Raw genomic sequence first — 63,395 nt, forward strand, 5'->3', positions numbered from 1 at the left:
CTACTGGACTCTAACTTTGTTCTATTGCTTCACCCACCTGGATCTATAAGCAACCCCTGTTGTTGTATTGTTTTGGCAGCTGCAGCAGCAATGGGGAAACTACGCATGACTATCCATGCCTGGAAAACTTTGCTGTTTCAAACTGTTCCCTGTTGTATGCACTGGCAATTTTCTGCCACAAGAAGGCCATATCCAGTCTGCTGATTTCCCTCTCCCATTAGAGACACACATATTGTGCTCAGTTTCTCTGAATCTCAAGGTAGCATTTCCTAGGGATGCAAGGATATGAGGAAGTGGTAAAGTCCCACCCCACATATTCCACTGGCAGGTCTTGCCATGGTAGGGAAATTATTACATCTTGTATGTGGAACTGCCTTTCCTGGAATGTAATTCTGAAATGAGCCCACACAACAGACATCATCCTAGAATAGGTGTGGCCTCCACCCTTTCTTCTTTTCTTTGTATACCATGAGGCCTATGCAGAGGTAAAACCACTGGTGTAATTCTATCCTGACTGTCACAAAGTCAGGGAAGATAATTTTTGGCATCTTGGGGCAGAACTAGATGATGTAGAAGTACAGGTGGGAGCATTGGCAGGAATAATTGGCAAATGGGAGGGTGGGTGTGTTTCCCAGCCCAATTTTCCCCCTTCAGTAACTTTTGAAATGTTTCCTCCCTCATTGGAGTTTTCAGAATGCAGGGTTTTCAAAACTTAGCCTAACAGGGAGAGAACAAACAGGGGAGTGCATTAGCAATAGGGTTGCCAAGTCCAATTCAAGAAATATCTGGGGACTTTGGGGGTAAAGCCAGGAGACTTTGGGGGTGGAACCAAGAACAAGGTTGTGACAAGCATAATTTAACTCTAAAGGGAGTTCTGGCCATCACATTTAAAGGGAATGCACACCAAATGCCTTCCCTCCATTGGAAATAATGGGGCTCATAGAATTGGACCCCCTAGTCCAATCTTTTTGAAACTTGGGAGGGGGGGTGTTTTGAGGAGAGTCACTGGATGCCATGCTGAAAATTTGGTGCCTCTAACTCAAAAACAACCCCCCCCCCAGAGCCCAGATACCCGCAGATCAATTCTCCATTATACTCTATGGGAATCGACCTCCATAGGGAATAATGGCGTGCCCAGCAGACATCCCCCCCCCATTTTCTGATGACTCTGAAGTGGGGGGAGGGCCTCCAAACCGGGGGATCCCCTGCCCCCACCTGGGGATTGGCAATCTGAATTAGCAAACAGAGTTTATGGACATTTTCCCTTAGCTACAGATATATGTGATGTCTGAATGCACTGAGAGAAATCAGCAACTGCTGGGGTTGTCATATCTGGAGAATTCCTGAAGGTTCGGGAGGTGGAGCATGGGGAGAGGAGAGACTTCAGTGGGGTCTAACGCTATAGGCAACCTTCCAAAGTGGCTATTTCCCTCCATTACCAGTTGCCCCTTTCCCAGCAGCGTCTCTCTCCCTCCAGCAAACTTCTGAACATGTTTGCAAGAATACAGATCTTATTCTGATTTCATCTACTCTGGCAGCAAACACTGGTGTGGGAAGCTAAGGTCACCCTGTGGTTTGTCAAACAAGTTACTGCTTGTTAAAACATTATTTTATTCAATGGCACTGGTAATGTGGGATGGCATGTGGGAATCATACCATCATAGTCTCAGTTACTGAATGGAATTCTTCAGATATTCTGAAGTCCTATTTTTTAAAATAAACACGCACACACACCCCTCACTTCCCACAGCTCAACATTCAAATCATAAATACAACTGATTTCCCATGAACTGCATGGAGGAAATTTCTTTCTTTCTCTCTTTCTCTCCTCATAATATTTGAACTCTATGGAGGGGACTTCTCAGCACTATGAGACTGGTTCCTCTCAGCTCACCCCTAATTAAAACTCATATGACTGGTCAATTAAGGTTAATCAACAATGCAATCCTAAATAAAGTTACATTCTTCTAAAGCCACTGAAGTCAATAGACTTATACAGGTTCAATTTGTTTAGGACTGCATTGTTAATCTACCAAAATTCAAAGTCACCAATTACAATTCTAAATTTAGTTTCTTGTCAATGTTATTATTCAAAGAGAACCTGGAGTTGAAATGTATACCATCTGACATCCCTTGGCTCAGCCCACAGCCTTGTGTGAGCCAGCACAGATCCAAAACCAGACCACAATGTGATTCAGCTTTCCCCCCCCCCTTTTATTTAAAATGATTACTTAGATTGTATTCTGGTATTTTTAAAGCTTTGTGTCCCCCTTAGAGAAAAGCAAAGCAAAAATACCTAAATAAATTTTACTGCTTTTGCTATCTTTGAATATCAATGTTGACTTTATTTGGTATATACCCTAAATATTATATAAATTATTCAAAATAAAATCCTTGACAAACAAAAACAATCAAGTCTATATTATTTGTATAATTTCATAGTTCACATTTATTGTTAATGTAAAACACTGACAAAACATATCACATTTTGCTCTTATTTTATATTAACCTTCTGTATACTCAGGACACAAAGTTCCAGAATAGCTGCACTGGATACAATTATAGTATTTCCATCATGAAAACACAAAGGTGCAAATATCAAAAGACAAATTAAACAAGTGCAAATGAATGAAAGTGCAAAAAAGCTTCAATTTCATGAAAATGCATCCTCTGAAAACACTTGTCTTTGCCTTCTGCAAACATTGCTCCCTAAAATAAAGGGCTTTTTGGCAGGGCCTGTCACAGGTGGACAGACTTTTCCCTGTCCTTCACATTTTAAATGACTCAGAGGAGCCTTGGAAAGGGGAAGAGGAAAAGATGAAGAACGACTAAGGGTTTTAAAAGACTTTCCCATCTTCCACTGCACTGAAGCCCCAAATAAGCCCTAAACAGTCAACCTGTTTTAAAATTTGGATTTCTTTTGCATTTTAAAAGTGCTTGAAATTGGATCTTGGGGTGGATGTACTAAGTGTGTGCACAGACCAACAGCATGTGCACATCTGCTATCCTGATCCAGCAGCTGCAACTGAGCATGGCCCGTCAAGAGTGCCAAACAGCAAAACTTTCTGCATGTGCATATGGCTGGATTAGGACAATTGTGTCACACATGAAACTGCCTGACACTGCACCAGACCCTTGGTCCATCAAGGTGAGTACTGTCTGCTCTGACTGCCAGTGGCTCTTCAAGGTCTTAGGCAGAGAGGTCTTTCATATCACCGACTGTCATATCCTTGTAACAGGAGATGTTGGGGACCGGACAAGGGACCTTCTGCATGCCAAGCAGAGGTTCTTCCATTGAGCCACAGCCCCAACATGATATATGGTTTCCAGGATCACCTCCAGGGAGTTTTTGACAGTTGGAGAAGAGTGACAATTTGTCCCTCATCTAAACCACTTTGCGGACTCAGAGAGAGGTTTGACAGAAGTTAATTATAGCATGCTGTGAATCTTTTATTCAATTTAAAATAATTTAATTTTAATGAGCTAACTCTGTGGTCCTTCTAGGAAAGACCACATGTTAAAAAACAGGCTGTATTCTACTCCACCTATTGATGGGGGTCACTGAAAGTAACTTATGGCTGGAACAAGTATGTGACACACTTGATGTTGTCATACTGAAAGATTCAACGTTCTGGCCAATTATTACATTGCCGCTCTGGAATCTGTGATCTCTGGAAAGCTGTCAAACCTCAAGCCTACATGACTTTCAAAAGATGGATTTATCTTCAAAATATCTAACTTTTGGTGGCCAGGGATAGGAAGGCATAGGAAAGAATATTGTTGCTCATGCCCCCAAATTCTTAGATTGGGAGAGTTAAAAGTCTAACAAATGAATCTGGTCAAACTGCTAGAGGATTTCTGGAGTCTTCTTCCTTTGAGGTTTGGAAGAAGCTTGACCACAATCTATTTGGGGATGTTTCAGGGAAAGATATTCTGTTTCAACTAAAGAAGTTGGGTCATGTGATCTGCTAAATTCCTTCTAATTCTTATGGTGCAATCCTAAATGGAGTTAAATTTTTCTAATCCCATTGAAGTCAATTAATCTAAGATTCTGTAATGACCTGTTATACTGCTAGTTGATCAATTCAAACACCAAATGGGAGATTCAACACAAGCTGAAGATTATGGAATACCTTCTCTTGTTTCCTAGAAGCACATCAGGCCTTATCTGGGCAAATCATTCCACAACTAAAATGATGCTAATTCTCATCCATTCCTTGCAGAACCAGGAACAAGAGAATAAAGTCCATTTACTAACGCTTGCTGGGATAAATCATAAATGCCACAGCAGTGTGGAGAATAACCAGAAGAGGCCTCTATCAAGCAACCACAAGTTATCATTCTCTCATTTACTCGGAACTATTATTCAGAACAATACCATGAGCAAAAGTGGGGAGGCGTTCCAACCCATCTGCATTGGCTGATTGTCTTGCTGAGTCTTGGAAAAGGTTCCTATGATCTCAAGTGCTAAGAACTAGAAACGACTGCCTACTGTGCAGGGATCTATGAGGAGGCAAGTAGAGACCACATCTCCTATGAGTATTTGCTCAGGAGATGTTTTAGCTGCCACTGACTCCCAAAAAGGAGCATGTTAAAGATTCTCGAGATAAAATAACTCCTCAAATGCATCAGCTGATTCCCTATTCTACTGACTTTAGTCATGCCAGGATGATAAACATAGGAAGCTGCCTTACACTGAATCAGACCATCAGTCCACCTAGCTTAGTGCTGTTCCACCCAACGAGCAGTGGCTCTCCAAGGTGTTAGACCCAGAAAGGTGCCAATCGCCAAGGTCCTTTAACTGGAGTGGCTAGGGATCCATCTAGGAATCCTTTCTAAGAAAGGCTCTATCCAAATATTGGAGTGATGTTCTGAGAATCAATATGGCACTTGGGTGGCTCTTAGGTATTCTACTCACGCTTCAGAAGCACTGTAACATGCCAAGTTATTATACAATGAAAGAATGTACAAGTAGCTGCCTATACAGAACTAGCAGATCAATCTAAACCAGGACATTGGCTCTGATTGGCAGTATTCCCCCTCCTAGGTTCTCTGACATTCAGATGCTGGGCCACCTGGAAATACTATAAGCTTCAAGAGAATACCTGAGGAGGTCATGGCTACCTTCTTTCTCTCCCTCCCTCATTCACTGCCTTTCAGAGCTGATGTCTCTGACACAACCATTCCAGATAGTGTTGAGCAAACACAGGAAAAGGTCAGTTCCCTTTGATTCTGTCTGTCTCTCTTGCACGCACACACACACAAGCTATGACTTTGATTTGGTTTTCTTTACATGAAATGATAGGGTTGCAGCAGTAAGTAGCCCTTCATCATTCTTGTCAATTACATCTGCAATTGCCTTCAATCTGGATTAATTCAGAAGCTTCACACCTCAAAGGATAAGAAGTATGACATTAGATATCTATGACAGAAGATAAACAGGATGGAATGCTTAAGCTCCTTGTTATTTGAAAGACTGCACACTGCCATCAGCTAGTTATTTTTTTTGTTTCTCATATACACACACAATGTTAGTGACTTTCACTTTTTACACTTAATTCCAGTAAGGATCATTTCCTTTTGGAAGAACTCAGGGCTGTTGGGTGCAATGCCTCCATTCCTGGTGCAAATCCACTTCAGCTTTCTCACTAGGTGGCATAAGAGAGTGGAAAAGGAGTTGGGCAGGTAAAGCTTCTAAGTCCAAAGGCTACAGGAGTAACATTTGGCACTGAGGGTTTCAAGCGGCCACCTGCTGCAGCTCCAATTACAAGATCATCAGAAAGTTAACTTCACCTGAGCCAAACAATAGAGTCAAAACCTACAGAGTCAGAGAAGCAGGACTGTCTCAATCAGAGTCTAGCAAAGGTGCAAGAGATGCCCTGCTGTCAATTACTAAGTGGAACAGTACTAGACCTGGCCTCTATTCTATTATACACATCCTGTTCCTATTGAAGTGGGACTTAGAAGCAGCCAGGTGTTGCTGCATTTTGGGGTATTTTTGGAACTAGCCGTCCAGTTTTACATTTGCAGCCAATGTCATTCCTGTCCTTGGAACCAATAATCCATTGTCATTCCCATCCATGGAGCAGATGGAGTTGAAGTCTGGCTTTCTTTCTAGTGCAAGAGGCATGTATTCATTCTTGGAAACTTATGAATGATGAAAGAACAAAAGGGTATTTCTTTCCTTCATTGCGTGGTTTGATTCTTGCAGATATGCTGACTGTGACTGTGTAAACTGGACTTCTGTGAGAACTGAGTCTGAAAACAAAAGTCTTGTGGGTAAAGCCCATTGAAGACCATCATCTGGGTAATCTTCGGTGCTCCTCTTCATCATCTTTCAAGGTTGGTTAAAAAGAACACCTCTTTGGATAAAGGGGGATATTTTGGCACCATATACTCAGCAACCAGCTGTATCTGTTGGCAGGATTTGATCCAGAAGTGCAAATATTCCTTCTCCCCAGTATTATTCCTTCCAACAAAGTAAACATCTACTGATGTTCAAAGGGAGGAGAAAGTTCTGAAAACTGACTGAAAAGTTTACCACGACAGAAGGAGCGAAACTGGGACCTGCATTTCTCTTAAACGGCAAATGGCCAACCATTTCGAGGGACAGCCACATGAACAAGCATTTCACAGATATCTGAGTCAAAATGCTGCATTTCCATGGGAAGCTTTGCATGAATTTGACCCAACCATAAAAAGTGGACTTCACAGACCACAATACTATGAAAAACATTGCTGGTGTATGAATGGTAAAGAACATTTATCCCATCTTTACAGTTTGAGGAGAAACAGCAACAACAAAAATCTTCATGACCTTTAGAAGCTCCATACACCAGGAACTCTATGCAGTGCAGTGGTTAGAGGGTTAAATCTGAAAAACTCGAATCCAAACACCAGCCTGGCTGGATTTTAACCTAAATTGCTGGATTTTAACCTAAATTGTCACACAGGTGATTGTAAAATGAGATAAAGATCCATAAGGGCTGAACTTCTAGGACAAGGTGAGAAACTAATTGTAGAATGACTGAAGTTAGAAAATGTTGTCCTAGAAGTCCCATCCCAAGACAACCCCCACTGTTAATAACAATATTATTAACTGTAATAATGCAACAGGAGACTTGTAGCTTGTTTGTAGCACCCAAACTATGCTACCTGAGGTCACTTTTTTTTACTTTGCCTAATACCAGAATTGGCTTCACAACTCAAGTCTCTTCAGATAAATCTACATGGCTAAAGTTGTTCCTCAGAACATCTCTATCTGTCCATCATCAGCAAATATCAAGAGGGGCTCAGAAATAACAGCACATGACATTTTCCTCAGTGTGTAAAGTATTCACACAGAAACAGTGTTTTAAAATGTCTCAGTGCAGCCCTATGCAGAATGACTCCAGTTTAAGACAACTAATTTCAGTTGGCTTGAACATATGAAGCTGCCTTATACTGAATCAGACCCTTGGTCCATCAAAGTCAGTATTGTCTTCTCAGACTGGCAGCAACTCTCCAGGGTCTCAAGCTGAGGTTTTTCACACCATTTTGCCTGGACCCTTTTTTGGAGATGCCGGGGATTGAACCTGGGACCTTCTGCTTACCAAGCAGATGCTCTACCACTGAGCCACCGTTCCTCCCCTTAGGCTTAGACTGGGGTCACTCTGCATAAGGCTGCACTGTAATTCTTGGAACCTTGTCAACCAGTTGAATGTAAACATTTGGCACATATTGAATTCAGTTGAGTTTGGTAGGGAAGAACTGATGAAATCAAAATAAAGAATCTGAAAAACTGCTGCTTTGTACAGGATTTTCCTCTTACACCATTCAGCAGCTGCCCAGCTAGTGGTGAGGGGTTTAAGTTAGCTGCCATTCTCTGCCCTGTTCTCCGTTAATGGTGCTATTTGTTTTTACTTAGGTCTAAGGCTGTTAGATTGCCTAGTTCGTTTTGTTCAGATGCCATAGATGATCTTCTTTTTTTGCTTCATGCAGACCCCAAGGACTGAACTAGCCAAAATTAAGTAAAGGAACCCTATTTAGTTCCTCTCATTCTCCAAGATTAACACAGCAATTTTACAAGTATTTAAATTGTGAGCACCAAAATATCCTTTTTTCCCCCAGTAGCAGCAATGAATCCATAATTTCTCAGGTTATGTCTATGGTGTATTTAGTCCAATAGTCTGACCTAGAAGGACTAGCACCCAGTTCTTCAGCAAGTCCTTTGATATAGCTTCATCTGCCCTCCAGAGAAGTTCTTGGTCAAAACCCTGATCATTAGGGATTGACTTTTGCCCAGAAGTATCAGATGCTAGAGCACTTCCAAGAATTTGATGTCATTTGAAATTGAGTAACTGGCTGTAATGGTTACCCATAAGTAGATATCTTCCTCCTCATCTAAACCCACTTTGTGGGCAGTCAAGAGTTAAAGGGTTAAATCCAAGGTAGGCTAAATCCAGTAGAAGGTATAATCTCAATCCCCTGTTGTGTGCTTTTAAATCATCAGGAGAAGAACTCAGCTGGATCTGTGGCTTTAGGAAAGACACTGCTAGAGCTCCGCTGCTAGGCATGGGAGGGCAGTATTCAGAAAGACCAACTGGGAAAAGAGAGAGAAGGGGAAACAGACAGGGGATGGATTTGGCATGTAAACAAAGATGGACTCAAAGAGAGCAAGTTGGCAGGATTTTACAGCTGCAGCAAGTCAGGAAGGTCTCCACTCTGTTGAAACAGACAGATGAGAGTTTTGGCAGCTCCTGTAGAAGGAAGTCAAATGCTGCTCATGGTGGATCACTTTAAGGTGTCATCAGCATTTTTGAACATGAGGATGGCATTGTAGATTTTCAGTGCTGGACCAAGCTTGACACTCATGATCTTCACAATATCAGCCTGAGTCAGCAAAAGAAACGCCTCTCCGTCGATCATCTATGGGAAATAGAGAGATGCTCAAGATGTCTGTCTCTCTCATACATATGTATACATCCTCATAAAAAGCTGTCTTACCTTCACCCAATGCTTATTTCACAATCAAATATAGTGTTTCATTAAGTGTTATCACATCCCAGCATCTGCCTGCACCACAAAGTTTTATTTCATTCTGGGGCATCCATACAAGGTAATGGCAAGTACAGGCAGAGCACTACATAATGGTGACAGGAACACTGACCATGCTGTTAGCTGAAGCTGGCACTTCCCAGATCAGGAGAAGTTGCCCCCTAAAGTCAGTAAGGAGTATCCAGGCTGAGTGAAAGACTGTGGATGCCCTTTGAAAACATCAAGGATAAGCAGTAACATATTCAACATTAGAAAATACATCCAGGTAGGCAGGCGTGTTGGTCTGAAGCAGTAGAACAAAGTTTGAATTCAGTGGCACCTTTAAGACAACATTCAAGGTGTAAGTTTTTGTGTGCAAGAAGGGAACCTATGAAGATTAGTGTGTGTGTGTGGGGGGAATCATCTCCTTCTCCAGCTAGTTCTCCTTCTTGTGCTGTCTTCTTTCCCCCTTGCAGTTTTCACAGCTTCTCCCCTTTACCTGATTCCTTCCTTCTGTCCAGCCCCCTTCTCCTCCACCTGATATTCAGCTTTCCTCTCTCTACCTCCATCTACTCTAGCTTCACCCCTCTGCCTGTCCATCCTTCTTATTTCTATAAATCACATCAGTTCTCAAAATGAAATGCTGTAGTTATGTAGATTACATAGGGAACTGCAGACTGGATTATGGCTGCTGAAATTTTGTGAGGGAATTTTATGGCATCTTGACATTTTAAAACGATTTCTTTTATGCCCTTTTTAAAAAGATTCTTCTACAAACCTGGAGTTTCCCCCCATTTTTTTAAACATTTTTTCTGTACTTGACCCCATTGTGGAGAGTTTTTGATTCACACTCGGGGGCCAGGTCCAGAATTAAATATCTAGATGGCCATGTAGATGACATAGGCTACAAGTTACATCTTTCCATTGTGCAGATACAAGGGGAAAGGCATATGTCTTCAACCAAGGGGACTTGAGACTTGTCAGTGAAGAAGTCCCAGTGGCTCAGGGTGGAGGAGATGGTTGTTGCTGAGGCCAGGGACACTTCAGGGAAATCTGCCAGGTGGAAGAGCTGTACTGCCAGCTTCACTAGCAATGGGGGAAACATACACAACAACCTGTTCCCACCCCCTTGGAAATCACTAATGCCTCTGTTCTTAAAAGTAATTCCCTTGCCATTCAACTTCTTTTCTCCACTTAGCTAAATATACAAACCTTTAAAAATGTAACATGAACTGTTGCCCCTCGGCCTTCATAGACTGTTCTGCCCCTGGCAGTCAAATTCAGTGAGCCACACCTCCTTACAAAGTGCTTCTTTTGCCTTTCAGCTCTGTGGGACTAACTGCACCATCAGCAATTTCTGTGTGGTTAGATGTTAATTGAGATCAATAAAAAAAATAAAGCTCATGAGCAAGTTAATAACCACTAAACCACCTCTTGCTGCTCATCCAAAACTTTCAACTACTTTCCTCTCCTGCCTTCTGCAAAGCTACAGCTTATTCTAGACAGGCAGAGACGTGGTAGAATGCAGAAGTGATATAATGAACTGTGCCACTTCAGACTGCAGGTAAGGAACTATATATTTCAAAATTCCCCTATATTAATAATTCCTTCGGAGTGGAAAACTAGCAAAACATGAAAGATTTTCCTCTCAATATGCTATTTATTTTTATTTATGTAGGAAGTTTTTACATGGGGAAGGATGAAAATCCTGCAGTCTACAGTGGAGCAGCACATTTTGCCACCTCATACCTCTACCACCTTCTTCTGTTGTACCTATAGATTAGCCTTAGTTTCTTATTGGTACAGAAAGTGGAGGAGTTTCCTGGTTGTAACAGGAAAAAAAATAGTTGCTATATAACCATTAGTTAGGCCAACAAATTGCCTGGACAATTTCATAGTTGGTCCTCATGACATTACCTTATACTCGAAAATGAAATTTTTGTGGGTATTGATCTCCCCTCCCCCCCTAAACAGGATTCAAAGTAGGTTATCATATCATTCTCCTCTACTCCATCCCATCCACCAATAACAACTTTGTAACATAGATTAGGCTGAGAGATGGGCCCAAGTTCACCCAGCAAGATCCCCATGGCAGAGGGGGTGGGGATTCAAATCTATTCAAGAAAAGGACTGAAGAGAAATAAGAATTGTTTAGTGCTATTTGTAAAAGACAAATATGGTGGCCTTATGAGTAGAGGGAATTCTATATGTGGGATGCAACAACTGAAAAGGCTATGTCTCCTTTTACTTTTCAAATTCTGATAAGTTGAGCTGGGCTTCAGAATAAGAACTAACCAAAAAGCAGATTCTTATGAAAGAAGATGAAAGCTCAAATTACAAGAGAGCCAGTTTGGTGTAGTGGTTAAGTGTGTGGACTCTTATCTGGGAGAACCGGGTTTGATTCCCCACTCCTCCACTTGCACCTGCTAGCATGGCCTTGGGTCAGCTATAGCTCTGGTAGAGATTGTTCTTGAAAGGACAGCAGCTGTGAGAGCCCTCTCCAGCCCCACCCACCTCACAGGGTGTCTGTTGTGGGGGAAGAAGGTAAAGGAGATTGTGAGCCGCTCTGAGACTCTTCAGAGTGGAGGGCGGGATATAAATCCGATATCTTCTTCTTCTTCTATCTTCGAAGAGGCTTGGGGGAGGGGGAGTTCCCTTACCTTAACTGAGAGCTCTCCCAGCTACCTTTTCTAAAAACCTATTGGAAGAAATTGGGGGTTGGGGGTTGGCAGGAATACCCTTGGAAGCAAACTTATGCTTTTACCAATCAATCCCCCTTTCAATCATTTTTACCTCATCAATGATCCAGTTGTTTCAGATTCCAGCCCACTATGCCATGGTGGCTCTCATACAGAATTCAGTTCATATTTTAGAAGTATGTCAGCCACCTCCTCACATTAATCCCTATCGCTTCTTGTTTGGAGCTTTGGCAGGGGGCATTTTATATCACCAGAAACCCAGGCAAATAATGTTCGAAGAGGGTAATGTGTTAGCTAATTAGGGTTGGAGAATCAACTATCCCCATTAATACATAATCCTTTACAATGCTGTCATCCCACTCCAAAAACCAATGGCAGTTCTACCTCATAAGACTGAGGACCATTTCCTTTACCTCATCCTTGAAGAGTTTTGCTTGGTCCTCACAACCTGTCAACGTCTGTACAAAGCTAAAGACCTTGAAGAAAAGACAGACAAGGAATTAAACACACACTCAGAGAAAATCATCCCTTCTCCTCCTGCAGGCATTACCTCAGCAGATGCAGATTCCCAACTTTCACTTGCCAAATTAGCATAAATAGATCTTCTCCTATTCATAGGTACTTAATAATAAGGCAAGAGGAAGGGATACGTAACCCCTTTCACAATTGCTGATTTTCCCTTGCAAATTTCCCACTGTACCCAAGCCTTTATTTTAAACCAGTCTAACTACTGGTTTCAGAGACTTAATTGGAAAAAAAAATTAAAATGGCACATGGGGTGCCTCTTACAAGGAAGAATCAGTGGGTGAGATGAGGATTAAATAATAAATTTATTGTGTTTTCCCCTGCAACATGTAGTTCTGCTCCTCATGGAACATATTTAAAGGTGCCAGTAAGGCATTCCGTACTCCTTGTTATTGTGCACAAAGCTTCATCAAGTCACAGCTGACTTATGGCAACCCTGTAGGATTTTCAAGGAAAGAGACTAACAGAAGTGATTTGTCATTGCCTGCCTCTGACTGACCCAGGACTTCCTTGGTGGTCTCCCATCCAGATATTTACCAGGACCAATCCTTCTTAACATCCAAGATCAGACAAGATTGGGCTGGCCTGGCCATCCAGATCAGCCTCAGTACCCCTTAGGGTAGCATAGATATTTATACCACAGAAATACCTAAGGCAGCTTATGAAAATTTTGGAGCACTAGAACAGCCATTTCCAACCAGCAAAACATACTAAAATCCATAGTACTGGTACAACTAAAAAGAACCAACCAACTCAAGAAAAGGACTAAAGAGGAATAAGAATTGTTTTGTGCTGTTTGTAAAAGACAAACGTGGTGGCATTATTAGAGGAAATTCTGTGTGGCGTGCAACAACTGAAAAGGCCATGTCTTCTTCTACTTTCCTAAATTCTGACAGGTTGAGCTGGGCTTCAGAATAAAAGCTAGCCAAAAAGCAGATTATTATGAAAGAAGATGAAAGCTCAGATTACAGGGAGCTTGAAGGGTGGCGGGGACAGCTCCCCTACCTTCTATGAGAGCTCTCCCAGCTACCTTTTTCTAAAAACCTAATGGAAGAAATTGGGAGGGATGTGTGGCAGGAATACCCTCGGAATCAAGCTTATGCTTTTACCAATCCATCTTTCCTTTTGCATGTTCTTACCTCATCTATGGTCCATTTGGCCACCGTAGATGCTGTGATCCCAGCAACTCCTGGCAGGAGCTTACAGTGCTGCTCCCAGCAGAGAGACAGGGAACGGTCTGGGTGCGCTGATAAGGCTGACATGAAAAGAGATTGGTGCATATTGTCTGAAGAAATGGCTGGTGATGACATTGAGAAGATTATAAAATGGATTAAAGTACAGAATGGTGACAGAACTACTGTATACACTCTTGTGTGCCCTAAAACTGGTTTGTCCAATCTCCCCCTTCCTGAAAGACATGATTGCCACAGGGACTGAATAGGGCTAAATTAGATGTAATGGTTTACTCCAGAACATTGAGATAAGCCTGACACCAAATCCATACGAAACAGAGTGTGGGGAACAACTGAAAGTACTGCATGGATGGACAGGAGGATAAAGCTAAACCCTAACTCTACCTGATAAAGACTAGGCCTCAACTCTTTCTTTTGCATTCAGGCTCAAAAAACAGAAGTAAATACCACCAGCCGGGGTGCAGCTGTTTTGGTGGGAAAAGGGGAGGTGGAGGGCTAGAGTTCAGCTCCATTCTCCTGCCAAAGGTGAAGCCATTATGTAGAGATCCATCATAATATATGGTTTGACCCTCAGATGTGAAATGGTAAAGACCATGCTTACAGGAAGAAGGCTCATTTATGCAGGCTTCAGATATGTAACTGTTTAGACAGAACAGTTCTTATCCAGCAATAAACCATTTATGTCAGTGTGGAGCTTTCCACACAGTTGAGGACAGAAGATGGTGACAATATGTCAAAAAGCTATCTGAAAGAGCTGAAAGGGTGGTCATGTAAATGTGGAGCAGCATTTTCACAGAGGTCACCATCAGCTGGTAGTTGGATAAAGCCTTCTTGGGGGTTTATCAGGCTGTCAGCAGTTCGCACTGGGAGGAAGCAGCCAAAGGACTGAGGGAGAGATGCGTTTGTAGCCATCTTTTCACAGGGTTTTGACTGAACAAGGTTTGAGAAGCAGCTCAGCAGCATCCATGCTTTCCTTGGAAACAACATCTTAATCCTTCTCACATTACATTTTAAGAAGGTTTTAGTCACTATGGTGATACAGAGGATTACTCCCATTTCAAATAAAGCGGAAACAGCCTGACCATATTACAACAAAGATACTGCTCAAAATGAAAATCACATTTGTCTTGTATGCATTATCTGTAATTTTACACAGCAACTTTTATTCTTGAAGTGTCCTCTTAATGGCTTGTTCATCTGCATTGTAGCACATTTCTTGTAGAAGAAGCCCTCTCGTTGCTTACAAGAAAAACAGAGACAAAGAAAACAGGTGCTTACTTTGAAAGTCTTCCTGCTGGATTTTCCGGTATTTGGGTGGTCGCCCTCTAGAGAAACAAGAAAAGCTTTATTTCCAAATTACCAAGGGCACGATTGGAAGGTGAGAAGCTATAGTAGACCACATTAGCTGATCCTCACTTCACATGTTTGGATTCTTCCCCTCTTAATTTTCCAAGGGGGCAAAAATCATGTGAACTGGGGGCCAGGTCCACAATCAAACATTTGCATAGGGTACCTAGGTCACATGAAACATTTGTGGCTTGTATCCAGCCATGCAATTCTTAAGACTTAAGAGCACTTCTATATTGGGATTGTGATTTCTACTGATTACCCTGCTGACCCCCAAGAAAGAAAATTTCATGGGATTCAGAGGAATGCATCAGGAGAAGGAAGCAGGAAACTCTTGCTCTGTGAGGCCCATTCCACATGCAGATCTCATCAGATACAAGTCATTGTTACAAGGAAATCAAGTGAATTCACAACTCTATCACATGCAACTGGTGTAGTTCCCTCTAAACATGTGAACTGGAAAAGGATTTTCCAACAAGATAAAGATGGTAGTTACAGACAGATACAATAGGAAATACCAACTGTTTTTTGCACTGGTTCTCAAACTATGAGACATTTGCTTTTTTAGGAGGAGAATGGAACAACTGAAAGGGGATGCAATTGTCCATAGAGGGGTGGGGTTCTAAGACCTTAAGAAACTTCTCCATTCCTCAGGAATGGTAGAGATTCCTCTTTCCATACATTTCTTCTAGCAGAGGATCCTTACATGGGTATTATGTCTAATCCCCTGAGACCAAGCATCCCTTCTACAAGAAAGGGATGATGATACTTTGTTCTACTAGTGTATCCCTGTGAGTAGTTTTAGAAGGAGAAATGTCTTGTCCCGCTCCTTTTTATAAAGCCAGAACCATAACATAGCCTGGAGCTCCAGATCCCAGAGACAGACTGCATGCTTATGCAAGGTTCTCTGCATGCTTTGCTGTGTAATAATGGGGTGAGAAGAAGGTAGACTCAGTTTGGAAGGGAAGACCAAATTCAGAAGCTTTGAGAAACAGTGCTATAGGGAAGGGGCAGATGTCTCCTTACAAGGTAGTAGCAGTTGACAGAGCTCTCTGAAGTGACTCCCAACCAAGGAAGTGAAAATGTTTGACTTGTATTTTTCAATGGTGTTCGTCAATCAAGGTGCACCAGCAGCTTACCTTCCATGGTGTCGAGATTTCTTCCTCTGAGAGAAGCCAATCAGGTTCCTCTTTCTAACTGAATTCTCAGTATCCGAGAGATCAATCTTCACTCTTCCCTGGTTCTTCTCGGCTAGGGGGCACCCTGAGATGCAGTAGTGAGCTGTGAACCTGCCTGTCACATGACCTGAGCCATCACAACCAGGTGTTGGGCACTTCCTGCAGGACAGAGGAGGGCATCAGAGAAGATACAAGGTTCTGTGTATGGCTGGTAAATTGTCCAGAGGACAATTCAGTTTAAAGGCATACTCCTCTTCTGACCTATTAGGCAGTCAGCAAAAGGAGGAAGTTTATACATGGCTGGTGGGTCATATATTACATATAGCAGATTAAACTGACAACACTTAAGGCAACTACACCACATGGACACCACTGTATCAGATTCAGCCACAGCTCAAGGCAACCTAGATTGATGCAAGCTACTACAATAGAATCTACAAGGCATTCCCTTTGAGTCTTGTGGGGAAAGCTTACCTGTGAAAGCTGTATTTGGAACCCTTGGTGCTGGGGAGGGTCTTACAGGCCAAGGTTGGGCAGCTCCCATTGGCAGAAGATGCGGGTTCCTTTGGCCCTGCACAAGAGGGAAGACAAAAGTCTGGATAAGGATTTCTTACTGGTTGCTATAATTCTTTTTTCAAGCAGGTCTTCTACATGAGCATTCTGTGACTGTACAAACTAAATGCTTACATCCAGTCTTATTTCCAAACTATTAAAATCTGTGTAAAGTGGTTTTTCCTTCCTTCCCCAATCCATCACATGAGCATGCAATTTCCTGTCCATGACAGTGAACTGAGGAGCATATAAATAACTGCTAAGTGGAAAATCTTGGCTTTCTATTTTTTAAAGATTAGTTTGGAGTTTTGAATGCAGGTTTGTCACAAGTAATATTAAAACAAAGTTATACTGAACAAGCAGAGGGCCAGTCAGCATCACACAAAATCTGCAGACTGCAGGGAGAAGCAAAACGAACTATTGCACCAATTATTGCTGTATAAAACAATTATTGCACCATAAATTATTAATTCTACTGAAAAACTCCCTAATTGTTATTAAGAATATACACCTGGAGCTAAATTTATTATTTTGGTTTTAAGTCGCATCTCTAGGTTTACCCCAGTTGATGTTCTAAGAAAGCATTCCACAAAAGACTTTGGGTACAATACAGAATTACAGAACTGAATGTTATTGTTAGCAGACATATAGCCCAGTGGGGAACTAGGGCAACTTACAAAAATATAATTTAAGTAAACAAATGGGGAACAGGTTCTCATCTCAGGCTGAAGGCAGAAGGCACATGGGGACAGGGCAGCAATAGGAGACCTGGATAGGGCTGCCAATCCCCAGTTGGGCACACTGGAACTATACTATCATAACCCCAGATAACAAATACAATAATACAAACATTTACAAAAAATATTGTTTATAATCTCAGTCCATTCACTATGAAAATACTTGCAATGCATATACATTATATAGAATATACCACAGTCCTATATATTTTTATATTCCAAAAAATGAGAACTACAAAAGTCCTTTTCAGGTTTTACCGTGAACACCATCCAAAGAGGAAAAAACCTTACAGTTCAATTAGGAATATTAAAGATTTTCTTCTCTTATAGGGTATCAAAATCTCCTCTGAAGACTGCACAAATAAGGTCCCAAGGGTATTGAACAAGGAAAATGTAAGGTCCCCTGTGCAAGCACCTGTCATTTCCAACTCTGGGGTGAAGTTGCTTTCACGTTTTCACGGCAGACTTTTAACAGGGTGGTTTGCCATTGTCTTCCCCAGTCATCTACACTTCCCCTCCAGCAAGCTAGGTACTCATTTTACCGACCTCGGAAGGATGGAAGGCTGAGTCAACCTCGAGCCGGCTACCTGAAAACCCAGCTTCCACCAGGGATCGAACTCAGATTGTGAGAAGAGCTTAAGACTGCAGTACTGCAGTTTTAACACTCTGCGCCACAGGGCTCTTTTATTGAACAAGGAGTTGACTAAAAAGAAAAAAACCACACACACAAGGAGTTGACTAAGAGCTTGTTTCATGCACACTTCTTCCAAGTAGGACCTCAGCAAACATCTGTGTAACAGTCTACACTTAAAATTCATACATAAGTATTACATTCATTCTGCAAAAATCTATATCTCAGTCTCCCATCTATATTCATGTTTCTAATGTTCCATTCACTAACCAGTTGGGGGCAGAGGATCTGCCAGTTTGGAGGCCCTTAGCAGAAAAGGGGGGGTGGGTTTGAATGTCCTCTGGGCACTCTGGTATAATGGAGATTCAATCCATGGGTATTTTGGGCTTCAGGGGGGCTGGGGTTTTTTAGGTGGAGGCACCCAGTTTTCAGCATTGCATCTGGTGCCTCTCCTCCACCCTAGTTTCAAAAAGATTGAACCAGGGAGTCCAATTCTATAAGCCTCAAAAGAAGGTACCCCCATCCTCCATTATTTCCATGAAGGGAAAGCATTAAAGGGAGCACAGTGATGGCCAGAACTCCCTTTGGAGTTCAACCATGCTTGTCACAACCTTGCTCCTGCCTCCAGCCCCAAAGTCTCCTGCCACCACCCCTAAGTCTCCAGATATTTCCTTAGATGGACCTGACAACCCTAAGCCCCACTCCCAAAATCTCCAGGTAACCCTAGACCTAGAGGGCAACCTGACAAGGATTTGCTTTAAATTTGTGGCCCAAAAACAATCTATTGATTTTCCCAGTAGTATTATCATTGCTGATGAGTGGTCAATTATCCAAAGCATATTCATATATCCATTAACTATATTGTTTTATGTATTCATATATGCATTTATATCTATGTATTCATGTCAGGAGCCCTGTGGTGCAGAGCAGTAAAGCTACAGTACTGCAGTCCCAGCTCTGCTCACAACCTGAGTTCGATCCCTGCAGAAGCTGGGTTCAGGTAGCCGGCTCATGGTTGACTCAGCCTTCCATCCTTCTGAGGTTGGTAAAATGAGTACCCAGCTTGCTGGGGGTAAAATGTAAATGACTGGGGAAGGCAATGGCAAACCACCACAAAAAAAAGTCTGCCATTAAAATGTTGTGAAAGCAATGTCACCCCAGAGTCGGAAATGACTGATGCTTGCACAGGGGATTACCTTTGCCTTTTTATTCATGTCTAGATTAATCTATGTATTATAATATGAATATTTACTAACCTTCATATATATTAATTATATTCTTTTATGGATTTATGTAGATTAGTGTTGTTAACAAATGAGGCCACAATAGAGGATAGATCACTTGGGAGGCCAAGGCCTAATCTTGTCTCCAGGGTAACAGAAAATAGGTACCAATGAAAGATGTCTACAAAGCTGGAATGTGACCTTGGAGCAAAGCAACACTGGGGTCTGGGAACTAATTCAAAGACTTTGCATATATATGCTACAAGTGTTTGCTATCTGATTCTTCATTAAAAGCATCTTCTGCATTTACTCAAGAAGTCTTGTGACAGATTCTGAGCAAAACCTCATACCCAACATCTGCACGGAGTGAGGAAGCTACAATGAATAGCCTCAGATTCCCAGAAAGGAGGAGAACAAAAAGGGCATACACTGCTGGTGGCAAGAGAAGCACATGTTCTGGATGTTATTTATTTTTTTTTGTACCCTGCCTTTTTTCCCAGAGGGACCCAAAGCAGCTTGACATCGTTCTCCTCCCCTCCATGTTATCTGTAAAACGACCTTGTGAGGTAGGTTAGGCTGACAGTGGCCCAAGATCACCCAGCAAACTTCCATGATATGCAGGGGGATGGGGTTGAAGGCAGGTTTTGGATATTTGCAGGTAAGCTTAGAACCAAGGCAGCCTGTTCCAGTTCATTGTGAATGAGTTTACTGTTGTTAATCTTATTTCACAGGTGGCAGCAACAGCCCTTGTGTCTTGCTCAGTGTTTGTACTTACTGAGAGGAGGCTGCAACGGATGTCCAGTTTTGGAGCACCATCCCACAGGATGAATGTCTGGGTGATCAGAATCAATCCAGAAATCATAGATATGGCTCCAACCATCAAAATGGATCTGTAGGAAAAAATCAAATAAGTTGCTGTTAGATTTCAGGATCCTTCCCCTGCACATCAAAAAAGCACGGAAGGTGGTAAGAACCAAGTTGTGGGGCAGCTGGGGGGTGGGCAGCAGGGGTCCCCTGCCTCCACTTATTTCCTCCAGATGCTTTTATTTTCTCTGTGCACCATCACAAAACAAGAAAGCAGAGACAGAAAGAGAGACTGCACGATCATGCATGACAACAGAGCCAGAAGAGAGCTCCACCTTTATCCTGTAGTCTTCGACATCTTCAACACTGGCCACTCGAATCAAGGAGGGAGTCCTACGGTCCACTGCCTCCAATTTCATGTTGATGAGGAAGCCATGGGGTTGCCTCTGGAGAGGGAAAGAATGAGGAGAGGACTGAAGGCCAAGTGGACAAGAAATATCTTCTCCCAGATTAACTGTATCCAAATGAGGGGGTTTCAGCACGAATCCATACTTTGCTCTGTATTTGGGAATGGTGCCCAAAATGCCCTCCATTGGTGGGTTGCTTGGTGAGGGCTGGAGTTCTCCTAGGATTACAACTGATCTCCAAACTACATAAATCACTTGCTTATTTAAAACATGTGTTCCATTTCTCCTGGAGAAAATGGCTAGTTTGGAAGGTCGACTGCATGGCATTATACCCTACTGAGGCCCCCACCCTCCCTAAATCCCACTCTCCCAGGAGTCACCCTCAAATCTCCAGGTAAATCTCTAAGTAGTTGGCAACCCTAATTGGTAAGTGATCTCAGCATGGCTGTAAACCCCTGGGAGCTTGCAGTTGCCACTCATCTTGGTGCAAAAGAGTGATTCCCAGGCTCCAACATTCTAGGCTCCAAACTTGCTAGAAATCCTACTCCCTCACCCCCAACAAAAATATTTGCACATGCATGGTAGAGGATGGAAGAAAGAACAGACTGCTTACCACCTTAAAGGCCCAAGCTGGCACTGCAGAAGCACCTGTTTCTGCTAAGTATTTTTCCCAGCTGAAGTTCTCAGGGTCAGGGTAGTCTGGAAATGAAAGAGTCTGCCAAGTGACAAGCTTTTGCTAGAGATGCTTAGAATCCTTCTCTAGTTGGAACAAGCTCTACACTGACTTGCAGCCAAATGCAGCTCTCTGGTCTGATCAAAATTGATTCTGTCTCTTTCCTTCCTCATGCTAAAGAATATTTGAACACCCAAATGTGCTACAAGTTTCATAACTGATATATAGACATTCTTTGATTCCTAAAGTAAGTTGAAAACTGAACAATAAAGTACAGGGCATACTGAAACCAGTCCTTTCATCTCCCAGAAGTCAAAAGATCCACAGTATCCCAAGCTGTTATTCTATCTTTATTCCAACAAATTCTGCACTGATGTATTTTTCAGCAAAGGCTCCTGACCACTTCACATGTTAACTTTATTTGGGTCCAAAAAAAGGTGTGCATTTTGTAATATACGAACAACACAATGAGTTTTTAGTTAGGCATGTCTATGCAGATTGGGAATAAACCTCCAGGATGGAAAAAAGGACTAAGAAATGCAGTTCAACAGGTAGCTCTTGTGCCTGGAAACACCTGTAACAATGGATGGAACAGGCAAGGATTGCATATTCACCTTGAGGAGGTGTGAGGGGTTTCCCATGCTCCTGACACCAACCAACTGGGTGGATATAGGGACTGCTGGGGTCACACCTGCAGGGCAAATAAATTGGTTAGATAGCTAAAATCATTAGGAACTCCAAGAGAGTCTGTAATTGAGGTACAAGAGGGTCTGTGATTGAATTAACAAGAAGAGAGAAGTAATCCAAAACACTGACAGAAGGAGAACTGAAAATCTTTAATAGCTTCCCTTTCTCTGATTCTTGGAACAAAACCAGTTAAAAAACCTCTTTTCTCCTGAGTAAATTTGTTGTTTCGAGTAGCATTTCTTATGTTGTATCCCAGTTCCTGGCTCTTTGTATAAGGCTTGGGACATGCTTGGTCTCTTTCTATGGTTTATGCAGCTCAAAATATCACTTTCTTGTCCTATGATGACAAAAATAGTAATGCTGAAGTCTTGGCAAATGTCATTCCATGTCCTGAATTTTGCCTTATGATGGTCTGGGGTAGGCTCAAATGATACCATATACTTCTGCAATGCAGCTTGCTTAATTTGAATCAAAGTTGACACCTGCCCATGCAACAATTCGAGATAAATAATTTGGCATTATCATAGAAGGAATTAAAAGTGGATAGGACCAAGAGAGCTGCAACAGCTCCAGATCAGAGAAAAGGAGGCCAATAAGGTACCCAGGTTGTTTTCCACATGTTATGAAGGCTTGCCATGTGCATATCTCCATCCATTGGGATTCCTGCTGGCTCTGAGTCAACCTCAAGTATTCCCAGAGAAAGGAGGCTCAGATCTGTTTCTTTGGGAACTGCACCACATCAGGCTTCAGAAGACACTCTACCCTTTTGGTGGTCTGGTACTCTGCTTCCTATATCCCAGCTGTGTTGCTGCCTCCTGTATTTGCATACTTTTATGTCCTAGGTCAGGTAACAATAGAAAAGACCTCCTACACATTTCCATGGCCTTTCCCCCTCACACTGCCATGGCACAGACACAAAAATTTCCAAACATCCCAGCCATTTTATACTGGAACCCTAAAGAAGAGATACAGCAGTTGAAGGCCTATTAAACCAACAATTTTTAGTTATATGGTTCCCATTTCAATTGCACATTTGAAAAATCATTGCTATTAAAACAGCAATAAAAGCCAACATTGCTTTTATTTTATTTATTTATTACTAGATTGAGCAGGGATTATGACTCAGTTGGAGATGTGCAATACCTCTCAGAGATATGCAATAAGTGTCACTAATGCTATTACTATAACACATGAAGCTGCTCTTACACTGAATCAGACCATTGGTCCATCAAGGTCATTATTGTCTACTCAGACTGGCAGCAGCTCTCCAGGGTCTCAGGCAGAAGTCTTTCCTGTCATCTACTGCCCGGTCCTTCTAATTGGAGATGCTGGGGATTGAACCTGGGATCTTCTGCATGCAAAGCAGAGACTCTTCGCCTGGGTCACAGCCCTTTCCACATCATATAATTTCAAATTCCCTCAAAATTCCTAGAAGAACTTCAAATGTGCAGCAGCCACTTTATATATCCTCAGGGGTCATTAGCTGTGAAGCGTAGAGGCAATGTTTGGCCCAACAAAATAGTTCTTCTGTGCTCATCTCTTGCCTACCAGTAGTCATACGTGTCATCCCAGTTGTCAAAGTGCACCAAAAAGCGATTGTCCACCACATCTGTCACCGTGGCAACGCATATCAAAGAAGGGTTCATACGATCCACTGCTTCAAGTTTCATGCCCACTTGGAATCCCGTTGGGACAGCATTCTGAAGAAAGAGAAGACAGAAATAGTCCTCTTTCCATGTGTATCTAGGAAAGACTTCCATACAGTGCAATCCTATGATGTAAGGCAGGGGTGGCCAACGGTAGCTCTCCAGATGTTTTTGCCTACAACTCCCATCAGCCCCAGCCAGCATGGTCAATGCCTGGGGCTGATGGGAGTTGCAGGTAAAAACATCTGGAGAGCTACTGTTGGCCACTCCGATGTAAGGGTTAACTGTAAACTGTGTGAAGATGTGGGCAAGACTGATCTCTCCCATACCATCTGCCACCTGCAAGGAGGAAGGTTCCAATGGGAAAGATCCAAAGGATCAGCACCCCCCCCCCTCCCCAAACTAAGGAAACACGTGTTTTGCCTCCAAACTGGGACTTTTTTTCAGAGCATCCACATAATATTGTCCCCTAATATCCACTTTTCAGGCACACTGTTTCTCACACTTGGTTTACTACGACAGCTTCTGAGAGAGCACAGTCCATGCACATTAGAGTGCCATCCGAATGGGAAGTAGCTCATTTTCAAAGATCCCATCTACACCAGTGCTATTTTCTCCCTGTCATCCCCTTGTGCTTGCCATTTTCCCTGCTGGGCCACAGACAAAGTAACTGCTACAGTATTGTAGTTGTAGCAATTGCAGTGTTTTTTTCAAAATCCCTCAAAATCCTTCTGCTGGAACAATGAGAGGGGGCATGAATGACTGATGGAGAAAACTGAACAGAAAAATCTCAGGGGAATGCTCTGTGTCCAAAGCAAATGCCTCTGCTTTTGCAGCAGCAATTGATGCAGAATAGAGGAAACTCCTTGTGTGGATGCAGAACTGCTTGCTGTCATGGGACTAAACAAGAATGGTTAAGGCTAGCTCAAACTAGCTCAGTCAGTAGATTAATAAACTGAAGCTTTGATTGATTAGCAAGCTGAGGACCCTTCTAATCAGCAAGGCTGTGAGTTATTGGCAACTTCATTTATTGACTGACAGCCTTAATTTTTAGTGTATCCAGACTAGCACTGTTTCTCTAGCCTTGATTTTACACTTAAGGATGCTGTTTGTTGCACAAAAGTCACCATCTCTTTTGTGGCTGTTTCAAAAGCACATTCATTATCATGCCCAGTAAAGGAGTTAGTTTGCAGGAGCAAAAGACACTCACACTGTCTGGGGTCACAAAGAGGTGCTTGGGAGCTGCCTGAGCTTTGGTTATCCTCAGATAGTTGGCCCAGTTGAATTCTTCTTCCTTATAACCTAAACATCCTCACATAAAGGATAGGAAAGAGGAGACATATTAGTGAGGTCAAACTCATTGACCTAAAGAAACCATGGTGATTGGAGATGATGTTTCTTAGGTGACTTGCAAATACCAGCTTCCCCTGCAAGGATGCCAGCCTTCCGGTGGGGTCTGCAGATGTGTCAGAATTAAAGTTCATCCTCAGACTACAGTGATCAGTCCCTATAGAAAAAATGGATGCTGTGGGGGGTGAACTCTATGGCATTGTACTCTGCTGGGGTCCCTGTCTTCCCCAGGCTCCATTCTCCAGGAGTTTTCCAACCTGGATCTAGCAACCTTACTACCAGTAGCCAGGGGGGACCTATTCCTCTGCGATGGCAGCAGCAAACTTGAAAAGAAGACCTTGCACTACATTGAGGTTCTCTCTCTGGCCTCTTGATCACATAGGTACATTTATTTATTTAGTTCCATTTATATCCCGCCCTTCCCACTGAAGCGATCTCAGGGCGACTTACATGCTCATGCGTATGCATGGGTATAAACATATAATAGGACATAAAAACCATAAAACAATTTAAAAACATAGAAAATTAACATTTCAATGCTATGATCTTACATTCAGATTTATGTTCTCTATAGGCGAGTCTTAGATGGTCCTTTCTGCTGCTGCTATAGAGCAGCTTGCAAGAGGTGATCTAGATGTTTCCTGAGAACTGTGGTGGCCAGCAGTCAAGTTGCAGATGCCTGGTGGAAGACTGCCATCTTACAGGCCCTGTATGAGCTCTTGCAGGGCCCTAACTTATTCCGGCAACTCATTCCACCAGCATGGGGTCACTACAGAGAAGGCACTGGCTCTAGTTGTCATGAGCCTGGCCTCTTTAGGGCTGGGGATTGAGAGGAGATTTTGTGACCCAGACTGAAGTTGAAGCATATTAAACTGACACTGCTTATAACACTAACAGTGCAATCTTCAGTAGAGTACAGAATTGCACTATGGATTACTTAAACTTGGGATATAATCCAGGTGTCTACATGCCAGCAGCCTCTATATAGTCTTGCTCTACCACCTTCATCCCTTACCAGGAGTGTTAGTTTACTCTTGGCACCAAACAGAACCTGCTCCTTGAGCTCTGCTATAATAAACATGGTGCCAATCTACTTACCTTTTGGTGGCTGGAGTTTGTGCCCTGTTTTCTCAAACCAGCCAGCAGGATGAATGTTAGGAGAGTTGGCATTCAGCCAGAAATCATGACATTCAGAATAGCCATCAAAATGAAGGCGCATCCGGTAACCACATACCTGCAAGCCAGAAAAGCAAGAGACGTGTGAATTTCCCTTCTACTAGCCTACTAGGATAACAAAGCAAGAGTCAAGTGCACCTTTAAGACCAGCAAAGTTTTATTCAGAATGTAAGCTTTCGTGTGATCTAAGCACACTTCATCAGACAACAGTACGGAATGGCATGCAGCCCTAAATATCTTTGGAAGGTTGATGATGTTCCATCCTAACCTACTGGATATTTCTCTCTCTGACCAGTAGGCGGCAGATTTGTCAAAACTCTGAGGGGCTCTCAAGACCAGTTATTCTGTAATTGCCAACGACATTATTTTAGGCCACATATGCTTAAATCTGAAGGTACAGCTAACAACAGCAAGAATGTACATTTGATATAAAAATGAGTCCCTTGTGTTATGTAGTCTACATAAACATTCCACGAGGGTTGTTTTCCAGACTAAAAAGCACTCTGTGGAAAACCCTTTGAGTCCTCCAAATCGAATGAGGACCCTTTGAGTCCTCCAAATCGAATGAGGAAAATTATCATCAGGTGCCATACCCTCAGGTCCCACAGTGGGGGTCATTTCTTTAACCCAATCAAACCATAACAGAGCCTGAGGAAGGCACAAAGCCAGTAAACAGAAAAGGAGTTTCAGTATTCAGCAGCTGATATTCAGCAGAATGCCAAAGTGGAAAGCCATCTCACCTCAGCCACAGTGAGAATGAAGTACATAGAAGGGTGCTGGGGGTCAATCCCCTCAAGCTTCATCCCCACCTGGAAACTGTTCGTGTGCTGGCTGACCAACTGATGCTGAAAGGAAAGAACAAATCAGATGAACATATATATTGAACATATGAAGCTGCCTTCTACTGAATCAGACCCTCAGTCCATCAAAGTCAGTATGTCTACTCAGACTGGCAGCAGCTCTCTAGGGTCTCAAGCTGAGGTTTTTCACGCCTACTTGCCTGGACCCTTTTTTAGTTGGAGATGCCAGGGAATGAACCTGGGACCTTCTGCTTACCAAGCAGATGCTCTACCACTAAGTCACCGTCCCTCCCTAAGACACAGAAGTAGCCACCATCAAAAGAGGGCATCTTTCCCCCTCTATCATTTAATGTCATCCCTCACAACACCAAAATAAATTGTGCCTGTTATGTGCTATAAAGTCACTTCTGACATATGGCTACCTTATGAAGTAATGATCACCAAAACCTCTAACAGTCTTGTTCAGGTCTTGCAAGCTCTGTGTGTGTGTGTGTTTTAAAGTAAACCTCTTCCCTTGCCCTATCCATTGCTGTTGGGGGTAGACAAAACGACTCTTTTTCACCAGCATAAAGTCTCATTAGACCCAACCCCATGATTAAATAGCTCAAACAGCAACAGTGCAATGTGGATGGAAGGCAGGAGCAAAAATAAAGTCAAAGGAAAATGAGCCTTCCCATGCTCAAAGCGTTCTTAGAGCAAATAGTTTAAAAGAAGCAAATTCACCGATGATCCAAAAAGCATGGGCATCATAAAGGGAGCCCCAACTTATGTACCATATAATCAGTAAACAGTCTCTCATATTATGTTTTCTTACAAATTAATTTCCATTCCCCCACACTTTGCCTGGGACTTGCAGCAAGACTTTGGGCTTAGGGGATGTTTCCTGGAAGAACAGCAACAAAGGCAGATTTAAACATTTGCTACATATTCACCTAAAGAATATCTTCTGCCTAGCATAAAACACAGAGGAAAAAATCTTGAATTTTTGATAGAATTTAAAATAGTTAAGCTGTGCTATGTTTTTCATGAGTAAAAATGACACACATCGCTGCAAGCTAGAGTCAATTTTTTCTGTTCCTGTCATACTGCCATTTTCAAGCCGATTTGTGTGACATTTGGGCAGCATGCGCTTCCTGTCACATAGAAGTATCCCAGGCACCTGAGACAAAAATAACTATATAAGGAACAGAATTTGGAGGAATCAGAATGGTAGATTTTTTTTTTTTTTACTAACGTAGCTTATGGGTTTAGTACCATTATTCATGACTTTTCAAAAAGAAATCAGAAAAATGTAGTTTGGTGTATTTTTCTGAATTATCTGTTCAGAGATCCCGAGTTCTCTTACAAAACTAATGCCCACAGTTTTAGTTACACTCAAAACACTTGTAAGTATGTAGCTGGCCCAATCTCATCAGATCTCAGATGCTACACAGGCCACCCCTGGTGAGTACTGCGCTGAAAGACCACCAAGGAAGTCCAGGGTTACTATGCAGAGGCAGGCAATGGCAAACCACCTCTGAATATCTCTTGCCTTGAAAACCCTAATGGGTAACCATAAGTCAGCTGCAACTTGACAGCACTTTCCATCACCACCAAAGAGTGTTGACACATCCCAGATAAAAGAACCCAGTTACTTACTTCCTGAAACAGATTTAAAGGGGCACTGATGGCTTTCTGTTCTTCCAGGTAGGATGCCCAGGACCAACCTTCCGTCTTCTCCTCACCTGAAATTCAGAACAGCAGAACACATACCTCCCAAAAAAGTATTCAGAACAATGTTGCTGGCATCTACATAGTTGGTCATATTGGGGAAAGGATTCAGAAAACATGAGCCTTTATCCCAACACACGCCATACAGCTTAGCCCACATCATCCAGAAACAGGGTTGCCAATTCTAGAGTGTTCCCTCTAGCAGTCCCTTTAATATCATTTTGATCTGCACCAATTTTCAGGTGCCATGGTTTAGCTTTATGCCATGAAAAGATTCCATTGTGTATTTCCGCATATTAAACCTTTGTTAACGGGGAAGGACAATTTTCCTGGCCAACTGGAGACTGGACTGGAAAAAAGAAGGACTGGAAAAAAGCACCACATTGTATTTAGCCAAGGAGTCAGTTTAACCAAAGGTTCTTCCAGACAGGGGCAATGAAAATGCACACCCTTGCTACAGCAGCATCTGCAAGTGGCAGAGGAACAAGTGAAAATCACATTCATAGCCCCTCCCCATTCCTGCACCACTTGCTACTGCTGCTGTCCTCCCACGATCCTTGCTCCTTTCCTTACCCCCCCCCCTCACAATTGTGGCCATGAAGGTGATTGAATTGACACACACATCACTTCACTTTTCCTTTCACTACCAAGCTGCACTGTAATGCTGCAGCAATGTTTGGCAGGGAAATTGAACAAAGTCCTTTAGAGGACAGATAGTCCACCTTATAGCCACCCCACCCTTAAAAAGGAGGGGACATTCTCAGGAATGCTGTGAGACCAGCTCAGCACTTTAATGCAAGGCTGTCCTGCAGTCTGAAAAATCCCCAGGTGGAAGCAGTTCTAGAGAAAAGTCAGATGGTTCAGGCAAGTGAGCCACGCTGCATGCTTACTCAGCTGACTTGCGCTCCATTCTTCATTCCCAGTGTTGCTAGCAGGGGGTTCTCCTCCAGAGCCATTTGCCTCCGCTTGCTTTATTTCCTAGGTCATATAGGCAAAAATTGTACTCTGAATAATTACCCAGTTGATTTACCCTCCTCAACTTTTCAGAGCAGCAAATGCTGTGAGGTAAAATCACATAATCAGTTTCCTTGTGATGAGACAGTACTGGAATCCTGTTTTGTTTTTGTAATATGTAGCCCTGTCCTGGATAGCCAGACTAGCCTAATCTTCTCAGATCTCAGAAGCTAAGCAAGGTCAGTCCTGATTAGTATTTGGATGGGAGAGCGCCATGGAAATCCAGGGTTGCTCCACAGAGGCAGGCAATGGCAAAACATTCCAACAGTTGCTCCACTGGGTTTCAGAACCCTATGAGAAGAAAGGAGGGGCTTCTGACTTCCCTACTGTACTGTTTACTCCAGTGGAAATGTTTGCCCTTTCTCCAGCTTCACATTTTTCATCTACAGTGTGGAGCTGAACAGAGCAACAGGGTGCTGTTAGGGTAAGATAACCTGTTCTTCTGTGGAGATAGATCATGATGGGTAGTCAATGTTAGTCTGTCTGTAGCAGTAGAAAAGTGTAAGAGTCCAGTAGCACCTTAAAGACTAACAAAATTTGTGAATCACTTGCTCACTTTTTCAGATACAGCTAGAATGTGAGTCCATCTGTCATTAGCAGGCAAATGACAATAGAAGGTATGATTGGATTAGGTGTGATATGCAGAGAGGTAGCGGGTATGGAGAAATCAGCATTGGTAATGAGACAGGAAACCTAACTCTTGATTCAGTCCAGGTGGATTCATTGTCTTGAGCTTTGGTATCAGTTGCAGTTTCTCTTTCTAATCTCCCTTTGAAATTCCTTTGTAAGATAACTGCTACTTTTAGGTCAGCAACTGAAGATCCAGGACATTCAAAGCAGCAAATAAATGCTCATTCATTCACATTCTAGCTGTACCTGAAGAAATGAGCAGTGTAGACCACAAAAGTTCACACCACATCACAAATTTTTATTAGTGTTTAAGGTGCTACTGGTCTCTTACCCTTTTCTTGTTGGCACGGTTGCCCACAAATTGACCTGTATAAGATGTAACATCTTTGAAGTCCTTACCTTGCAGGAAGATGTGGCTTCACTATGGATTTTTAAATAGCCTTATTAGTTACTTGCTTTGCAAGTGTCTATTCATCAAGAACATACACAGGAACTTAATGGAGACCCTGTGTGTTGAAAGGAGGTTTAGAAATATGCTAAATAAATGAAGAAATAAATTTGTGCATGTCAGGAAAGGCAGCAGAGAAATTTAAGAAGTGAAAATTCAGCCAAGTTTAAAGACCTGTTCTTGGGTATATTAAGGCCTCAGATTCAGCTGGAGCTCACAGGATTGCAGCTCCTGAACCTTTCTGGAAGAGCCAGTTTGGTGTGGAGAGCCAGTTTGGTGTAGTGGTTAAGTGTGCGGACTCTTATCTGGGAGAACCGAGTTTGATTCTCCACTCCTCCACTTACACCTGCTAGCATGGCCTTGGGTCAGCCATAGCTCTGGCAGAGGTTGTCCTTGAAAGGGCAGCTGCTGTGAGAGCCCTCTCCAGCCCCACCCACCTCAAAGGGTATCTGTTGTGGGGGAGGAAGGTAAAGGAGATTGTGAGCCGCTCTGAGACTCTTCGGAGTGGAGGGCGGGATATAAATCCAATATCTTCTTTTTCTTCTTCTTCCCCCTCTTCCTCCCCACCTACTTTGTCCATTGAATAGAAGGTGCATTTGCATAACAATCCCTGGATTAGGAGAGTGGGCAGCCAGCCAGCCACCAGGGGCTTTGCTATGCCCTCAGCAGCCCTCATTAACCCCTGGAGAAGCCCTATGCCACCCTTTCTCCACTTCTTATGTGATTTTATGCAGAGGGTAGCTTGCTGGCCTTTTGACTGAGGGGGGTGGGTGACCCAGAAAAGCGAGGCTTCTTTGGGCTGGCTGGATCTCTAGTCAGCCCAAGCAGGCCTCACTCGCCTGGGGCTCTCCTTTCTTGCATCGGTTTGCTTTTGGCTTGGGGGGGGTGGCATATGCTAATGAGTGCCACCCATTAAACTACAATATGGTACAACAGTTTTAAGGACATATACTATTTTAAAACTCTTTGTAATAATATCATACACACTATTAATTACTCATTAACGCTCTTCATTAATACTACATACTATTAATTTAGGTTGACCAATTACTATTTTTACCAAGCAAAGTGATTTGAGCATTTTGTAGGGATGTTCAGTATGTAGCAGTGCTCCAGAAAAACAACTGCTTATGGTCTGATGCACTTTTACATGTACCTGTGATTGTCCCATCCTTGCAATCTCTAAATTGTACCCCCAGCTCACCCAAAGGAATCTACTGCCCAAAGAGATTGTTTCATGGTACCGCTAGCCCTGATTCTGGCCTATCTGAGGAAGAAATGTGTGCATGAAGAAATGGTATACACAACCCAATCATACCGTTTGTTCAGACTCCTCTTCCTCTTCTTCTGAAGGGCTCTGATACTCTTTCCTTTTCCGCTTCTTTACTGGCTTGAGGATTTCAGTAGAATTGGTGCTACCAGCAGAGTTCTCTACAATGACAGACCTGCAAAGCAAATGATTTGGGGCATGCATTGACAATATTTTTCTAAGCAACAGGAACTGCTTCCTTCAGCATTAACCCCTGTTCCTGCAACCTCACTGTGATTGCAGTAGAAACACAATGGGGGTAGAGAGACCTTGCTACAATAGCCTTGATAAGGAGAAAAAGCCTGTTTGTGATGGATGCAACAGTGTAGCAAACAGCATTAGACCTGGACTGGAAAGACAATTCCCTTTTAGCTGTGGCACTCAAAAGGTGGCCTTGGGCAAGTCACTAGCTCTCATCCAAGAATGCTTCCACACAGAGGTTTTGCTGCAATTTGGCATCCAAAAGACAGCAGCTCTAGATCATCCACATGATACCGTTTCCTAAATCTACTTCCTGACTTTTCTGCTGCTTTGTTGTGATCATTCCCAAATCTTATTTGATACAACCTTTTTGTAAGGATTGCCATGAGAGCACCCTTGTACATCATATGGAAAGGAATGTGTGCATTTTTAAGGTCCTCCCAACATCAGCACCATTTTCCTTGTCTCAGCCTCCTTATTTCTGCAACAAAAAAGGCTAGAGACTTTTTAAAAAAACGTACGAGTTCCAAAGAGCTAGTAGTTCACAGTAATACACCTTTATAATACAATAGTAATCTAGCCATTTTTCTAAAGTTCCCCCAAAGGCTCTCCAGTAACCAAGTGGAAATCAAAGTGGGAGGGGAGTGCTGAGGCAAGGAAAACAGCCATGTAGATACTACACAGAATCGTTGCTATGTGGGAGCAGCCCTAGCCTATGCATGAAAGCTGCTGTAAGCATAATATAGGATAATTCTTCATATTCCATCCTATGATCCTTGGAAGATGGCTAGACTACAGATACAATCAATATTTTAAAAGGTCCATCCTATGCTGACATTTACACAAGCTTATGAATACTTTTCCCCTTGTCTGTTGATGCAGAACAGTGCAGGAAGAGGCTGTGGTGATGACATCTACTTTATACTTTATTTGATTTATATCCCGCCCTCCCCCACCAAGGCAGGCTCAGGGCGGCTCACAGCATAAAACCACAAAAAAACAATTAAAATCCATACAGTATTATAAAATTTCACATTCAATAATTAAAACAGTCAAAAATGATTTGGTGCTAGCCACTTTGATGTTGTATAATTTCAATGGCGACAATGTTTCTTCAACTTCCCTACAGTACAGGCTCAGCGTCAGTTAAAAGCCAACTGGAAGGGAGTGGTCTTCCAGGCCCTGTGGAACTGGGCAAGGTCTCGCAGGGCCCTCACTTCCTCTGGCAGTTGGTTCCACCAGTAGGGGGCTGCTATCGAGAAGGCTCTCTCTAGTGGTCTTTAGTTTGGCCTCCCTCAGCCCAGGGATTGCTAATAGGTTTTGAAATCCAGGTCCAAGCATTTCTGTAGCTAAACTGGTCAGCAAGTTGAAAAATCAGTGAGCCCAGAGGCAACAGCACCGCTGTCTCATATCCTCCTGTAGAAAAGCTGGTCCCACTCAAGGCCACAGGGCTAATTCTGATACAAAATCTTAAAGAGGCAAGTATAGACCCAGAGAAGAAACTTCTGAAGCTGTGAATACCAGAAAGTCCAGATGCACAAATCCGATGCATGAATTGTGCGGCCATGTATGGAGAACACTACAAAAATTTGTGTTCCTGGCCATACTGACATGCTGAAAACATGGAACAGATTTAAGCTGCTAACTCTGAGCCATTTTCCTACATAAAACTGGCTTCTTTCAAAGAATTCTAGAAATTGTACTTTGAATAGTGGGATTCCAGGTCTGGTCCACAAAACTACAGTTCCAAGGTAAGGTTGCAAAATGTCCTGTCCCTTTAGCAGAAACTCAGTGGGCCATTATTTAACAGGTGATATTGTTTACTTCCATAACATGAAAAGCTTCAAGTGCCCATTTCCACCTATTAAGTCTCTATTAAACGTACGAGAATATTGTTTTCCAGGCTTGGGGAGCCCTTAGAATAGGGCTCCCAAGCGAGAAGGAATGATTAAACAGTCCATTTTCAGTCTGCAGTGTGGATTTTAGCCTTCCTTGCTCTAGTCTTAATTTGTATGTTTAAGAAGTTAAATGTCAGTCAAAAAATGTCATATTAGGTATGGCTTATAAAGCAGCCCTACCCAGAGAATGGAAACATTCCTTCTTTGAACTCTGTAACCCACCCAAAAGAATTAGAGCTTCCAGTGCAGGGCCACAGTTGTATTTTCTTCTCTCTGTACCTTTCCCTTGGATGGTTCCTAGACCCATTCCTTCCTGCTCTCCATTCAAGCTTAGCAGTTTCTTTACCTTTCTTTGAATTGTCGGTGGCAGTTTTCACTGCAAAACCCTCTGCCTTCTTGGGCTGACCCGGAAACATTTCTCCGTCCACAGGTACTGCAGTGACACATGCTGTCCACACCTGGAAGCTTGGGTGGCTCTGGAATGACCAAGTCTAGAGAACCAAAAAGAGAACCACATTCAAATGGGCTACATGACAACAAACCCTGTAACAACTGGAGCTTATTATGGTCATCCCCAATTCTGGTGTGGCAAAACAATCATGTGAGCACCAAGTCACAAGCACAGGGCATGTTCAAAATTCCACAGCTAAGGCCCATTTATTTAATTATTTAGATATTTATACCACACTTTTCTTCACAATGGGGACCTAAAGCAGCTTATACTATAATCTCCCCTCCTCCAATCTGTCCTCTCAATGTCAGTACTGTGAGATAGGTTAGGCTGAGACTGAGCCAAGGTCACCCAATGAACTTCCATTTCACAGTGGGGATTTAACTTGGTTCTCCCAGACCGTGGTCCAACCCACTAACTACTACAACACATTGGTGTTTCATTTTAAGTTGTCTGCAATAGTCTATGGACATAGTTGGAGCTTATAAGCAACATTACAATGGTTAGTGAATTAATCAAATAGGCTGGAAATTGGCTAAAAAGCTGGTTAACAGATTATGCCTGCCACAACACATGCATACCTCATCTAAGAAACCAAAAACAGGTACAGATTGTACTGATCAATTAATCAATACACTGGGCAAAACTTGAATTAAGATTTTTTTCAGATGTATGACAAATATATTGCAGCAGAGCATGAATATGGGCAAAATGAAAAAAAAAAATAGCCTGGACAGGAAACAAATTATGTCACACATACACATAGCAAAAGAGCTGTGTAATCACACTCACCCACACATACAGAACTGTGGAACATAAGGGAAAGCTGGAAATATTTGTGAAAGTTAACAGACATATGCTTTACTGTTTTAAGAAGAAAAAAGCTTGACAATATTTAAGAAACTGCTACAGCACTTTTGAACTGTTCACTTCCCTAAACATATAAGATCAGTGAAATGTCAAGAGAAAGTAACTGCCCCTCACCCAGCCTTCTCAGTCTCACCATGTCCCAGCAGGGACTCTACAGGAGAACTTGGACCTGAAGTTCTAGCTTAGACCCTACAAATAGTGAGAGCAAATTTGCTTGAGGATCTGGATCTTCCCCACCTTTTCATTCACCTAAAAGCCTTCTGAGACACCCAAAAAGCTGGTCCTCCTGGAACCCAGGCAAGCCTGTAGCAAGGAAATTTTGCTAAAGGGGGCTGCCATTATGTGTCATACTTCTATATAATGAAATGTAATAAATAAGACAAGTCTTCCCATTTTGCCAAGTTTCTTTTTCTCAGTTTCTCAGGTGATCTTTCTCCAGGGCTGTTGGCAATCCTGGTGCTGGGGCAAGATCTGTTTTTAAACAAACAAACAAATAAAAAGAGCCTGCAATAGCAGAGTCAGGCTGGGAGAAAATGCTTCCAGCATCAGCACTCAGCAAGCTGAGATACAGGAAGATGTGGAGAGTCACCCCTCACTCTTGCATTGCATTAAGAAAAAAAGACCATTCAATCTCTTTTTCCTTTCTTGTGAATGGGTAGACTCCTGTAAATACACAAAGATCCCCCTATGTATTATTATATATTATTGGTGCCCCCTGATTTGCTTCTTGGGGTTGCCAGTTGCCTCTCTGTGCCTGTTCTGCAAGTGAGAAGGTTTACATGGAAGGTTTACTTATCTATCTGAAATGCAGCAAGGAGGATCCTTTGGGAATGGGGGACAGTCCCTGGGAATGTTATTGCAATTGGAGAGAAAAAATGGTATGGGGGGGGGAACATAGTTCCCATTTAGTGACAGCAGCAGACAGAATAAAAATGAATAGCTTTAGCAAATAACAAAATTAACTTTTTTTAAAAAAGCAAATGAACTGAATGTGAAAATAGATGTATCCATCTCTTAGTTTAGTCACATTAAAAAGACATACAAAGATACCTTCCCCCTCCCTCCCAAAGAAAAACTCACCAGCAGAGCAACAAATATCTGACAGAGTAGCAAATCTTCCTCCTTGAAGCATTTAAGTAGAGGATTGGCCAGCTTCAAGAAGGAACTTCCTCCATTGGGTAAATCTTCTTTCTTGACTGTGTCAGTACAGGCCAATCCAAGGAGGAAGGAAGGGATCAGTCATCATAGTCAGTACTCCTTCCTCCTCAGATTGGTTGGCACAGCCTGTACTGGCCAGAGGAAAGAAAGAATCAACCATGTAGTAAGCGTGCTTTGGTACAGCAGCGCAGCTGAAGAAAGTAAATATGTTGAATCCTTTAATTTAAGGGGGAAGATTGGGTCAACTGGGAAAGGGGGCTCTGAAAAATCGATAGAGAGTGCCACCCTCTGTGCCCCACCACTTGTTATGACCCTGGTTCCATGAACAAATGCAGCAAGGGGCAGGTTTAACAATACTGTCCCTCCTCACTCTTCCACAAGCAGAATTTCCACTGATGCAAAAGGCTCTGTCTATGCAAGGGGGAAGTAGGAGGGCAACACTGCCTAATTCCCTCCATTGATAGCTGCCTGCTGTGTTCTGTGGCATTTTGACCATGCAACCCCCAGGAGTCCAGGCATCAGCTTTTTGAAGATCTCAGAAGATCACTGGGGGGAAGTTGGAAAGATCCATGATGACTACAAGCACTTTCCATTGGCAGTTCACAGAATCCAGTCCTCTGAACGCTTGCCAGAGAGACCTCCTCACCTTGAGCCACAGTGGGATTGTCCTTGCTGGTAGGGGTCATCTCAACATCCCCATCTCTTTCCAAACAGCACTCCTTGAGGGGCTCCACAGGGGACAGCCTGTCAGCACTGACCACTTTTAGTGTCCCGTATTCATTTATTCGAAACTGCATTGAAAAGGGACAGATGAGAAGTCAAGTGGGAGGGGGAAACACATTTGGGAACAGCTGCATTGTGTTAGAATGGAAACAAGATGGTGTTATCGCTTCTGCATCTCACTTGTCTCCCAAGAAACTCAGGGCAATGTACATTATGAATGGTACAAATGAGTAGCAATGGAAGAGGTGGCTGCTGTCACCAGGCCCCAGAGACTCTTCCACCACCATCTATTTGGTGCTCCTGCTGGCCAGCCCAGCCATTGGCACGATGGACTTCTTACCTTCCCCGCCCATAGCCAGAGGCAGATCTGTAGAAAGCAGCAGCCATGTTTGGGGCCAGCCAAGGCACAAGCTGCTCTCCAGCATCCTGCAGGGCTCCCCAGCCCATGACGTTTCCAAGCATCTGCACAACTCTGGTAAGATGCCAGCTTGTTTCCTTTACCTGCTTGGCAGAGGATGCTGCAGCTGACTCAGTTCTCTGCACCACCCAAGCAGCAGTGAGGGGCTCCAAACTTATTGCCCCTGATTCAAGTGGGGAGAGCTTGCACTAGCCACCCTTTTATATAGAGATCCTTTACAGTCAAGTCTCCACTGACTTATGGCAACCCTGCAGGGTTTTCAAGGCAAAAGATTAACATTGCCTTCCTTTACATCACAACCCTGGACTTCCTTGTTGGTCTCTCATCCAAATACTAACCTAGGCCAACCCTGCTACACTTCCCAGGTCTGACAAGATTGGGCTAGCCTGGGCTATCCAGGTCAGGACTATCACCCACTTCACATGTCAATTAACCGAGTGGTCCGCCATCAGAAAAAGTAAACTAGCACTTTTACTAAATTAGCACTTTTACTAATTTAATTAATTTAATTTAAAACTTAACCAGGTTTTTAATTAAACGCTTATAATGTTTAATGTAATTTTATCCATTTGTATAATCAATCCTGAACTATGTTGTTAGCCGCCCTGAGCCTGCTTCGGCGGGGAGGGCGGGATACAAATAAAATTTGTTGTTGTTGTTGTTGTTGTAAATCAAGGGATGCTGTTACAAAGCTGCTTTTTGCTTCAGATGGGGCCGCACATCTTCATCAAAGGCCTTGGAATGAAAGGATGGAGTCCTCCCACTGTGAAGAACATTGTGCACAGCCTTAAAAGAGCCACAGTGCTACTCACAAGCCAAGTGTTATGCTCAAAAACTTCCCAGGCCAAGCAAAAGATGACTGAGAAGAGTACTAAGCCACTTACCCTTAGATTGCTTCCAGGCAGTGTGGCTACCCCATCTTTCCACTCCAGAACTCGGATAGTGTTGCAGGTCTGTACCCCACTGATCTGGGGAATGACTGTTGCAGTGATTGGCTCACTTCCTGCGCCCTCTCTTTGTCTCTCTGCTCCCAGGTTTTTCTGGGGTTCCCGAGGGAATCGCTGGATTTCTAAGGTGCTTGTAGGAAGGTTTACAGTGGTTGTGTTTGCTTGCAAAGAGAGAAAGAAAAGCAGTGCCTAAAAGTTTGGGATTATTTTGTGTTGGATAAAATTACAGACTGGATTACACATTATGAAAGAACTCCCACATCACAGAATGTAATGAATAAATGGGAAGTATGGTTAGTCACTTATTCTGCTCCTTCCTAAGTTTTTCCTCTAAGGACCAAGCTATCTATCTTTTCCATTAAATAGATGCATCAATCTAATATAATTGTTGATATAAAAACTGAATGCATAACTCAAAAGATAATTGTTACTTAGTGATATGAGAGTAATTCCTTTGCTTTCCTTTGTAAGGCAGTTTGTACCTCTGTATGTACGGTAATTATTAACTTTTCTGTATGATTTGGAAAATTCTCCTTTTTCTTGTAACCTTGTTTTTATCTTGAATAACAAATAAACTGTTATATTCGGAGAGAAGGAAGGAAGAAAGAAAGAACATGTTTGTATTCACATCCACGTATTCCACATGTCCCATAGGAGAAGCAGTCAGATTTAACCACATTACATGTAAGGTCAATTAGTCATGTAGTCTGTCAAGGTTTCCCATGCCTTGTATACCATTTTATATATTTGCACAGCCACTATTGGGTGGATCAGGCAATGGGGGGAGATGTTTGATGGACATGATACCACTTGCTTTCTTTGGCTGCACTGAGACACCACAATAAACTGCACTTTGTTTCAATTGTGATTTGTGCAACGGATTGTGGGTTCATTAGCCAGTGTAGTTCACTAACCACATTTTGGTGCATAAACCATGAATGAAACAAACCACAAATAACAAAGATGAGACTGAGTATAAACCTTGGTTTGCTTTTTGGTTATGGATTCTGCCTCCCAGCAAGGAGAACATTTTATCTATATTGTCATCATTGTGGCCAGGCATTTGGAAGGGCTTGCTGCTACTCAGTAAAACTGCAGTTTGTGAATTTAAAAATTCCAGCAAACCACAGTTTGCATAAACTGTGCAGTTACAAACCATCTCCTACATTCCTGGTTTGCTGCCAACTGATAAACTTCAGTTTGTTGGACAGTCTGCATTCAGATCACAAGATTTACTGGAGTTTGATCAAACTATGGTCTTTTGTGAGCTCTGAGACAGTATAAGTCTGCTTTTTCTTGCTGCAGTCAGTAAGCTGCAGTCAGGCTACATAAAAAAAAACATTCTCTCTTTCTCTCTCACTCCAAGAGTGCTGTGATCAATAAATACACAGCATATTTGAACCTCTAAAGCACACGCCAACATAATCAGTTTGCTTCATTTCCCTGGTGGACTTTCAGTGCTTCCAGAATATCTGTCTTTCATAGCTTTCACTTTGCTTATTTCCAACTCTGGCTCAAGTTTTAATTTTCTACTTTACTCCCAACCTTCCAGGATCAGTTGGTTGAAAGTGCCATCAAGTCGCATTTGACTTATGGCAACCTGGTAGGGTTTTCAAGGCAAGAGACATTCAGAGGTGATTTGCCATTGCCATTGCCTATCTCTGCATAGTGACCCTGATATTCCTTGGTGGTCTCCCATCCAAATACTAACCAGGGCTGACCCTGCTTAACTTCCAAGATCTAATGAGATCAGGCTAGTCTGGGCCATCCAACTTGGGGCAATACCTTCCAGGTTACATCCAAGTAAGGAGGCTGTCCCTATGAGATATGAGTGGAGCTTATGATCCTCAAAGATAACTGGAGGGAGGGATCCTTTGGAGCAGTGCATAGATGTCTAAGGAGAGCATCTGTGACCAGTGTTCATATTGCAAATGTGTTCAACTGAAAAGTGAATTAAATCAACAAAAACCAACATCTCTGCAGAAGAAATGGGTTATCAGCTGGACTGGATATTAGGCAGCAACAGGAGGCATTTGAAAAACCACTGCATGTAGGACAATAGGTAGGCTTCAGGATCTTGAGTACTTACCTGGTATGATGAAGGCTGTTGCTGGTACATGGGCATTTTGCACTGTATTCTCAACCAAGTGGACACTGACCTCTCCGGTTCCATTCCCTTTTGTGCTTCTTATCACCTCCATCTCTGCTCGCCCATCCATCACTTTGCCTATGCACAGAGCACAGAACTGTAACACAACCAGTAAAGGATTCCATTTAGCAATTGGGAAGAATTATGGCACCACATACTGACAGAGGAGACCAGATTTAAGGTGAACTTCATAGCATGCCATAACTTTCTTAGCAAAAGTATCAAAACATTTAAATACATAGCATTCCTGAGCTTAGACCTGGATAGCCCAGGCAAGCCCAATTTCATCAGATCTCAGAAGCTAAGCAGGTCAACTCTGGCCAGTACTTGGATGGGAGATCTCCTTGAAATACTGGAGCCAGAGGCAGGGACAGGCTTTATTCAGCTACTTCTCTGAATATCTTCCATGTCCCCAGTAGGGGGTTAGTCACTAGAAGTCACCATGACTTCCAGGTGCACACACACACATGCACATAAAAATAACAAAAAAGAGAGATAGATATACACAGCATCCCTTTGTTACCATCCGCACAAAGGCCTATAGTATGGATTAATTACAGTTGCAACTGCTTTCCTTAACGTCCATGGAGTACCAGCTGAGTCCTGCACATTTCTATTAGAGAATAAAATCTAGGCTTTACATATAGCATTAGAAGAGTATATATATTCTGAGCAACATCTCATTGGAGCAAATACCAGTTGACATACAGAGGGGCCTATAGCAGAGGTGCTGGTTCTCAGGAACTTGTGGGTCTGTGTGTGATGGTGGGAGACCTGAAGACTACAACTAGTAAACTACTAAAGAAGCTGAGAGCATTGATTTCATACAAACCTTTTTTTAAAGGTGGCTATCAGATGAAACCATTGCAAGCTGAACATTTGGCACAGTTTTGTCAAAACACAGCTCCAGTGAAGACTGAGATTATATTTCCAGCTCAGGCTGTTCCTAGCTGCATTCAATCCTGAAGGGCTTTTTTTTTTTTTTAGCAGGAACGCACAGGAATGCAGTGTGTCAGGGGGCATCAGGGGGTGTGGTCTAATATGCAAATAAGTTCCTGCTGGCCTTTTTCTGCAAAAAAAGCCCTGCAGTACTGTATTTAGAATATTGTTACATGTGTGTGCATGCACATACGCACACACACAAAATCAACATATCACAATTTGAGGGGAGGGCAGACAATTTTAGAAGTGGAAATTGACATTCTGGTCAGACATGGAATGGCCCTGATCTCAAATTCTGTGTGAGTCAGTGGTTCTTAACCTGTGGGCTGTCATCCAAAAGTGGGTTGTGGCTGCAAGCAAACTTGTAAATCTTCCAATGCTGCACACACCCCAAGGGGGCAGGGGCAGGATCATTACAAATGGCTGTGCCTTATGTCACCTTAGCATATGTATATTCGTTTTTGCCATCAGGCAGGGAGGGAAAAAATAAAAATAGAAACTATAGATGTTGTAGAAAACAAGAGTACCTACAATTTGGACAGTAACAGTTGCTTTCAAAAATACTGATGTTCTATCATTCTTACACATTCTTAATTGTAGACAAACATGATTATATTTAAACAATAAACATATCCTTGATGTATATGTCTACAGCATATACTGGCATTATTATTCTAATATTGTGGATTGTGTTATATAAAAGTCTTCATATTACACATTTTGAGTGAATAAAACCTTGTCTTATTTCTCTCATTCTAAAAGGGGGGGGGGGGAATCACAGGGCTTTTCCCCCAGTGCTCCCTGATATTTCCAGGGATTCTATTAAAGTCCCTAGGAAAAGCTGGGAAAAAATGAAGGTCTGGGGCTTTCTTCAGGGTTTTCACATCTTTTATTAATACTTTAAAACTGACTTATGAACTTACAACTTCTTCCTCCTGTCATGTGGTGGACGGGGTTTGAAGAGGCATTTTTTCTCCTAGAATACGTAAGAGTCGGATGACCAGTAATAAAAACCTCTGGATCAAACTGGCAGATGCATGTTGACTCTAGCAATTAACTTCCTACTTCATTTCCATGTATTTGTGTGTAATCAAATCACAGCCAGTTTATGGTGGACCCTGTTGCGTTTTCAAGTGGGATCCCAGCTCTGGGTTGGCAAATACGTGGAGATTTGTGGATGGGAGCCTGAAGAGGGCGGGGTTTGGGGAAGAAAGGGACCTCAGCAGAATATAATGCCAAATAGTCCACATCCCAAAGCAGCCATTTGCTCTAAGGCAGGGTTTCCCAAACTTTTCTTTCCCATGGCCATTATTTTTACACTTCTCTTTCGTGGCACACTAAAATTTGGGGGTGGAGCCAGGAGATTTGGGGGTGGAGCCAGGAGACAGGAATTATGTCATTTCCTGTGGTGTCAAGGACCAAGTGATGTCACTTCCAGGGCACACTGAACCAAAACTCCACCTTTTCCTGTGATTGCCCTGGAATCCCCCAAACTTGCCTCTTCTTTGGAAGTAAATTCATTTTCAGAAAAATCTCTCTGAAATTCATGCTGAGCCAAAATGGGGGTGGAAAGTGGGAGGTCCTCTCTTTTCATCCCCACACCTACATGCACCTATCTGTTTGTGTATTCTCCAGCTTGCAAGCACTCCTAATGCCCATGTTCAATTGCCTGCACCACCTACACATCCCTTCTTCAATAGCACTGGCCAGTGTATGGTTGGGAGTGCTGTTGCCATTGCCATCAGGAATGCCAGCACTGTGTGGCCAAGTGCAAAGTAATGCACTGTGTGGCCAAGTGCAAAGTAATGCACATTGGGGCCAAGAATCCCAGCTACAAATACAAGTTGATGGGGTGTGAACTGGCAGAGACTGACCAAGAGAGAGATCTTGGGGTCATGGTAGATAACTCACTGAAAATGTCAAGACAGTGTGCGTTTGCAATAAAAAAGGCCAACGCCATGCTGGGAATTATTAGGAAGGGAACTGAAAACAAATCAGCCAGTATCATAATGCCCCTGTATAAATCGATGGTGCGGTCTCATTTGGAGTACTGTGTGCAGTTCTGGTCGCCGCACCTCAAAAAGGATATTATAGCATTGGAGAAAGTCCAGAGAAGGGCAACTAGAATGATTAAAGGGCTGGAGCACTTTCCCTATGAAGAAAGGTTGAAACGCTTGGGACTCTTTAGCTTGGAGAAACGTCGACTGCGGGGTGACATGATAGAGGTTTACAAGATAATGCATGGGATGGAGAAAGTAGAGAAAGAAGTACTTTTCTCCCTTTCTCACAATACAAGAACTCGTGGGCATTCGATGAAATTGCTGAGCAAACAGGTTAAAACGGATAAAAGGAAGTACTTCTTCACCCAAAGGGTGATTAACATGTGGAATTCACTGCCACAGTATAGCCACCTTCAAGAAGGGTTTAGATAAAAATATGGAGCACAGGTCCATCAGTGGCTATTAGCCACAGTGTATGTGTGTATATAAAAATTTTTGCCACTGTGTGACACAGAGTGTCGGACTTGATGGGCCGTTGGCCTGATCCAACATGGCTTCTCTTATGTTCTTATGTGTACCACCCACACTGGGCCCTGGCAGCTGCTCTACCTCAAAATATGCTGACACATTTACTAGGCCCTTCCTTCAGCTGCTACTACTGGAACCCTGCCTCAAGCTACAACCAAGCTTGCTTGGTTTCAAGAACATCTTTTGACAGCTATTTTTCATAATTTTCTTTGGTTGAAACACTGGGGACTTGCTGTGAATGGTAGCTGAGAATTGTACTGCAATTAATGAATTAATTTCAAGTTATATGAAGTTCATACAAGTTTTCCTGCAGTTATCCCAAAAAGGATATTTATGAGGGGCTTGCATCTTTTTACTGGCTGTGTTTCCCATGCCTTTAAAAGCAACCTGTTGTGCAGATACTTAGCCAGTGAACTACTTTCATCCTTTTTAATATCTACAGGAGGAGTTTAATTTTGGTGTCAGACAGCTGTTAAAAGCAGGACCAGTAAAATGGTGCCAAATTCATAGTACCATCTCTTCCACTGCTATTGAGATATACCGCAGTAATCTCCAGTAATCTCTTTCTGCCCCACACCTCTTACTCTCACTCACTCACACAGAAATCTCATAGAAGGCCACTTGGCTACAACTGGGGGTCCCAACTTTTCATTGGCAGAGCTCCTATGTCTGCAACAACAGTATGATGAACAGAAAAGTTTCATTCAGTAAAAATGGAAGAAAGAAAGAGAAAGAAGGAAAGGAAAGGAAAGGAAAGGAAAGGAAAGGAAAGGAAAGGAAAGGAAAGGAAAGGAAAGGAAAGGAAAGGAAAGGAAAGGAAAGGAAAGGAAAGGAAAGGAAAGGAAAGGAAAGGAAAGGAAAGGAAAGGAAAGGAAAGGAAAGGAAAGGAAAGGGACAGAAAGGACATAAACATAAGAGGAGCCATGTTGGATGAGACCAGTGGACCATCCAGTCCAAAATTCCCTCATACAATGCCCACAAAGCACCAGAATGTCCACCAGTGGGGCCAGGGCACTAGAGGCCCTCCCACTGTTGCTTCCCCCCTCCCAGCACCAGGAATACAGACAGAGCATCACTTGCAGGGAAAGGAAGGAAGGAAGGAAGGAAGGAAGGAAGGAAGGAAGGAAGGAAGGAAGGAAGGAAGGAAGGAAGGAAGGAAGGAAGGAAGGAAGGAAGAAAGGAAGAAAGGAAGAAAGGAAGAAAGAAAAGCCTTCCTCACCATCAGATGACCCCAGCCAGCAAAAATTCTGGCCAGGGGTCATTTGGTAAAAAAAATAGCTACTGGAATGCCCATTCCCCGCCCCTCCCGGCTGAAAAAAACACACACACTCTTCTTTGCTGCCCAGGCCTCCGGGGGAAATCTCCCAAAAAAACATACTGCAAGGCACATGAAAGCTCATACCTTGAAGAACACTTCATGGGTCTAAAATGCCAGTGGATGTCAGCTTTTCTCTCAAACACTGGGAGCGGGGGAGAAGGAAGGAGAGGCAGCTCAGCTCCTCTGTGCACAACACAGAGATGGGGCGGGGCTAGCTTTGGCTTTTCTTGTGACCTGGTAGTGAGGCTTCCGTGGCCCAGTACCGGGAATGGGAAACACTGCTCTAAGGGAACTGATCCCCATTGTCTGGAGACCAGCTGTAAGTTTGGGAGATCCCCAACCACTATTTGGAGGTTGGTACCCTAGCTTCAAAGCAAGAGACTAGCAAGTCTCTTAGGGGGAGGTGTTTGTGAGTTTCCTGCATTGTGCAGGGGGTTGGACTAGATGACCTTAGAGGTCCCTTCCAACTCTATGATTCTAAGTGGTTTGGCATTGCTTTCCTCTGCATAGTGACCCTGGATTTCTTTGGTGGTCTCACATCCAAATACTAACCAGGGCTAGGGATGCCATTCTTCTGGAGAAAATGGCTGCTTTGGAAAGTAGAGTGTATGCCATCGTACCCCACTGAGGTACCTTTCCTCTCCTGGCTCCAACCCTAAATCTCCAGGAGTTTCACAACCTGGCAACCTTTACCTCCCATCCTGTCAGTGGCCAGGGAGGACCTCACAACCCTAGCCAGGGTTAGTTTCTGAGATCAGATCGGGCTAGCCTGGGCCATCTAGGTCAGGGACTTCATTTCAACAGACTTGTAATTATATACTTGTGCATGTTCTCCTTTGCCTAAGCTAACAGGTAGCAAAAGAATAAAGAGAAGACCTAATCTTTGTATCTTCTCATTAAACAAGACCTCAGACTTCCACTTAAGTATATAATCCACCAAAGCATTCTTCAATGCTCTTAAGGAGCAACCATTTCAATGGTTTTTGATCCTGAGAACTTCCTGGTAGAGTGTGCCCATTAGCAGAGGCAATGCAAATAGTGGATAATGACTTTCTGACTCACCTTAACTGAACCACTGAAAAGCCACTAAAAGGTTGAGAAATGGAATGATAAATGTAGGATGAGCTGCAAGCTGTACTCATGCATAGCAATTATATGACCACTTCCTCACGACTGCAACTAAGCCTAAGTATTTTCACTTATCAGTGTGGTAATTTGCATAAACTTTTATTTTCACTCTGGACTAGTTAGGAAGGAGCATTCAATACTTAGAACGGTGTTCATAGTGTGGACTTTGTTACTGTATGCACAATTCAACATCCTGACAGTCTCAAAGTTATTTTTTGGAATGCAACTTTCTATTCCACAAACAAGTATTAAATCATGGGGACAGTTCTTGATAAATGTCTGAAAAAAGGCTAAATAGGTTTCCCAGTACCCAGGGAGAAGGACTTATGTTCCACACTACTCTTTCCTACTCTCCCTATCTAGCACATGGGCAGTCCAATCCAGACATATGTGGCGGGCGGCCGTTCGGACATGGGCGGATCTACGGCGCTGCTCATTGGCTTCCAAAGAGGAAACGGTACACCACGCTGGTAGAGGGAAGAGGGGCCCGACGAGCGAGAGAGAACCCATCGCCATGGTGATTCCGCCCAGGCGCACGCCATTGGCCTACTGCCAAGATGGGAGTGGGGGAAGCGCAGGCTCGCGTGGGACCACGGGATTGGCCAGCCCGTTGCACGTGACCGGGCGAGGGGGCGGAAAGCCCGCGCCTGAGAGGCCATCAATCCCCCCACTCCCTCCCGCTGTCAGAGACTCTGCCAATGACATGCTGGTGGCCAGGGGCATGCGCGGACAAGCAGGAAGTGCCAAGTGCAGGAGTTCCCTGTCCTAGACAGCGGCTAGAATGTGTGTCTGGAAGCGGCCAGACCAAGTCTAAAACCCACCACCACCCCTCGGAGGCCCCCCTGGTGTTGCCCTGCTGCCACTCCCTGCTATGTGAAAGGGACACCTCCCCTGGGGGCCACAGAACTTGGAGTGTGAGCCGCTGGGCATGTATCCACTTTAGCAATTCCCCCCCACCAAGTGCCCAGCAGGGGGCAGAGTGGCGACTCATAGCCCATTCCCCACCCCCAAGAACCAAGTCTGCCCACCCTCCCAGGCACTCCCTCGGAGAGGCCACTGACAGAGGGTGGGGGGGGGGGTTGCCCCGGGAACATGCAGCATATGCCAAGCAGGAGAGACAACAGAGGGCACAGCTCAGACTTTATTTTTCCGGAACAGAGTGCAGCAGTTTCCCTGGTGTGCACTGGACAGTCTCGCCATGGACGGGACTCCGCTCCGAGCGGCGGGCAGAAGCAGCTGAGGGAGTGGGAGGGCAGTGGAGCAGCACACGCAGAAGCCTCTGTGTTGGAGTCCCACCTGCAAAATGGAGACAGAGATCAAGAGCACCTGCAGGGCGGTGGCTGGAAGAGCAGGCTACGTTTCAGCTGGGCGCTCTCTTAAAGGGACAGTCTCTGACCCAACTCCCCGCAAAAAGGCAGCTGCCACACACACATGCCCCATGCCCCGTCAGGGGTTGGGAACACAGCAGAGGGCAGACCAAGGGAAGGGAGCAGATGGCATCACAGGGGAGTGAGGTCAGCAGATGCCCCCCGCTGGAGCTCACTGCCTAGTTCAAATGCCAGAGATGTTTGCACACCAAGCAGTCGAGAGCGAGGAGAGGGAGAGGCGGGTGGGGGGGACAATGGAACTTACCCAGCCATGGGCAACAATCCTCGCATGCAGAGCCTCCGGGAGCCTGGAACCTGTGAAGATCTCGAAACAAGAGCAATTAGCCCCAGGGGAGAGACCTCTTTCTCCCCCTTGCATGTCACAGATACTGTCAAAGCAACTGCGAGGCGCAAAACCCGTCACCAACGTGCCTGACTGTCCCTCACTCTAAGTCCGTATGGCCGGGAGCTCGCTGCCAGATCTCCCAACCATGCACTCCTCTCCCTAACTACTGAGTTGTGCGAGGTCAGAGCGGAAGTATTTCTAGGAGGGGGGAGACCACGATTGGGTGCTGGGGAGGGGGCTCGTCAGCCTGAGGCGCAAGGGGATTGGCGAGGCAATCACGCCACTCTCTAAAGGGTTTCCGCCGGTACGGAAGCAACCTTTATTTTTGTTTTCAACAAGTGCCTATGGGGGATGCTGCCATTTTTTCAGGCATAAAGTTGCACCTCTCGGGGAGGGGGTGTCATGGGCCAAACTGCTAAGCCTGGCCGTGCCCCCAACTCCACCCCCTCCTCCACCTGAACGCCGCGCTCCGCCTCACTTCCGCCCATGCTCGGGTGCAGCCCTCAGGTGCCACTGCCCTCGGATGGAGTGGCCCTCGGGCAGCCCCCCACACACGGAACTCCCCTCCGCTGTGCAGCACCCATGTAGCAGCTCGTCTGCTTTCAAAAGACTTTCCGCCCCTCCCCCCGGATTGCACTCATAGTATGAGCAGGGGGTTTTTTTAAAGCAGGAACACACAGGAATGCAGTTCAGGCTGGCTTGGCATCAGGGGTGTGGCCTAATATGCAAATGAGTTCCTGCTGGGCTTTTTCTACAAATAAAGTCCAGATCATGAGCAAGTTTATTCAAATTTGTTTAACAAGTATGATTTATGCAGGTAATATAATACTGCTTTTTAAAAATACTGGGTTGTTATTGTGATGCACAGGGGTGGAATTCCAGCAGGAGCTCCTTTGCATATTAGGCCACACACCCCTGATGTAGCCAATCCCCCAAGAGCTTACAAGGCTCTTTTTCTAAGCTCTTGGAGGACTGGCTACATCAGGGGTGTAAGGTCTAATATGCAAAGGAGCTCCTGCTAGAATTCCACCCCTGGTGACGCATAACATATATTATTATACATAGAGTATACAAAGCTTTGCAACTACTTTTCCTGTTTCACAAGTGACCAGTTTGAGCTTGATTTCAATGCAAGGGCATTAGAACTGGAAACAGGGCTGAGCTCCCTATAGCGCTCTGACTTGAAATGCAACATAAATGTGTCTTTATAACCACAGCTGCAGGTGTTACCATGGGAGGGACCATGATTAAATAGCACAGTGAATGCTAACGATCCCAGAATCTCTTCTTCACATTACAGGTATTGGAAAAGATCCTTCTTTGCTTGAGGTCCTGGAGGACTGCTACCAGTTAGGCAGCACTGGACTAGGAGGACCAGTGATCTGCTTAGTCTAAGAAAGTTTCATATGTTCAGTCCAGAAATTACCCACTTAGAGTTGCCAGCCTCCAGATGGGGCCTGGAGATCTCCTGCTTTTACAATTGATCTCCAGCTGGTAGAACATAAGATGATAAGAACATAAGAGAAGCCATGTTAGATCAGGCCAATGGCACATCTAGTCCAACACTCTGTGTCACATAGTGGCCAAAAAAATTATATATATACACACACACACACACACACACACACACACACACACACACTGTGGCTAATAGCCACTGATGGACCTCTGCTCCATATTTTTATCTAAACCGCTCTTGAAGGTGGCTATGCTTGTGGCCGCCACCACCTCCTGTGGCAGTGAATTCCACATGTTAATCACCCTTTGGGTGAAGAAGTACTTCCTTTTATCAGTTTTAACCTGTCTGCTCAGCAATTTCATCGAATGCCCACGAGTTCTTGTATTGTCAGAAAGGGAGAAAAGTACTTCTTTCTCTACTTTCTCCATCCCATGCATTATCTTGTAAACCTCTGTCATGTCACCCCGCAGTCAACATTTCTCCAAGCTAAAGAGTCCCAAGCGTTTCAACCTTTCTTCATAGGGAAAGTGTTCCAGCCCTTTAATCATTCTAGAAAAGGGCAACTAGAATGATTAGACTAGAGATCAGCTCTCCTGGAGAAAATGGCTGCTTTGAAAGGTGGACTCTATCGCAGTGGACTATGCTGAGGCCCCTCCCCTTCCCAAACCCTGCCCTCTCCTGGATCCACCCCCAAAGTCTCAGGTATTTTCCAACACAGACCTGGCAACCCTAGACTTGATTCACATGTTACAGAGTACACAAATTGGGTCTGGAAAGCCAAGACTGAGTAAAAGTCAGGTGTGAGCTGCATGCTGTCCTTCCACGTGCATGATGCCCAATTCAGATTGGGATTGTGACTAGCATGGAGAAGAGGGATTCAGCCTCTGACCCCACCCCCATCATTTTCCCAATCTAAAACAATTTTGGGAGACACTACCTGACACATATGGGAAACTGGCACATAACCTGGGCTATATGTGTTTTTCTCCAATGAGCTAAGTAGTACCCCTGAGAGTGTTTCAGGTCTCAAAAACGACACATGAGAAGACTGAAGCCTCATTTCCACTTAACACCATCAGTGTTCCCTCTAAACTAAGTTAATGTGATCTAGTTCACAGGTTTTTAGCCTCCAGATCACACATTTTTGTCTTAGCTCAAGAAAAATGGCCCCAGAGCAAACTCATTTATGCAGCAGCTCACATTAATGCCAGAAACTCACAAAGTAGAATTTTTGCTCCCAAAACTCCACAGCTTAGAGGGACCATTGAACACTATGATCCCAATCTAAATTGGGCACTGCATGCATAGGACTTCAGAACCCTCAGCTCATGACCCCAGACCCAACCTGCATATTTCATAACACGTGAATCAGCGAGAAGCTATAATTCCCGAGAAACAAGACCCTCCACCACAGGGTGAGCCTCGTTCAAATTAAAACCTCACAGCTCCAGAAATATCTTGACAAATTTCTTTGCAGCTATCTTAATAAAAGCAGCTGTTTTTATATAAACAGTTTTGTGCTGTCTTTAAAACCCATCTGTTAGCAACACCAAGAGCCACAATCCTCAAAACTCACTTTGTGCATAAAATGCTTAGTAATCTATGGGACTGCACATTCAGAACACTATCACTTATCAGAAAAGTCCGAGGGATATTTCTTTTATTTTATTGACTTTATTTATAGTTAGCCTTTCCCGCTGAGAATCAAGAAAGGTTACGCCATGTTCTGTCAATGCAATCAACAGGATGAGGCATCTGCATCTGAAGCACATGTTGAACAACCAGAGGTCTGGTTAGGCCAAAATGTTATTTACATAGAATTAAAACAGGGCTATCTAGTAATTTTCCTCATCAAAATAGTCTCAAGACCAGGGCTTTTTTTGAGCAGGAAAGCAGGTTCAGCTGGCTCAGCATCAGGGGGTGTCACCTAATATGCAAATAAGTTCCTGCTAGGCTTTTTCTACACAAAAAACCCTGATCGAGACAATTATATTGTTTATTCAATTAGCATGAACACAGAGGGAGCACAGAATTTCTAAAATTAAGTAAAAGAGACTGAGGCCAAGCATTTGCAATAATTTGGGATTCATTTTAAGGTTATAGTGCTATGCATATGCTACTTGCAAGTAAGTTCCAGTTAAATGAAAGCATCAATTTCAAATAAATGCATTGGATCCATGATCATTTCCACTAATGGAAGTCACTTCTGTTAGCAGAACTCAACTTTCCTCCCTCAACACACCTTACTGCAGGTCACTGATGCCCCCAAAATGCTGCTCCTAGGGGGCAGGGGACTCTCCCCCCCAAAAAAAAATCAGAGTTCTTCAATGAGAGGGGAGAACTGGCCAAAATACCCCCCCTCCTTTCCACAAGGAGGAGTCAGATTCATCCTGTTATGGTTTGGACTGAAATGTAAATCACAAACTCTGAACAGAAAGCATAACTGATTTTTAACTAATGAGTAATTCATATAAAAGGTAATGGACCATACATTCCAATGGAGCTTGCTCATGAAAGCTTCCCAGAGGATTCTGCCTAGAGTTACCTAGGATCATACATACCATTTGAGTGAAGCAAGTGCTCAGCTGCTACCATGTGATAGTACAGGGCTGAAGGTGACTCAAATTTCTAACAGTAAACATACAATTCAAATTTCTAAAAGTAAAGCAATGTTCTGTCATGTGTAATTTAGCAATTTTTCAAAGCACTGCTCAAATACATTGAGACCTTAAGAGTCCAGAACTGCTTTGTTGTTTAAGAAAATGTGCATTCGCATTATCTGGAATGGAGCAACAGCACTGACAAGGCAAAGATTTTCAGTGGAAGAAGGAGGCATCGGAGAGCTTGGTTTTATTAGCCTTTTTTGAAAAAGACTGCTTGCTATTTCATTTTGCTATGAGATATATGCTCCACAATTGTGCCCCATGCCTCTCTTCTTTTTCACATCTCTTATACAATGAGAAGCAATGGGACATAAGGTAGATTGTATCAGTCTCTTTCTTAAGAAACAGATTCAAATCCCTGCTCCGCCATGAAGTTCAGTGGGCAGCTGTAGACCAGTGCCTAAACAATGTATAAAGAAGAAGAAGAAGATGATATTGGATTTATATCCCGCCCTCCACTCCGAAGAGTCTCAGAGCGGCTTACAATCTCCTTTACCTTCCTCCCCCACAACAGACACCCTGTGAGGTGGGTGGGGCTGAAGAGGGCTCTCACAGCAGCTGCCCTTTCAAGGACACCCTCTGCCAGAGCTATGGCTGACCCAAGGCCATTCCAGCAGGTGCAAGTGGAGGAGTGGGGAATCAAACCCGGTTCTCCAGATAAGAGTCCGCACACTTAACCACTACACCAAACTGGCTTGATCAAGAACCTTGCTTGATCAAGCCACTGGCCCTTTTAATCCAATTTCAGGTTTGCCACAGTCACCAAGGCGGGCAGCACAATAGAGCTACTCTGTTTCCAAATATGGAGGGTCCATTTAGCCACCATGGCTATTAGCTAGATTTAAAGCTATCCTTTTAAAGCCATGTAGGCTCACAGCAATTTAGACTGTGCAACAAGTCAGAAGTTCATTATATTTCATTAGAACTTCTTTCTTTTCTCCATGCTGAATCTGCTGCCCCTCACATTCACTAAATCCCCTTGCCTTCTAGTATTATGCACACCATGCATAATTTTATAAACTTCATAGTCATCTTTTTTTCTAAACTGAAACAGCCCAAACTTTTCAGCTTTCCTTGTTGAGTTGATCATTTTCCTTATCCATGTCTGCATCCCTTCCAATGCTATGATATCCTATTTGAGACTGAGCAAGCAGAATTGTACACAGTATTGCAGATGTAGCCATGCTGTACAGCTCTACAAGTAACTTTATTTTCAATCCCTTTCCTAAAAATCCCTAGGTTAGAATGTGCCTTTTTTTAGTGAGATGCACACTGAGCAGACATTTTCACTAAACTATCTAATCGCAACCCCCAAGATATCTTTCTTGGCAAGTCAACATCAGTTCAGACTCTATCAACAAAGTTCAGATTTTTTTTCTTCCCTATGTGTATCAATTTACATCAATTTACGATGAACCTCATTTGCCACTCTGTTACCCACTCATCCAATCTGGAGCTATTGTTTTGGAGCTCCTTGCAATCCTCTTTGCTTTTCACTATTCTGAATAATTTAGTTTAATCCACAAACCTAACCAGTTCAGTGCTCACCCTTGATTCCAGACCATGGGTTGGAGCCAGACTAAAATTTTCATCAGCAAAATAGAACTGCACTTCCTTCTTCCTCCCACTGCAGGTCACATTGACATCCATGAAATATAGCCCTAAGAGCTACAGGATCCCAAAGAGAGACATAAGTATGGTCTACAGCTGGAAGGGGAAACCAAAGAAATTGCCTCTCCTCTTCTATTAATGAGAACCAACACCATTTATTAACAAATTAAATAGTGCAGATCCTTAATAAACATCCCTTCATTGTAAGAACTGTCAGTTTATTCCTACCTTTTGCTTCCTGTTTAACCAGTTGCCCAAAATAGCTCAAGCCCATCAAAGCTTGGAAGCGAAACAGGGTTGGCCATAGTTGGATAAGATTGCCAAATCCAATTGAAGAAATATCTGAGGACTTCTTTGGGGGTGGAGCCAGGAGACATCGGGAGTGGAGGCAGGAGCAAGGGTGTGACAAGCATAATTGAACTCCAAAGGGAGCTCTGGCCATCACATTTAAAGGGACCGCACAACTTTTAAATGGCTTCCCTCCATTGGAAATAATGACGGATAGGGGCACCTTCTTTTGGGGCTCATAGAATTGGACCATCTTTTTGAAATATTTTGAGGAGAGGCACCAGATACTGCAGTGCAAATTTGGCACCTCTACCTCAAAAAACAGCTCCCCCACCAAAGCCGCAGACACCCAAAGATCAATTCTCCATTATATCCTATGGGAATCAGTCTCCATAGGGAATAATGGAGTGCCCAGCAGACATTTCCCTCCCCCCCTTGCTTTCTGGTGACCCTGAAACAGGGAGAGGACCTCCAAACTAGGGATCCCCTGCCCCCACCTGGGGACTGACAATCCTATACTTGGATGGGAGACCACCAAGGAAGACCAGGGTTGCTGTACAAGGGAAAGTGATGGCTTTCTTGCCTCAAAAACCCCATGAGGGGACACCATAGTCAGCTGAGACTTGATGAGACTTAATTATTAATTAATCCACAAAAGGACCTGGCTTCTTGTCCCATGTTTGCTAAAGTTGCACAAGATCCTTTGGTGAGTGGCTTTGTCACACTCAACCAAATATTTCCTTTCCCTTTCCTTCAGATTTGAAAATGCATCCCTAAAGCTTCACTTCTTCTATTTGACTTACACCCTATTAGTTCTAAAATGGCAACCATCCCACTCCACCTAGTTTCACTGCAATCGCCTTGTCTTTTCATTTCTTTGTCAACAGTCTCTTATCATTTATTGTAATGTTTTTAGAAATGTGCTCCTCAAATTCTTTTTTTGCTTGGCTTATCATTGCCTTGAATTTGTTCTGCCCTAGACTGTGCTCTCTGTTTTGGAAAAGCTTCAGTTTTTTTAAAGAAACCTTTCTTACCTTTTTTGACTTCCTTTACTTTGCCGCTAAACAAATACGGCTATCAGTGTTTAGATAGTTCCTTTCCTTTCAGTTGTGCGTATTGAGTGCCATCAAGCCACCTCCAATTTATGGTGACCTTATGAATTAATGTCCTATCATTAACAACCTTGCTCCAACCACACATAGTAATGGGGAATACTATGGCATGAATTAATGTGATCTTGGTCACCAGCAACACATTCTTACATTTAAGAATCTTTTCTAGCTCTCTCAGTCTCACCTACCTCACAGGGCATCTGTTGTGGGGAGGGGAAGGAAAAGGAAATTGTAAGCTGCTCTGAGACTGCTTTGGGTAGGGTATAAATCCAATCTCCTTTTCTCTTCTTCTCTTCCTTTTAACAAATCCTCCCATTTTTATGTTTCCTTCTCTAAAATGGCCATGACGGACTTTGGAGGACAATTTTTCACACATGAATGTCAAATTTAATAGCACAGTAGTTACTTTTCTCAACCCATTCAACAATACTTACATCACATATCACATCCTGAGTACACTTGCCAAGAACGTTTAGGGCTGTCTCCATGACTATTCCATAGTCATTTATGGTATCCAGAAAACTGCATATTTATCAATGTGAGGATAACTGGAGTCCCCCCCTGGCTATATTACAACATTATTACAATGGCATTATTACAATATTTTCTGCTTTGATCACCTCCCTTATTTCTTTTCCCATCTCAAGATCTTCCTCTGAGTTCCGATTGGTAGGGTGATAGCACATCCCAAGTTATAAACTATATTTGCACTGCTATCATTTATTAAAACATTCACATACTGCCTTTCTGCACAATTAGGGTCCTCAAAGCCATGAAAGACATTAAAATCAACTTTTAAAATAGTACATACATAAAATCAACAAGTGTCATAAACCAGAAGGAGGGTCACACAGGGAACAAAGGACAAAATAAAAGCCTCTTCACTCACTGGCAGATGGAATTCCATAGTTTTGATGCAAATATGCCCCTTTGTTGGGTTGCCAGATCTACTTACCAGGCTGGCTGGGGTGGGAGGGAGCCTTCAGGGAGTGGGGAGGGCCAGGGTGATCAGCATGATGACATCATATGGAAGTGATGTCATCACGCCAGGCACATTGCATGGCGATGCTCTAGCATTTTGGTCAAAAGTCTAGTTAGAGCATTGCCAAGCAACATGCCCTGCATGATGACGTCACTTCCACGTGACATCATTGCACTGATGACATCAATGTGGGAAGGGGCTGTTTGAGGGTGGGGCTGATTGGAGCCCCCAAATTGGGGGAGGGGATACTCTGACCAGGGATCTGGCAACCCTAGTTGCCAGCTATCTGGCCTCAAATGACAAGGGCAACCAAAGCAAAACCTCTAAAGAGGGCTGTAATGTTTGGGTAAGTTTGTGCAAGAGGAGGTGGACCTTAAGCTATGCAAATCCTAAACTATATAGAGCTTTAAAAGTCAACACCAACAGCTTGAAGTAGACCTGGAAGCAAATGCTAGCTAGCATTTTTTCCCACCCTGCCTCCAAGCTGCTCAGAGTGATGAACACCGATCTTCCTTGCTCCATTTTATCCTCCCAATAATCCTGTCAGACAAGTTTCACTTAGAGGAGGACTGTTCCAAGGTCCCCAGTGAACTGGAAAGCCAAACAGGGATTAGAACCCATGTAGTCTGAACAATATATCTAAGGAGAAACCTCCTGCCTTGAATGCCTGAGAGTTTGTCATTGCTCAGTACAGCAGAAGGGGAAAATGGGAAGGGGAAGGCATCTTGTCACTTCTGAAAAACAGGAAGTGGTGTCATAACACTGGCTCAACACTGTATGGAGTTGGATGCAATTCTATAATACTGCACCGATACAGTGATGTATATGCCCCCCCATTTACCTGTTCCCATCCCCTAAACCTCCTACTGGTCACCAGCACTCAGCTAGCAGCACTCAGCTAGCAACCTTAATTTCACCACATCAGCTCTCTACCCATAGAGGTTCTATAGGGAAGTTTAATCCTCTTGCATTTTGTAGCTTATTTGAATCTACAGTTCTGTAGAGCAATACCACCCCCAACAGAAATTAACTTCTTAAAAAGGATAACTGCTTTTCCTCATTTCAGCAGAATACTGAACTACCCTCTATTCATTGAGTACCAACAATTTCAGCTTCCACATCTCAGAGTCTTCAATTATTTTCATATAAGTATAGGTACTTTCTCTCCTTCTCCAATCATCTTTTGCCCTAGGACCCTTTGGTCTCCATGAAGAGCTCATTGCCTCATTTTCAGGTTCAAGCCCCCCCCCCCCCATTTAGACAACCCAGAATATTTACCCTAGTATTGCATAGGGAAGAGCCATCCCAACCCAGATGCTCTCTAAATCCTGCCAGTTTTCCCCAAGAGTTAGTTTCAAAGCTCTGCAAACTTTTTGTTATTATGCCCACGTGGTTCCATTTCCCTTTGCAAAACAGGGATTCAGTTCCTGCAGTGTTATAGTGTAATTCATCCTGCACTCTTGGGAAATGACAGGTTGTAAATCTAAATAAACTATCATCAGTTTAAAAGGAATTCAAACACTATCAATATGGCATAGCTCAGCCTTCAGACCTCTAAGCACGACATGAGTTGGTGCACAGAAATCTCCATTCAGAAAGATTGATCTTCCATTCAGTAACAGAGGAAAAGTTGAAGGGGTGGGAAACCCCCCCACTCATGTGCATGTTTATTCAGTAAATATTAACTTTCAACATCTCTAACCATGCACACTATTAACAAATTCTTGGGGTGATAGGGAGAGGGCAGGACAGACAGAAGTCTTTTAACCCAGTGGCTCAGTGGCAGAGCATCTGCTTGGTAAGCAGAAGGTCCCAGGTTCAATCCCCGGCATCTCCAACTAAAAAGGGTCCAGGCAAGTAGGTGTGAAAAACCTCAGCTTGAAACCCTGGAGAGCCATTGCTAGTCTGAGTAGACAATACTGACTTTGATGGACTGAAGGTCTGATTCAGTAGAAGGCAGCTTCATATGTTCATATGAACTCCCCCACCAAAATATACCCAAAATCAGAACAGCAGCAGTAAAAACAAATACTGTTCTAAATTCAAGATGTTGTCCACACTTTATATCATTTCTCTACAAACTGATGTAGTGTGTTAACATGCCTCTACAATGCTCCAAATAATACCTAAGCTAATTCCTCTGATTTATGGGGGTTTTTTAATTAAAAAGCAATTATTCAACAACTGTCATTGCTATTTCTGTTTCTTCTGTTCTCATTCATAGGAGGCTAACAGAGATGTTTGGGGCCAAATCATTCTTTAGCTATAGCAGATGTTTTGGGATTGTGTAAACTGCAAATGGGTTGCCTGCCCTCTAATTTTTGAACCTTTATGACATTGCGGTCAGGATCACTTCAACTTCTGATTATGATGTGTTTTGATAGCATCTGCTGTTCTTGGGTATTTTTCAGCTTCTCTTTAGACATTTTTGGCACCGATGTCTACTAATAAAGTGGAGTTCTGAATTGAAGCTTTAGAAATTCACACCACACTACACTGCATTTTAGAAAGTGAGGTGGTGTTGATCTTGGAGTGGTGATGAAAAAAGAAGCAAAGGTCTTATCCCACATCCCAGCTGGGCAAACAACCAGTACCTTCAGTCCACTACAAAGGGCAGCTTCGCCAGCTGACTTTAACAAGCAGCAAGATGAACACACCTCAAACTACTTGCTTTGAAGCAGACCAACAGCTCGTCCCAGAGCAATATGCTTGACACTGAATCCTGACTAACTTTCCTCCCTAGAAAACTGACCTGGTCTGGGATCAAATAATAAAGGGAGGAGGCAGTGGAAACCCCATACACAGAAACCTGTATTACTGGGGGAGGGGGGGGGGCTTTAGAAAAGGCATGTTTCAATTTGCAGAGCAAAATTTGTCCATCTCTTACAAAAGACAAGTTAGTACAGAGACACACAAATTCAAAACTCAGCCCCCAAACAAACAAAAAACTTGAGTAAATTTCTCCATGAAAGGCCATGCCTAAGAGACACATTGCACTGATACTCCTCCGCACCTTCCCGCAATAAAGTAGCTGGACTGCACAGTTATCCGTAAGCAAACATTCACGCGTGAGAAGCCAAGATGTTAAATAAAGAGGTGGCAAAGAGGCAGTTTGCACCTCGCTGCACACACAACTGCCTCTGTGTGTCCGTCTCTGAGAGGGAGGCTGCTACAAATCTGTCGATCCAGAAAGCCTTTACTTTTTAAAAAATATCAAAATGGCGGAATTCTCACTCTTTATTCTATTGCACAAAACAGATATTCGCTTTATTGGAAGACATAAAATTAGTCGAAAGAGAAAGTTTGCGAAAACGACCCCTTTCTCTCTCCCTTCTGTCTCCCTCTCTTGCCAGATCATCGAACACATCTCGGTACCCTCTTTCTCCATCGCTCCATTCCAACTCTTTTATGTCATGTGTTTGTGGGGAAAGGGAGCGGGGGGGGGGGGGGAGATTTCAAATTAATCTCCCCCACGTTTAAACATGGAAACTGCAAGAGGAATATTTTTAAAAGCCCCCTTAGGATTTTTACTCTGTCCACACAATATCCCAGTAACCAAGAATTTGGGCTTTCCCCCCACTGTCTCTCTCGCTCTGATTTGTTTTTTAAAATTGCATTGTTCATTGTAAAACCCAATACAACTGAAAGGAATTCGTGTTCCCCTCGGATTTAAATAAAATAACCAAAATGCTGGCACATCTACTTGCAAAAGCAGGCAGTCACAATTTCAAATCAATGCATTGCATGCAAACCGGAGCAAAGGTCTGCAGAGCACAGAGCAGATCCTTTTCGAAGTGCATTTTGATGATTTAAAGAGGTTTATAAATTACTTTCTTATCTGATTCCTTACCTACAATAATCAGCCTGTGGTCACTGAATGCTGAGCCTGCGGGAACCTAAAGCTGGCCGCGCCTGCGCGCACAGGGGGCGGGGCTGTCTTCCCTGCAGAAATGCACAGGGCTATGAAATTGACAAGCAAAGCATATTTAATATACAGAGCGAGGATAGGGGAGGGAGAAGGAACTTGGTATTATCCACGCTGCATCCCCCATTTTTGTATAAATATATTATTAAACCAACTATTAACCCGTCTTTTCCTTCTTCTCGGCAGGCTTTCTGAGCCGAGCGGTGCCTTTGCTTCCATGTCCATCCATATTTTCTCTTTTCATACAAACCGCTACAGACATACAATATATAATAAGACACCGATTTTCCTGATTGAGTGTATCTACATTAAAAACAACAACAACACTGTGCGCTATGTCACTCTGCCCGAATTTAATATAAATGTTTATCTCCTGGTTGGTAGGGGAAATTCAATTTTTTAAAACCCCAAAACTGGATTTAAAGATTCTGGTTTTCCCGAGTTCCACTCTTCCTAGAGAGAACATGGCTAACTACTCTCGTTGCACCAACGTTGTCTTGGCGTTTTGTAGGTGTAAACCTTCCCCGGTATAGGAACCATGAAATTTACCGCATCCTATACTACCGCCAACACCCCCTTCCCCAAAAAAGAATCCTATTCGGATTGCACCGCAGGGGACACATTTTGGAAACCTGTGAGATGAGGAGGTAGTATGTGAAAGACTGAAACCACTAGACCACTTTCGAGGAGGTTAGTGTAAACATGGTCAGAATCCGAAATGTGAAGTGGCGGGGGGAGCGGGCTTCCCCCCCCCCCCCCTCTCTTGGGCGAGGATCGTTTCGCGCAAGACTCGAAACAAACAGGAAACCCGCAAGCCTTTTAAGCTCATGGGTGGCCGCTGGCTGTGTATAAACCGGCTGAAACACATGCACCAACACCTCTCCAGGATCGCCGCCTAAACATGGAGCCCTGCGCCTGACACACAATCGACCGTTTTCCTCACAAAACGTTCCCTGGCACGGAAGTCTTCCTCTCAGCCTTGGTGCCACCAAGGAAGAAGCCACACATGTTTTCTTCAGAGACAGACAGAAAGAGGGGCAGGAGGATGCAAAGGGGGGGGGGGGAGGGGAACAGATGAAATAGCAGCATTTGTGGGGAGCCTGATCCCCAATAAGGCTAACTGGAATCACACATACCTTTCCGTAATCGGTAATACCTACAAAAACACACCAGCTTGTCCTCTCAGTACTCTACTGTGGACTTCAAATCCCTACTTCAACCGTTCAATGCAATGCAAGCATGCATGAAAATGGAGTTAAAAGCCTCCATTCCCCCCCCCCCTCTTTATAAAGCTGACTGTCCTTAAATGATGAAGACTCTACACCTTGGGCTATCTTTTATTTACATTATTTATAGTCCACCTTTCTCACTGAAGCTCAAGGAGGATTACACAGTGTAAATCAATGCAGTCAATAGGATTGGAATCCAATATGCAGCATAATAGGATTAAAACCAAGTAAAAATCTGTGATAAGATGAAACAAAGCATAAGTATTAAATGGTATATTAAATAATGCTGAAATTACATAATAGGATAACACACACAGCAACAGATAGTATGTGCTGTACCCAGTACTATAGTCCACACAGCCTCTTTCTCTTTATTAAAGCAATCTTCTTGAATCATTGTATTATAATAAAGCCATATTAGCTTTGTATTTTAAAAAGCCTGCTTGAACAATTAATTTCTCATGCAACAGATGGGAGAAACCGTGCGAGTCAAAAATACAGTAGATTCCTAGATCAAAGAACGGGTTCCTCTACAGGTTAATGGAGTCCTACTTCATTTGTGTCTAGCTTCAACATCAAGCAAGCATAAACCAGCTAAGCTGAAAGGTGGACTTCTTCACCAGACTTATAAACAAAAGAGTAAAAGAAAAATCAAATGCAAGTGCAGCCAGAATTCACACTTTCTATTCAATTGTTTCTTTCCATGAGCAACAATCCCATCAGTGATCTGTAGATGAACAGTATTCAGTAGACAGACCCTACCATTAAGCAAGACAAGAAGTAGGGATGCCAGCCTCCATGGAATCCCCTGGAATTACACCTCATGTCCAGACTGTAAAGATCAGTTCCCCTGGAGAAAATGGATGGTTTGGAGGGTGGACTGTATAGCACTGTACCCACGGAAGTCCTAGTCCTCCCCAGGATCCACCCCCAAATCTCCAGCAGTTTCCAAACCTAGAGCTGACAAACCTACCCCCCACTCCCCAGCAGTGGCCAGGGAGGACCTGGTGAGAAGGCCTACAAATTTCTGGATGACACTAAGGGACAACATGTCATTTAATATTTGTTTGTTGTTATATTTTTACCAATACAGCCGTCGGAGTCCTCTGTTCACGACCTGAGTTCAATCCCAGTGGAAGCTGGTTCAGGTAGCCAGCTCCAGGTTGACTCAGCCTTTCATCCTTCCGATGTCGGTAAAATGAGTACCCAGCTTGCTAGCGGGGGGGGGGGAGTGTAGATGACTGGGGAAGGCAATGGCAAACCACCCTGTAAAAAGTCTGCCGTGAAAACGTTGTGAAAGCAACATCACCCCAGAGTTGAAAATGACTGGTGTTTGCACACCTTTACCTTTTATATTTTTACCATGAGAGGGAGCAGTCTTTGTTTTTATTTTTTGTATTTTGTGTGTTGGTGCATGCATTTCTGGAAGTCATGGTTGATTTCTGGTGACCCCTGCTGGGTCTTGGAGGTTCAGAGAGGTAGCTCTATCAGCTGCCTCTGCATCCTAGCCCTGGTATTCCTTGGAGGTCTCCTCTCCAGGGCCAGCCCTGTTTGTCAGGGTCAGCCCTGCTTAGCTTCTGAGATCTGATGAAATCAGGCTTGCCTGGGCTACCCAGGTCAGGGCAGAGGAGGCATTATTTGGATTAACAAAAGAATATAATCACTGTGGGATCAGAGCAAATCTCCCTCCATCCAGCAACCAAAAAAATACCTCCAGGAAGTTTACAAACTTCCTCCCCAGCCCACAATCAATTGGTATTAGCATTGCCATTTTCAGGTTGGGAAATTCCAGGAGAGTTGGTGGGTGGAGTCTGAAGAGGGCAGAGTTTGGGGAAGGGAGAGACTTCAGTAAGGTATAATGCCATACAGTCCACTTCCCAAAGCAGCCATTTTCTCCAGGGGAACTGATCTCTGCTGCCTGGAGATCA

General features: G+C 43.4%; 1 protein-coding gene across 2 annotated transcripts; it reads right to left on the reverse strand.

Annotated features, from left to right (window-relative positions):
- Positions 1–7,666: 7,666 nt before the first annotated feature.
- On the reverse strand, positions 7,667–60,238 carry L3MBTL1 (L3MBTL histone methyl-lysine binding protein 1). 2 transcript variants are annotated; one of them, XM_060230947.1, is made up of 22 exons: positions 60,164–60,238; positions 40,510–40,666; positions 38,358–38,581; positions 36,979–37,123; positions 34,200–34,344; positions 31,764–31,890; positions 29,244–29,331; positions 28,282–28,367; positions 26,584–26,688; positions 25,766–25,901; positions 24,528–24,619; positions 23,220–23,371; positions 21,599–21,675; positions 20,925–21,010; positions 20,240–20,350; positions 19,876–19,990; positions 16,432–16,528; positions 15,919–16,116; positions 14,711–14,757; positions 13,379–13,536; positions 12,128–12,190; positions 7,667–8,907 (listed from the first exon to the last, which is right to left on the reverse strand). In XM_060230947.1, the coding sequence occupies exons 2-22, from the start codon at positions 40,637–40,639 to the stop codon at positions 8,773–8,775; spliced, it is 2,517 nt and encodes an 838-aa protein (XP_060086930.1). In that variant the 5' UTR covers positions 40,640–40,666; positions 60,164–60,238; the 3' UTR covers positions 7,667–8,772. The 2 variants fall into 2 exon arrangements, with proteins under 2 accessions (XP_060086930.1, XP_060086929.1); XM_060230946.1 differs by having other exon boundaries at positions 24,528–24,628.
- Positions 60,239–63,395: the final 3,157 nt, after the last annotated feature.

Source organism: Heteronotia binoei, chromosome 2 (genome assembly GCF_032191835.1).
Source record: "Heteronotia binoei isolate CCM8104 ecotype False Entrance Well chromosome 2, APGP_CSIRO_Hbin_v1, whole genome shotgun sequence".
Lineage (NCBI taxonomy): Eukaryota > Metazoa > Chordata > Lepidosauria > Squamata > Gekkonidae > Heteronotia > Heteronotia binoei.

What these genes read in the sequence shown, in the direction of transcription:
- L3MBTL1 (XM_060230946.1), bottom strand. Translation starts at nt 40,639, where the DNA reads ATGGATGGGCGAGCAGAGATGGAGGTGATAAGAAGCACAAAAGGGAAT. An exon ending in CCAGCAGGAAGACTTTCAAA is followed by an intron (nt 13,537 to 14,710) that starts GTAAGCACCTGT and finishes TGTCATCACCAG; the next exon opens with CCATTTCTTCAGACAATATG. An exon ending in CCAAATGGACCATAGATGAG is followed by an intron (nt 12,191 to 13,378) that starts GTAAGAACATGC and finishes CTTTTCTTCAAG; the next exon opens with GTCTTTAGCTTTGTACAGAC.